Source organism: Nicotiana tomentosiformis, chromosome 10 (assembly GCF_000390325.3).
Source record: "Nicotiana tomentosiformis chromosome 10, ASM39032v3, whole genome shotgun sequence".
In the NCBI taxonomy this organism is placed as follows: Eukaryota; Viridiplantae; Streptophyta; class Magnoliopsida; order Solanales; family Solanaceae; genus Nicotiana; species Nicotiana tomentosiformis.
Genome location: NC_090821.1, coordinates 39,011,863 through 39,083,951, shown reverse-complemented (window position 1 = coordinate 39,083,951; position 72,089 = coordinate 39,011,863). Strand labels below are relative to the sequence as shown.

Genomic DNA, 72,089 nt, shown 5'->3' with positions numbered 1-72,089 from the left:
TATGGTCAGTTGTACTCATACTATACATTTATACCTTGTATGCAGATCTTGGAGCTGAGCTGTTCTGGATGATGAAGGCTAGTATTGAAGTTGTATCAGTGATTTAGATTCAAGCTACCACTTGTTCATGGTAACTTAGGACTTATAGTTTTATTTATGTAAACTTCAAACATATGTTATATTTATTAATTGTACCCGAGTTGTATTCTTAATCGTAGTCACTCATGACTTGTACTACCAGTCATTGGGGTTAGTTATATGAATTTCAGCCATCTTATTTATTGATTATTGATGATCTTTCACTTGAGCTATATTATTTATTCTTTGGTTTACCTAACATGTCGGGGTTAGGTGTCATCACGACCAAACGGTATTTTGGGTCGTGAAAATGTCTATTTAAGGTTGAAACACGGTAGCATCAAGGACACGAGGATAAAAAATATGTTATTAAGTTTTTCAAGAAAACTTATGAATGTCAAAAATGGCTAGCATACCACATGCCATGTTCACATATGTTAAAAGTTACCGAACATATGAACAGGATTACACGTGATTTGCTGTCATAACCCGAAATTTCCCACCGACTGGACCGTGATAGCGCCTAACATTTCACTTGCTAGGCAAGCCAACGTTAGAAAATTGTTAAACCAATTCCTTATTTTCATTCAGTAAATAACAATAATTAACTAAGATGAAATATAATAAGTACGGAATATCATAAAACTGTATTAATTACTACCACCCGGATCTAGAGTCACAATTCACGAGCATTCTAGAATTTACTACAAGTAATAGTCTGAAAAAAATACAAATGTCTGAATGAAAGAAAATAGTAGGACATAAAAGATAGACGGGGACTTCAAGGTCTGTGAACGCTGACAGATCTACCTTGAGTCTCTGGACAGCGGACCAGTAGTAAATCTCGATCAACCGGAGTCGGTATCAAAATCTGCACAGAAAGTGCAGAGTGCAGCATCAGTACAACTGACCCCATGTACTGATAAGTGTCGAACCTAACCTCAGCGAAGTAGTGACGAGGCTAGGACAAGACACCCACATATAACCTGAACAGTATAATCATGCTAGTGGCAACAACAGTAAATAAAGCAATAACGCAGAAATAATGGGAAGGGGACATACATTGGGAGAATATAACATAAAGAGTGAGAATAATAAAAAAGACAGAATTAAACAGAAAATCCTTAAACGAGTTGAGCAATTAAAACAGCAAAGGAAAAACTGCACGGCATCACCCTTCATGCTTTTACTCTCAACCTCACCCAATAAATAAATAGAACGGCACGGCATCATCCTTCGTGCTTTTACTCTTCCTCACAATATAAATAATGCATGCACAGCATTACCCTTCGTACTTTACACTCTTTCTCAGAATATAAATAATGCATGCACGGCATCACCCTTCGTACTTTACACGCGTCCTCACAATATAAATAATGCATGCACGGCATCACCCTTCGTGCTTTACCCTCCTCCTCACCAATCACAAAATCAATAACAATGGATAGATAAGAGTATCACAAAGAAGCCAGTATTTTTCCCATAATCAATAGCACAATGTAATCTCAACCTTGAATCAATATTCGAAAGTTACCAAATCTCAGTGAAACCAGATATGAGTCACCCATCATTTCAAATAACCCGATAAGCATGGAAGTAGAATTTAAGGCTACAAAATAGACAAGAATAGAATTTCACTCGCATGCTATGACTCGACAGAGACGCATAGATGCTCGTCACCTCACCTATATATCGTATTTAATAACCAACCACGTAGCAAATGAACACATAATACCTATTCCCTCAAGACAAAGTTAGACACGACATTTACCTCGCTCCGAACGACACTTAATTCTCAATCACCGCTTTTTCTTTGGAATTCACCTCCAAACCACTTGTATCTATTAAAAAATGACTCAATAATATCAAATATTGCTAAAGGAATCAATTATTTTTTATAAATTAAATTTCCCAAATTTTCATCAAAAAGTCAAAAAATTGACCCTCGGGCCCGCTTGGTCAAAACCCGAGATTCTGACCAAAATTCTTTTACCCATTCACCCCCGAGCCCGAATATGTAATTAGTTTTGGAATCTGACCTCAAATTGAGGTCTAAATCCCCAAATTCTCGAAATTCCTAGTTTCTACCCTAACCCCTAATTCTACCATGAAAACTCTAGATTTTAGGTTGAAAATTCAAGAAATGTAATGGGTAATTGAAAAAAAATGGTTTAGAATCACTTACCAATAATTTGGGGGAAAAATGGCTCTTGAAAAATCGCCTCTCACCATTTGGTTTTTGAGAAAATGAATTTTTGGCTAAAATCCCGTTTTTGGATTCTGTTAAGTGCTGGGCGACAGTGTTCATCGCGTTCGCGAGAGCACTGTCACGTTCGCGAAGGGTACTGGCTGCCAAGCCTACACGTTCGCGAGACCCAGCTCGTGTTCGCGATGGTTACTCCCCCTGGCCTTCGCGTGGCATTGCTCGCGTTCGCGATGAAGGAACGACTGACTCCCCTTCCCCAATGCCTAACACTACGCATTCGTGATGGGCTTGTCGCGTTCGCGAAGGGTAATGCCCCCATCGCTTTGCGTTCACGACCAAGCCTTCGCGTTCGCGAAGAAGAAATCTTCAGCTGCCTAGTTTACTCTTCGCGTTCGCGAGGGTACCTTCGCGAACGCGAAGAAGGACATGCCAGAACACTTGCTGCAGCAAAATACCAGATTTCCAAAGTCCAAAACATCCCGTGGCCTATCCGAAACTCACCCGAGCCCTCGGGGGTCCAAACCAAATATGTACAAAAGTCTAAAAACATCATACGAACTTGCTCGCGTGATCAAATTGCCAAAATAACACCTAGAACTACGAATTTAGCACCAAATCAAATGAAGTTCTCAAGAACACTTTAAAATTTCTATTTTCTCAACTGGACGTCCGAATCACGTCAAATCAACTCCGTTTCTCACCAAATTTCACAGACAGGTCTTAATATCATAATGAACCTGTACCGGGCTCTAGAACCAGAATACGGACCTGGCATTAATAATGTCAAACATCAATCAATTCTTAAAAATAATTAGTTTTCAAACTTTTAATTTTCATCAAAAATTCATAACTTGAGCTAGGGACCTCCGAATTTGATTCCGGGCATACGCCCAGGTCCCATAATTCGATACGGATCTATCGAGACCGTCAAAGCACGGATCCGAGACTGTTTACCAAAAATATTGACCGAAATCAACTAAAATCAACTTTTAAGACAAAAATTCTTATTTTCATCAATTTTCAACATAAAAGCTTTCCGGAAACCTGCCCAGACTGCGCATAAAGAGGAGGGTAAAAATGAGATTTTTAAGTCTTAAGAGTGCAGATTCGAGTTCTAAAACATAAGATGACCTTTTGGGTCATCACATTCTCCACCTCTAAAATAATCGTTCGTCCTCGAACAGACATAGAAAAGTACCTAGGCTGGTGAAAAGGTGGGGATATCTACTCCGCATATCGAACTCGGATTCCCAAGTAGCTGCCTCAATAGGCTAACCTTTCCACTGCACTTGAACTGAAGGGTAACATTTTGATCTCAACTGGCGAACTTGCCGGGCTAAAATTGCCACCGGCTCCTCTTCGTAAGTCAAATCCTTGTCCAACTAGATAGAGCCGAAATCTAACACATGGGACGGATCGCCGTGGTACTTTCGAAGCATGGACATATGGAATACCGGATAAACAGCTGCTAAACTAGGTGACAACGCAAGCTTGTAAGCCACCTCTCCCAATCTCTCTAGAATCTCAAAAGGTCCGATATACCTAGGGCTCAACTTGCCCTTCTTTCCGAACCTCATTACACCCTTCATGGGTGATACCCGAAGTAACACTCTCTCTCCGACCATGAATGCAACATCACGAACTCTACGGTCGGCGTAACTCTTCTGTCTGGACTGAGCTGTGAGAAGTCGATCCTGAATAATCTTGACCTTATCCAAGGCATCCTGTACTAAGTCTGTGCCCAAAAACCGAGCCTCCCCCGGCTCAAACCACCCAACTGGCGACCTACACCGTCTACCATATAATGCCTCATAGGGAGCCATCTGAATGCTCGACTAGTATCTGTTATTGTAGGCAAACTCCGCTAACGGCAAAAACTGATCCCAAGAACCTCTAAAGTCAATAACACAGGCGCGGAGCATATCCTCTAAGATTTGAATAGTACGCTCGGACTGTCCGTCCATCTGAGGATAGAATGTTGTGCTCAACTCAACCCGCATACCTAACTCAGGCTGTACTGCCCTCCAAAAGTGCGAGGTAAACTGCATACCTCGATCGGAAATGATAGACACGGGCACACCGTGAAGATAGACGATCTCCCGAATATAAATCTCTGCTAACCGCTCCGAGGAATAGGTAACTGCCACATGAATGAAATGCGCTGACTTAGTCAGCCTGTCCACAATAACCCAAACTGTATCGAACTTCCTCTGAGTCTGTGGGAGTCCAACAACAAAATCCATAGTGATACGCTCCTGCTTCCACTCAGGAATTTCTAACCTCTAAAGTAAACCACCAGGTCTCTGATGCTCACACTTTACCTGCTGGCAATTTAGGCACCGAGCTACATAGGCAACTATGTCCTTCTTCATTCGCCTCCACCAATAATGCTGCCTCAAGTCCTGATACATTTTGGAGGTGCCCGGATGAATAGAATACCGGGAACTGTGGGACTCTTCAAGGATCAACTCACGGAGTCCATCCATATTAGGCACACAAATACGACCATGCATCCTCAAAACTCCGTCATCTCCAACAGTAACCTGCTTGGTACCACCGTGTCGCATTGTGTCTCTAAGGACAAGTAAATACGGATCGTCATCCTGCCGATCTCTGATGCGCTCAAACAAAGAAGACCGAGCGACTGTACAAGCTATAACACGGCTGGGCTCAGAAACATCTAACCTCACGAACTGGTTGGCCAAGGCCTGAACATCCAATGCAAGCGGTCTCTCACCAACTGGAATATATGCAAGGCTACCCATACTGACTGACTTTCTACTCAAAGCGCCGGCCACCACGTTGGCCTTCCCGGGATGATACAATATGGTGATATCATAGTATTTCAATAGCTCCAGCCACCTCCTCTGCCTCAAATTGAGTTCCTTCTGCTTGAATAAATACTGCAAGCTCCGATGATCAGTGAATACCTCACATGGCACGCTGTAAAGTTAGTGCCTCCAAATCTTCAGCGCATGAACAATGGCTGCCAGTTCTAGATCATGAACAGGGTAATTCTTCTCGTGAACCTTCAGCACCTTGCCACCCTGCATCAATACCGCACCCAGACCAATACGGGATGTGTCACAGTATACTGTATAAGATCCTGAACCTGTGGGTAACACCAATACCGGTGTCATAGTCAAAGCAGTCTTGAGCTTCTGAAAGCTCGCATCACACTCGTCTGACCACTTGAATGGGGCACCCTTCTGGGTCAATCTAGTCAACGGGGCTGCTATGGATGAAAACCCCTCCACAAATCGACGGTAATAGCCCGCCAAACCCAGGAAACTACGGATCTCTGTAGTTGATGTGGGTCTAGGCCAGTTCTGGACTGCCTCAATCTTCTTAGGATCCACCTGAATACCCTCTACTGATACAATGTGACCCAAGAAAGCAACTGAACTCAACTAAAACTCGCATTTTGAGAACTTAGCATATAACTGGCTGTCTTTCAGAGTCTGAAGAACGATCCGAAGGTGCTGCTCATGCTCCTCTCGACTGTGGGAGTAGATCAAGATATTATCAATAAACACAACCACAAAGTAATCCAAGTAGGGTTTGAACACCCGGTTCATCAAATCCATGAATGCTGTTGGGGCATTTGTCAGCCCAAATGACATCACTAGAAACTCATAATGCCCATACCGAGTCCGAAAAGCTGTCTTAGGAATATCGGATGACCTAATCCTCAACTAATGGTAGCCAGATCTCAAATCAATTGTTGAAAACACTTTGGCACCCTGAAGTTGATCAAATAAATCATCAATCCTCGACAATGGATACTTGTTCTTGATGGTGACTTTTTTCAACTGCCGATAATTTATACACATCCTCATCGATCCATCTTTCTTCTTCACAAACAACACAGGTGCACCCCAGGGCAAGACACTAGGTCTAATGAAGCCCTTATCAAGCAAATATTACAACTGCTCCTTCAATTCTTTCAACTCTAGCGGGGCCATGCGATATGGAGGAATGGAAATAGGCTGAGTGCCCGGAGCCAAATCAATGCAGAAATCAATATCCCTGTCGGGTGGCATCTCCGGCAGGTCTGCAGGAAACACCTCTGGAAACTCACGAACAACCGGCCCCGAATCTATGGAAAGAACCTCCGTACTAGAATCACGGACCTAAGCCAAATAAGTTAGACACCACTTCTCTACCATATGTCGAGCCTTCACATAAGAGATAACACTGCTGGCAGAATGGCCAAGATTCTCTCTGCACTCTAATCGAGGCAACCTCCGCAAGGCTAAGGTCATCGTCTTGATATGACAATCTAGTATAGTATGATAAGGTGATAGCCAATCCATACCCAGTATGACATCAAAATCAACCATGTCGAGAAGTTGAAGATCTACACGAGTCTCAAGACTCCCAAGGGTGACCACACATGAACGATAAACACAATCTACAACAATAGCATCTCCCACTGGTGTGGACACAAACACCGTAGCACTCAAAGAATCACGGGGCACAACCAAATAGGAAGCAAAATAGGATGACACATAGGAGTAAGTAGATCCCGAATCAAATAGAACTAAGCATCACTACTGCAAACTGAAACAACACATATGATAACAGCGTCAGATGACTCAGCCTCAAGCCTGGCTAGGAAAGCATAACACTGGGGCTGGGCCACACCACCCTGAACTACGTCCCTGGGATGACCTCTAACTAGCTGGTCTCCACATCTAACTGCCTGACCTCCACCTCTAACAGTCTGGCCTCTACCTCTGGCTGTCTGACCCCTTCCTCTGGCTGGCTGAGCAGGTGGTGTAGCAACAGGTGCCGGAACTATGGCACGAGAACTATGATGTTGTGAGCTGCCCGTTGCCCGAGGACAAAATCTAGCAATGTACCTCGGATCACCACAAGTATAACATAACTTCGGCTGTTGTGACTGCTGACCCTGAAACTGACCTTGTCGACCTAAATAACCACCCTGATAACTCTGGAGTGGAGGTGCACTAATAGGAGCTGGTGGTGCAATGTAGGCTAGCTGGTCGGAATAATGCATCTGAGGGCCACGTCCACCCGAGGCACTGTGGGATGCCTGGAGCGCTGAATGAAACGGCCTGAGAGGATGGACTCTACCAAAAGTACTCCTGCCTCCAGGTGAGGCAACGCTGAACTCACCAGAATGACGAGGTCTCTTGTCAGACCCCTGACATCCCCGAGTAAGAACCAGTTCGACTCATCTGGCGACATTAGTAGCCGCCTGAAAAGAAATCTCACTCCCCGTCTCCTTAGCCATCTGCAATCTGATAGGCTGAGCAAGTCCATCAATAAACCTCCTCACCCTCTCTCTCTCTTGGTGGGAAGCAGAAGAATAGCATGACGGTCCAAATCCGCAAAACGGGTCTCATACTAAGTAACAGTCATACTGCCTTGCTAGAGACGCTCAAACTGACGGCGACGCTCCTCTCTCAATGTGATAGGCAGAAACTTCTCTATGAATAGCTGAGAGAACTGGTCCCAAGTAAGAGAAGGAGACCCAGCTGGTCTGGTCAGCAAGTAATCTCTCCACCATTTCTTGGCAGAACTAGTCATTTGAAATGCAGCAAAATCAACCCCATTGGTCTCCACTATACCCATATTCCGTAAAACCTTGTAACAACTATCAAGATACTCCTGGGGATCCTCTGAAGGAGCACCACTGAAGTGAACAAGAAAGAGCTTGATAAACCTGTCCAATCTCCATAAAGCCTCGGAAGACATAGCTGGCCCATCTCCGACCTGTGCCGTAATAACCGGCTGAACTAATCCGACTGGCTGAGCTGCTGGAGCCTGATACTGGGGAGCTATCTGCTCCGGAGCGGGAGTGGTAGGAGTCTGGGCTCCTCCTCCGTCCTGAGAGACTGCTGGTGCCATGGGAAATGTGCTAGTCTGGGCCACACTCTCCATAAGGCCCACCAAACGGACCAAAGCGTCCTGAAGTACTAGGGTAGCAATGAACCCCTTCGGAACCTAAGCTAGTCCGACAGGAACAGTCTGGGCTGGAACCTCCTCGTCAAGCTCTATCTGAGGCTCCACTGCTGGGGCTGCTTCTCGAGTTCTAGGCTGAGCCCTGCCCGTGCCTCGGCCTCTGCCCCACGTAGCATCTTTCACTGGAGGCTCTGGCTGCTGCTCAGCAGAGAAAGCGGTACATGTTCTCGCCATCTGCGAGAGAACAAGAATAGAAGAGTTCAATCTGTATTGAGAAAGCAAAATTGTATGACAGAGAAGAATAGAAGTGAAACTTGTTCCTAAACTTCATAGCCTCTGGAAGATAAGCACAGACATCTCCATGCCGATCCTCCAGACTCTACTAAGCTTGCTCATGAATCGTGAGACCTAAGCAACCTAGGGCTCTGATACCAACGGTCACGACCCGAAATTTCCCACCGACGGGACCGTGATGGCACCTAATATTTCACTTGCTAGGCAAGCCAACGTTAGAAAATCGTTAAACTAATTCCTTATTTCCATTCAGTAAATAACAATAATTAACTAAGATGAAATATAATAAGTGCGGACTATCATAAAGCTGTATTAATTACTACCACCCGGATCTGGAGTCACAATTCACAAGTATTCTAGAATTTACTATAAGTAATAGTCTGAAAGAAATACAAATGTCTGAATGAAAGAAAACATTCGGACATAAAAGATAGACGAGGACTTCAAGGTATGTGAACGCCGATAGATCTACCTTGAGTCTCCGGACAGCGGACCACTAATAAATCTCGATCAACCGGAGCCGGTATCAAAATCTGCACAGAAAGTGCAGAGTGCAGCATCAGTACAATCGACCCCATGTACTGATAAGTTTCGAGCCTAACCTCAGCAAAGTAGTGACGAGGCTAGGACAAGACACCTACATATAACCAGAACAGTATAATCATGCTAGTGGCAACAACAGTAAATAAAGCAATTAACAAAAATAATGAGAAGGGGACATACAGTGGGGGAATACAATATAAAAAGTGAGAATAATAAAAAAGACAGAATTAAACAGAAAATTCTTAAACGAATTGAGCAATTAAAACAGCAAAGGAAAAACTGCACGACATCACCCTTCGTGCTTTTACTCTCAACCTCACCAAATAAATAAATAGAACGGCACGGCATCACCCTTCGTGCTTTTACTCTTCCTCACAATATAACTAATGCATGCACGGCATCACCCTTCGTGCTTTACACTCTTCCTCACAATATAAATAATGCATGCACGGTATCACCCTTCGTTCTTTACACTCCTACTCACCAATCCCAAAATCAATAACAATGGATAGATAAAAGTATCACAAAGAAACCAGTATTATTCCAATAATCAATAGCACAATGTAATCTCAACCTTGAATCAATATTCGAAAGTTACCAAATCTCAGTGAAACCAGATATGAGTCACCCATCATTTCAAATAATATTCAAAAATGACTCAATAATATCAAATATTGCTAAAGGAATCAATTATTTTTCATAAATTAAATTTTTCAAATTTTTCTCCAAAAAGTCAAAAACTCGACCCCGGGCCCGCTTGGTCAAAACCCGAGGTTCGGACCAAAATCCTTTTACCCATTCACCCACGAGCCCGAATATATAATTAGTTTTGGAATCTGACCTCAAATTAAGGTCTAAATCCCCAAATTTCGGAAATCACTAGTTTCTACCCTAACCCCTAATTCTACCATGAAAACTCTAGATTTTAGGTTGAAAATTCAAGAAATATAATGGGTAATTGAAAGAAAATGGTTTAGAATTACTTACCAACAATTTGGGGAAGAAATAGCTCTTGAAAAATCGTCTCTCACCGTTTGGTTTTTGAGAAAATGAATTTTTGGCTAAAATCCCGTTTTTGAATTCTGTTAAGTGCTGGGCGACAGTGTTCATCGCGTTCGCGAGAGCACTGTCGCGTTCGCGAAGGGTACTGGATACCAAGCCTACGCGTTCGCGAGACCCAGCTCGCGTTCGCGATGGTTACTCCCCCCCTGGCCTTCGCGTTCGTGATGAAGGAACGGCTGACTCCCCCTCCCCAATGCCTAACACTACGCATTTGCGATGGGCTTGTCGCGTTCGCGAAGGGTAACGCCCCCATCGCTTCGCGTTCGCGAAGAAGAAATCTTTAGCTGCCCAGTTTACTCTTCATGTTCGCGAGAGTACCTTCGCGAACGCGAAGAAGGATATGCCAGAACACCTGCTGCAGCAAAATACCAGATTTTCAAAGTCCAAAACATCCAGTAGCCTATCCGAAACTCACCCGAGGGCTCGGGACTCCAAACCAAACATGCACACAAGTCTAAAAACATCATACGAACTTGCTCGCGCGATCAAATTGCCAAAATAATACCTAAAACTATGAATTTAGCACCAAATCAAATGAAATTCTCAAGAACACTTTAAAATTTTCATTTTCTCAACTGGACGTCCGAATCATGTCAAATCAACTCCGTTTCTCATCAAATTTCACAGACAAGTCTTAAATATCATAATGAACCTGTACCTGGCTCCGGAAACAGAATATGGACCCGGCATTAACAATGCCAAACATCAATCAATTCTTAAAAACAATTAGTTTTCAGACTTTTAATTTTCATCAAAAATTCATAACTTGAGCTAGGGACCTCCGAATTCGATTCCGAGCATACGCCCAGGTCCCATAATTCGATACGGACCTACCGGGACTATCAAAGCATGGATCCGGGCCAGTTTATCAAAAATATTGACCGAAATCAACTAAAATCTACTTTTAAGATAAAAATTCTTATTTTCATCAATTTTCAACATAAAAGCTTTCCGAAAACCTGTCCGGACTGCGCACGCAAAATGAGGAGGGTAAAAATGAGATTTTTAAGGCTTAAGAGCGCAGATTCGAGTTCTAAAACATAAGATGACATTTTGGGTCATCACATTTGCTATATGACGACTACAGCTCAATGAAATATTTTGAGATATAGAGTGCCACAACCACTAGGTGATGAAGCTTACTGTTTGGAGGCGCCATTTAAGTTGGTTTATAATGAGTAATTTATCCGGAAAAAGGGAAGAAGGAGGACTACAATATTCACAACGAGATGGACGTTGGGCGTTCAACACATTCAAAAGCTTGTGGCATGTGCAGAGAGACATGGTAAGCGCAGCTGCCCGAACCAAGAATGTGTGCATTACCATTGTAGACGCTACCAATAATGCTATGTATTTGTAATATTATGTTATGTTTTTCTTATTTGTACTGTTTTCTGACATAGGTGCATTGCGTACTGTTTTATTTATTTATTTTTTATTGTGTACTTCATTTATTTAATATATATATAGTTGTAGGGCTTTGCTAGTTGTAGTAGGTTAGCATTGTCACTTTTGAGTTCTCCAAAATATTTTTACAATGTCCAATCAGGCTCTACCAGTCACATTAAATGTAGGATCTCTTTTGTCTTTACAAAAATTACCCTTTTTCTCTACAATTTCCACCCAAACACCTTCCACTTCTTCTGCGTAATTTCTACTACTGCCATGAAGAAAGAATCATATCCATCTAAATCACAGTACCACACCCAGTTAGGTAACCACAAAAGTGAGAGATAAATTGATGATGAGATGAATCCATTTCCTTCAAGATCAATCCTATAAAAATGTAAGAAAGTTTCATATTACAACCAATTTTATTGTTTCGGTTACAGATTATAATAATGAAATTGGTTATATTTATTGTAACTTTTAATTTCTGGGTTTATATTTCAGATTATAACTATAAAGTTGGTTAGATTTGGTTTAACTTTTATTTGATGGGTTTACAAGCTTAAAAAGATAAGAAGTTCACTCAAAGTAATTGGTTAGATTTGGCTTAACTTCTTAACTTTTGATGGCTGAATTAAAGAATAGATATATTGAAAATCTGATAAACAATAATACGTTAATTTTTTGAGATTCAGTCCTTGTTTGAGTTTAGTTTTTGGAGCTTCTTCGGAAGGACGTGGAGTTAAAAATATGTTAATCCCCTTTGAAAGTGGGTTAGTTTTTGGATTAATATTAATGGAGTTTTTGTAGAGGAGAAAGAGTTAAAAATGGAGATTGCAGTAAAATGGAGCAAAATTTAATATCTTTGAAAGATTCTGACGCTGGACTGAAAGGATGAAGAAGAGAATTGAACAAGGAAATGACAAAAAAAAACAATTAGCTCATATGTTGTTGATGTGATGCTATGGGTATTTTGGAGAAGTCAAATTGTATACCATGCTTATCTACTACAACTATCTAGTAGGTCAGCAAAATTCATATATATATATATATATATATATATATATATATATATAATATAATCACAAAACATCTAAGTCTTATAATTTGTATGAAAATAATTGTTAAAATAAGAGATGCTAAAGGTACAACTAACAAGTTGTCTAGCTAACTTAGAAGACATATCAAAGCTAATAAATACAGTATCTAATGAATGAGATATCTTCCACTGAACTATGGTGTCCATGAATTCATAAGACGGGCAAAAATCACCAAGTATCACCTCCAATGCTCTCATCTGGCGCCACGTTTTGCAAGCCAAAGAACAAGGCAAATGTGAATTTCCAACAACTAAATCAATCCTTTGAAGTTCTCCCACAATCACAATAGCTCGAACTAGCCACCCCTTGGGAACCGTCTCCCCTGTTACCCTGCAATGAAGGGCAGATGGCTTAGCCTTGCCTTTAAAAAGAAAAAATAGAACAAATTCCTTTGAATGGCTTAATCATTAGGAGAAGATAGTTGCAGACAGAAGTAGCGGTTATTGCTATTTCATTCTCTCCCACTCTACTGCATAAGTTATGAGATACAATCCTCAATATTGTAACATGTGTAGAGGATCAGTAGAATAAGAAGAAGCTCCAGTATATAGAACAAGAGAAGTGTTCAATCCTATGCATCACTCCAGCTTCATGTGTGTGATAAATACTCCATATTCCTGCACTTATAAGACTGGCAATACAACACCATGATGCAGTCCAAATCTGTATTAAAGTATGTGATGCACAAATTGAATATAATGTCAATAAACCACATATAAATCTTGCACACAATATATCTAATTGCAGGCTTGCCGCTTCAATTCCATACACTATCAAACCACCACCATAATGAGTATTATCACATGCTAATACCATTAAAATAGTTTGACAGTATATAGAAACAATCAACAGGAAAGAACCTAGCAAGCACAGGCAGAATCAAGTGGCGCACATCCATCAATCAGGTTTGCAACCCTAATGCTAAGGTTATGGATTTGAGCTTTGTCCATGTTTACCAGCCTTCTCCCTACATTAGGTAGTTCAGAGAAAGAGTTAAATGAAATTATACCTGCAAAAGAAAATACAAAGTTAGCTACAATATCTGCCAATGCATTGCCCTACTTAACACATGTTGAAATATCACATTGAAGTGATCCTTCATTTCCTTAATCATCTTCACTTCTGCCACAATGCACCAAGGAGGATCTCATTCGCCTTCAATAATATTCTTCATCACTAGTGAATCCGTCTCTAATATGAGAGGATAGAGCTCTTGATTTACACAGTATGCCAACCCTTCTACTATAGCCTTTGCCTCAGCTACAATATTGGTAGTCTTCTCTATTTCCACTACCTTTGCATACACTAAATTCCCTTCATTATTTCTTACATAAAAATCAAAAGAACTAGGCCTTGGATTACATCTTGAAGCACCATTTGAATTGCATTTAGACCAACCGTAACGAGGGAAGCCCCAAGTGACTCTCCTAGTTATAATATAAGGCTTGTAATCTTTAAAGAATTTGATCATGTCCGGCCAAAGAAAAGGAATATGGGACATCCAAGGATACCTTACCTGTGCCAAATAATCAAGAGTGTTTTTTACCGCATGCACCACTCTATTAAAAGATGACTGTACCTCTATTCCTCATTGTGTTCCTTCTCTTCCATCAATCCCAGGTGATAGTGGCAAGAACTGCTAGGAATAATGGCCTGAGTTTTGCACAGAAATCTGCATTCTGCCATGCCCTTATAACTTGATGTACCTGCACCAAATTCATATTGATACCTGCAGCACCAAAAAATGTTCTCCATACCCTAGAAGCAGTGGAACTAGATAAGAACATGTGAGCAATAGTTTCTTCTTGAGGTTGCTAATAACACCAACACCTAGAAGCAGTTGTGTACCCATTTTTTCTCCACATATCATCAGTAGGAAGTTACTCCTCCATAATTTTCAAAAGAAAAAGAAAATTTTGAAAGGCAAACCCTTAGTCCACATTAGCTTAAATTCAGAATTAGGGTGAGCTCTATATCTTACTATATGCCATGCACTACTCGCAGTGTAACGATTCGATCGGTTGTTTTACTTTATAGGTTTTCGTTCTCCTAATTAAAATTCTCCGTATGTGCTTTTACTATTTTATAACTTGCGGGGATGGTTGGTTTGGGTTTGGAAGGGTTCGGGTTGAAATCAGAACACTTAGTTCCTTAATAGTGGCCTAGGAGGGTCAAGTTTGACTTGAGTTAATATTTTGAGTAAACGACCTTGGAATCGAGATTTAATGATTTCAATAGATTCATATGATAATTTTGGACTTGGGCGTGTGTTCGGATTGAATTTCGGGTGATCCGTAAGCGATTCAGCGCTTAATGTTGAAAGTTGGTTCATTGAAGGTTTTCTAGTTCTTTAAATTTGGTTTGGAGTAGACTTTGGTGTTATCGAGGTCCATTTGGGATTACGAGCCTAGGAATAGTTCTGTATGGTAATTTATGACTTGTACGCGAAATTTAGTGTCATTCCGAGTAGTCTAAGTATAATTCGATGCATTCGGAGCTAGTTGAAAAGTTTCAAGTTCATAAGTTGATTCAATTTGGTAATGGATGCGATTCTTATTTTCGTTGTTGTTTTACGTGTTCTGAGAATTCAAGCAGGTCCGTATTATGTTTATGGACTTGTTGGTTCATTTGGATGGGGTTCCGGGTGGCTCGGGTGCATTTCGAATCGCCCAGAGCCAAGTCCAAAACTGTTGATATGTTGATTCTGGTTTCCTTCTTCGCGAACGCAGAAGGACCCTCGCGTTCGCGATGAAGGATTTGGGGACCGGGTCTTTTTGCTCTTCGCCTTCATGAAGAAAGGCCACATTCGCCGAGGCTTGGAACCAGTGGCCTTCGCTTCCGCGATTGCCTCGTCACGTTCGCGTAGAAGACCTGAACTTGGGCCTGGGACTGGGCAACTCAGTTGCCTTTCGCGTTCGCGAGTGGAGGCCCGCGTTCGCGATGAGAGGGCGTCTCAGTGCATCGCGTTCACGAGGGTCTTCTCGCGATCACGAAGAAGATTTTCCTGGGCCTGGGAGCTTTGCATTCACGATCGCGAGGCTTCTTCCGCGATCACGAAGAAGGGTCAACTAGGCGAGCCTTTAATAAAAATGGGACTTTGGCCATTTTGTTCATTTCTCACATTTCTTGGCCGATTCTAGAGCTTTATGGAGATGGGTTTTCACCTAACTATTAAAGGTAAGTGATTTCTATACAATATAAGTTAAATATATAGATTATGGGTAGATTTTAACATGTAAAAATGTGAAAATTTTAGGAGTTTGTTGAAAACTCTAGGTTTTTGATAAAAATGAGATTAGACCACGAAAATGATTATGGAATTGGGTAAAAATTATATATTTGTGTTCATGAGGTTGTGGGTAACAATTATTTACAAATATTTTCGAAAACCGGGCACGTGGGCCCGGGGGTGAATTTTAGGAACCTTCCAAATAGGGTTGGGTAATTACACTAATAGTTAAATTATGAACTTTTGAGCAATTATTGATTAGTTTATACAACCTTTGGCTAGTTGGATTGTTCAGCACCGACTTAAGGCTTTTAGTGTGATTTGTGGACTAGAAAGTGGACTTGGAAACGAGTAAGTCTCTTGCCTAACCTTGTAAGAGGGAATTAACCCCATAGGTGTTTAAATTGTTATTTGCTACTAATTGTGGTTGCTACGTACGCACGAAGTGACGAGAGTTCGTGCCTAGCTAAAATTCATGTTATGTCCGGGTAGACATAGGCCTTTATTATGTTATTACTTGCACTATTTAAACTCAACTTGCTAGTTTAACTGCTTGTATTAATAAGTAAAATTTGGTTAAAGATTATGTTAAATCGAGCTTCATTACTTAGAGATTTGGCGGAATGTTTAATTATTGATGAAAATTTATATTCTTTTATGGGCTAACCTTGGAGTTGTAACTTGTAAACACATACTTCGTAGTTCGAAGAGTTTTCCTATTCATGTGGATCGGGCCGAACGCCTCGTCAATATTTATATATATTATGTGATGCATCCATGGATCGGGTCGTACGACCTCGGTAGTGTATGTGCATGATTGTTATGGATCGGGCCGTACTACCTCGGCATAACTCGTGCGTGTTGTCGCTAGGAGTCTGATTATACTGGATATACCCTTCATGACATGAGAATTTGTAAATACATGTTGGCCCTTACTTGTTGAGATTAGCATGTGATATTTGGGGACTTTTAGTTGTTATTTTGTTAAAGAATCATTTAATTATTGCCTCATATTCCATTATTGTTGTTGTATTTCTTGCCTATTTAATATTCTTGCACATTATGTATGTTTTCCACTAGTAAGTGTCGATGTCGACCCCTCGTCATTACTTCTTCGAGGTTAGACTAGATACTTACTAGGTACACGTTGTTTACATACTCACGCTACACCTCTGCACAAATTGTGCAGGTTCTAGGGCAGGTACATCTGATGTTAGTCCAGGCGTGCACCAGCACTACCCGGAGGCCTAGTGGTGAGCTGTTTCTCATGCTTTGTTCTACAGCACCTGGAGCCGCTTCCCCTGTTTCTAGAGGTCGAGGGAGGTCTCCAGCTCCTGCTAGAGGACGAGGGCTTCCTAGAGTTGCTCCCATTGTACCACCAGCGGATCCAGTGGCGGATCATATCATTGAGGAGCAGGGTGAGCCGGCCCCGACAGATTTCATGTCTGCGTCAGGATTTCAGGAGGTTATAGGCCGTATGATGCGGTTCATGGACTCTATGACGCAGGCTGGTTTATTTCCAGCAGACCCAGTCATATCTCAGGTGGGAGGGGGAGCACATACCCCTACCGCTCATGCTCCAGGGCACGTTGTTATCGTATATTAGACCCCAGGTGCACTACCTATGGGTGGGGCTCAGCCAGTTGCAGAAGCTGTACTAGAGCCCAGACCAGATGCGACTGTCGAGCCGCATAAGTTGTTGGATAGATGGACCAGACTACACCCTTCTTCCTTTAGCGGTGAGCGACATGAAGACCCCCAGGATTTTATTGACCGCTGCAGAGACAGGCTGCACAATATGAGAGTATTGGAGTCCAACATGGTGGACTTCACCCCTTTTCAGTTGGAGGGCGGGGCCCGTAGATGGTGGCAGTCATATCTTCTTAGCAGACCAGCGGGTTCACCTCCCTTGACTTGGGATCAGTTCACACGTTTCTTTCTGGAGAGATATATTCCACCCTCTCAGACTCTCAGAGGGAAGAGCTACGGGGTTAGTTTGAGTGGCTCCAACAGGGTCAGATGTTTGTGACCGATTATGAGGCGAGGTCTCTGAGTTGTCCCGCCATGCACTATGATACTCCTCACAGATGCAGAGAGAGTGCGAAGGTTTATTGTGGGCTTGCAGTATGGTATTCAGGTTACTATGGCCCTAGAGGTGGAGATGGGGAGTCCTTACGAGCAGGTTATGGAGATAGCTCGGCATATTTAAGGTATACGCAACCAGGGCCGATTGTATACGACAGGGAAAAAGAGGCCTCGACATTCTGGAGGATTCAGCGATGCCCCGTCTGGGGCAGAGGTCAGTTCGTGAGGGGTCAGTCCAGCAGACCCATTTATTCAGCATCACCGCCTTCTCGGGGTGCACTAGTGCGGCCCTATTTCAGCGCCATTCCAGAGAGCTCCTACCGTCCACCGGCTATTTATGGTTCTTCCAACGGGTATTCAGGTCTCCAGGGTCATACTCAGGGTCAGTCATCTTCCGCACCGAGAGGTTGCTATGAGTGCGGGGAGCTAAGCAGAACAAAAATAAAAGAATAGGAGGTCGAGATTACATCCAAATGTAATGATTCTTGTAAAGTCAAAACAATAACAAATAACATGGTTTGATCGCAAAAATGAATCTGAATACAACATGAGCTTAAATCATGAATTTTCTAACTTCACAACAATATCAAAATGTTACCAACCTACTCTAATGCAGCCATGGAAAGTAAAACCTAAGACATACTTTTCTAAGTAAATACTAATTCCTTAAGTGAAAGAACATAATCAGAAAAGGTCGGAGTTTACCCTTTTGTGGGCAGTGAACGGGGTCGGCGTTGGCCTCAAATCTACTCTCTTGTCACGAACAGATCCGAACTTCAAGCCGAATGAGTTCGAATATCTCTGTCATGGCTAAAGTACACCGAGACAAAAAGAAGTTCTAAAAGAAATTCTTAGAGTTTTTGATTGATGATATTAGTAGTGAGAGTAAAGAATAATAGTATTCGAGTGGGACACAGTTTGTATGATGTAGGCAGCTCTAGCCTCTCCAAAAGTGGCCTGATATGCAAGTATTTATAGTGAAACAAATATAGGGTTTGGGTCCTTGAGCGGGAGTCTAAAATTTTAGATTTTTGAATGCATGGTCAAAGAGAGTCGTTAGGATCCGAACGTTGAAGCGTTCGCGTGAATTTTCAGACCTTGCCCCAAATGGTGAGTTCTCGTTTGAAATTTGAGATTCATGAGTTGCTCAAAACATAGAAGAGGAAAGAGAAGCGTCATTTACTGATGGAATACGCCAAGAAGGATGCATAAAAAGACGATTTTACTCGAAACAAAGTAGGCAAAGTCTGTCGGAAGAATGAGGTAAAAAAGATTTTTAAAGTCTTGTGTAAAAATTTAGGACACATTTTCTGGTTAACAAAAAATGTGTAATTAAAGAGGTTTTGGGGGGTCAGATTAAAAATAATAAAAGTTGTGGGTAAATATTAAAATTTTTAAAATTTTTAAAAAACCATACCCATTCCAATTATATCAAATTTTCATTTCCCTCTTCTTTCTCCTCTTTACTTTTTCTTCTCTTTCTTCATTCTTTCTTCTTTCTCTTTCTCTTTCTCTTCCTCATTCTTCTTTCTTACTTTCTTCTTTTTCTTCAACTTTCGTTGCTGCTGCTGGTTCGTCTATGTCATCTTCTTCTTCTTCATTTTCTTCCTTGTCTTTTTCTTCTTTCTCTCTTCATCTCATTTTCATCTTCTTCTTCTTTTTTTATTTTTTCTTTTCTTGTAGTGGTTTAAAATATACGAGAGAAAGAGAAAAATATGAAATTTTACAAAGTAAGTATTCTACAACATACCCTCGAGATATTTTGAAATATTCTCATAAATGAGTATTATGCAAAACATCCCCCGTGATATTTTTTCTGCTTCTTTCTTTTTTATGTTTGATTTTTTTTCACAGATATTTTAAACATCTCCACACATATTTGAAATATTTGTGCAGATGTTTTGAAGCATCTCAGTGGATGTTTGAAATATTTCTCTAGATATTTGAAACATCTTCCTAAATATTTGAGGATTATGAGTGGCGGAGGATAGAGAGGAGCGTTGCGAGATGAAGGAACAAGGGAAAGAGGAGGAGTGGCGGGAGGAGGAGGAGGAGGAGGAAGAGGAGGGGAAGAGTGGGAGGAGGAATAGTGGTGGAGGAGGAAGGGGGACTTTTTGTAAATAAGAAAACTTTGAGATTTTTAAAAATTATGTCATTAACACTAATCACAAAAGTGCCCCTTCAACCCATTCTTAATACTTTTGTCTTAAAAATTGATATAAATTTTGAAGTGTCTTAAAAATTAAAATCTCCCAGATTTGTCCACGGCTGCAATGGGGATGAAAGTTTGTTCAAGAGAGGAAAGGGGTAGGGTCGGTTTCTTGTGGAGGATTAGGGTAAAATGAAACCTAATTTTGCTTAAAGGCATTAGGGCCGATTTGGGATGTATTTGCAGGATTTGGAGTAGTGGTAGTAGTGTTGGTAGTAGTAGTAGTAGTCGTAGTAGTAGTAGTAGTGGTGGTAGTGGTGGTCATCGCATTTGCGATGATCTGCTCGCAAATGTGAGGTCCGCATTCGCGGACTTGACCTCACATTTGGGATAGTGGGATGGGAACGAAGCTTCGAAATTGTAAAGTTGGTGTTTGCATTTGCGATAGGTGTATTCATATTTGCGAGGGTAGTTTCGCAATAGTGAGGGGTAGGATGCATTAGGGGTGGGCGTCGGTCGGTTCGGTTTGATTTTTCAAAAGTTCGGTTCGGTTTAATCAGTTTTCGGTTTTTCATTTGGTGCACCAATAACCGAACCAATATTAGTTCGCTTTTATCGGTTTTTCTTAGTTCGGTTCGGTCGATATTCGGTTTGGTTCGGTCGGTTTGAGGGATTTTTGATTGAGCTTTTTCTACCAAAAAAAGGCCTTTAAATTTAGTTTTTTACAATTAGCTTTTTCTAAAGTTAATTGGATATTTTCTCTATTTAACTAGTTAAATACTAATACACCACAAATTCACAAAGATTAAAAAAGAATGAGGCCTTACGTTCAACTTTCCTATGAAGCTCCTTGGAGCAACTTCAGTACATTTATAACAATGGATATTATTTCAAATATAAATTATTTTCATTTTGCCAAAATAAAAATTAAAAACTAAATACGTATCATAAAATATGAATAGCAAGGAATATTACAGTAGAAAACAAAAGGCACAACTTAGTCTTTATAGCTGCTATCTTTTCCTTTTCAATTAAATTGGAACCCTCTAAACTGGAACTAATCTTGAATGAGAAAATAGAAAAGGGATTTGGTAAACTGAAATCATAGTCTAAACTATACATGTGTGTGTATATATATATTAACAAAAGGGCTTGGTTATGAAAAATGAGTTTTTGGACTTCAGCCTTTAGAGCGTGAGTAAGCAAATTGGGCTAGAGATTAATAGGTGAAGAAGAGCTCATCAAAACCTATACACTAAAAATTTGGTTTTTCGGTTTAACCGAAAATTGGGGCACCAAAATCGAAAACCGAACCGATCACCGAACTTTTTAAAAATATAAACCGCAAACCCATCGAAAAACCGAAAAAATTAAAATTATCGGTTCGGTCGGTATTATGCCCACCCCTAGGTTGCATTTGCGACTTCTGAGGCTCAGGGGGACCAATTTGCATTTGCGACCTTGGGTTCGCAATTGCGACATCTTCAACTTGGTTAATAGTTGGGATTTTAGGATTTTAGATTATTCTCTCATATTTTGAAGTCTAGACTTGGAGAGGGACGATGTTGCTTAGAGATTTTCACACAAAACTTTGGGATAAGTGATTTTTACTCATTTTTTGTATTATTTCAAGAATTTGCATGGATCATTAACATCTAAAATATGAAACTTTGGGATAAATTTAGGATTTTGCCTACAATTTAAGAGAATGTAAATTGAGGTTTTGAGCTATAATTTGGACTTGGATTTGAAAATAAATAAAAAATTGGTGCGGTTATGGGTGTCGGGATCTATCCCTTGACTCGGGTTTTGATTGTGTGAGCAAGCGTTGACTTTTGTAGACTTCTAGAAAATTGATTAAAGATTGAAGCTTTATTATTTGGAATTTTTCCCTATGATGTTATTTAACGTTATTAAGTATTATTTAGCAAGTTCGAGATGGTTGGAAGTGATTTCTAAGGGAAAGGCGATTTTGGAAGGTTGATTTGGGCTTGTTAAGGTAAGTATCTTGCCTAATCTTTTTGTGAGGGAATAATCCTGAGGATATGACCTTATTTGTCTAATTGAAATGTGTGAGAAGCAATGTATATGCGAGGTGAAGAGCGTATATGCGGGTGCTATGTATGATTTTGACTGGATTAAACTTTAGACTTTTATTATGCCTTGTGTGGGTTACATGCTTTCTGTGATTCATGTTTAATCATTTTTATGACTACGTGAACCTTTTGAATCATGCTAGAGATCAAGTGTAGGGTTTGATTTCCTGTTTGAGCATGATACTTATTATTGTATGGCATACCCGCCTAATCTGAGATGTAGTTGCACAATTCGTACATGCATACACCTTAACCTGCTATTTTCCTCAGTCCATGAGCATGTGACTTGATATCTGTTCTTCGTATACATATATTCTTGTATATGCTTTCTGTGAGATGGTCTGGTTTGGAAGCTCATGAGTTATCCGTGCGGTTGATATAACTTTGGCATGTGAGTTGTCCGTGCAGCGTGTGGATAAAGATCCATCCCCCTAGGGTCGTCCTCTCATGTTTCTCCTTGATACTGTACACGCAAATTATGGAAGCTGGTCAGCATTTGTACTTTGTGTATCTTCTTTATATATGAACTCCTTGGATGTATACATGATTTTTACCGCATAACTTCTCTATATGCTAGTTCCAGAATGTATTCGTGCCTTTCAATGCATATCCCCTTTATATGCTGAACTATTAGTTGTTCACGATGATTGAGCATATCTTCTTTATGTACACCGCCGGCCTTACATGTACCTTCGGCTTATATATATATATATATATATATATATATATATATATATATATATATATATATATATATCCATGAGCTATACAAGTTTGATTGTGAGTATTATTGACCACTCTCGCCACTATCTCGTTGGGGTTAATCATGATATTTACTGAGTACATTGCGATTGAGACCCAAGGTAGAGTTGCATCCTGATCGCAGTTCCTAGCGTCTCCTTTTATCTTTCATTAATGTTATTGTTTCAGACAACATACTGTATTAGCAGACATGTAATCATATATTAAAGCTCATGACTCAGTGTTACCAGGTTCTGGGGATTTGTTGTATTTATTTGATATTTATCTATAATTATTTATTTTTTAGACTCATATATTCTGTATTTGTTATTATTTCTCTGTAATATTGTATGATTGACTTGCCTAGCAAATAGGATTAGACGCCGTCAGGACCGATGGTGGTTTTGGATCGTGACAATAAATCTTAAATTTTAATAGCTAAGTTACATTTAAGAATAGTTTGCTTGACAATGCGGTTGCCGGATGCCGATCTAATCCATGAGATTTTGGATCGTGAAAGGCTATTGGAGGAGATAATCATGTCTCACGTAGACTTCCAAACAGTTAGCGCATAACCTTCACATTGTGATAATTGAAGACGTTAAATATAAAAGAAAATAATATCGTAAAAAGTGACCTACAATATTTGGAATATATGCAGATTCATAAAAGGATATAACATAATGTCAGTAATATAACGTGAGTAAAAACGCTACATAGTTCATGCAAGCTAGTTTGAAGTAAATATTTATTGTATTTTTGCACTTGTATAGGTATTTAGGTGTTAAAAGATCTACTTAACTAACTAGAATTTTAGAAATTTGTATATAAGATTAGTATGATATTTAGAGAACTTTCAATTTTAGAGAATCATACTTTGTTTATATTTAATTATTAAGTACTTAAAATGTAACGAGCCCAAATAAAATATTCATATGACTAAATTAACTGACTTCAAAATAATACTAATTGTTCAACCATCTTTTGTAATACTATCACAGTTTTTCAGTTGGAAAGAATATCGAACTATCTAGAAAATAAATATTTGATATATTTTAGAGAAGAGACAACAAATATAAAAGAACTAGTTAATCTGTCCGTACTTCGCGTGATTAGATATATATTTTTGTAAAAGTTATTGATATATATAGAAGGGATAAAAAATTTATACTACCACAATAACAAAGGAACACATAATGCAAGGTATACATATAAAAAAATCAAATGTAACATACTAAAACAGGTAAAAATCGCATGGGGCGCCCTATTTGGTCGCCCCCATTTAACCTATACCCATATTTTTAAAATTATTTAACCTATACCCTAATTTTGATAACTTCAGATCCTGTGACCTATGCGCTCCTTTCTTCCTCCTCTTCTTCTTTTCTCTCTCAAACATGTTATCCTGTAAGTTACACATGTTATCGTTTCTGAAAATTGGACAAAGCGACAAATCAAGAAGAAAGAAAGACTCGCCACTGCCTCTCAAACATTAATACATCCCAACACAAAGTACGTAAATAATAAAACAAGAGCTTATTGTCAAAACTCAAAGAAGCATCAACTGAAGTTTGAGACTGCTGGGACAAACTTCAGACATTACTAGGTTAAATTTTGTCTGAAGTTTGCAACTATCATGCCAGGAAAAATTATCTGAAGTTCAAATATAACAAGCTGATTTTGTCTGAAATTTGCACTACAAACTGAAGAACTTCAGAATAATTTGTCTGAAGTTTGCACCCCAACACAAAGTACGTAAATAATAAAATAAGACTTTATTGTCAAAACTCGAAGAAGCATCAACTAAAGTTTGGGACTGCAGGTCCAAACTTCAGACATTACCAAGTTAAATTTTGTCTGAAGTTTGCAACTATCATGCTAGGAAAAATTATCTGAAATTCAAATATAACAAGCTGATTTTGTCTGAAGTTTACACTACAAACTGAAGAACTTCAAACTAATTTGTCTGAAGTTTGTACTACAAACTGAAGAACTTCAGACTAATTTGTATGAAGTTTTCACTACGAACTGAAGTTTTTTTTATTACTTTTGCAAGTCAGGCCAAACTTCAGATGAAAATATCTGAAGTTTTACTTTGATAAGGTCACACTGCAGGCAAAAAATTCTGAAGTTCAAACTTCAGACGTAAATTCTTGCTACTTCAGGCCCCGTGTGTCTGAAATTACCCGAAAAGTGGATACGCTTGCAATTTTTTTTTTACAAAGCGGATATAAATTAAATTGTAACCTAAAAACTGAGTATAAATGCAAATCCCCCTAAAATAGGCATTCATGTGAATAACCTTTCTCCATTTTGTTGTTTTTACATCCAAATGGAAAATCATTATTAATTCCTATAGATTTCCTTTTTTGTTGTAATTCTTTCTCATTTTTTTTACTACTAGTCTCTCTACATGTGTGTCGCACGTGAATTCAATATCGTTTTTAAATTATATATACTAAAAATTAGTTAATGCATATATATTTAAAAATATTTAATTTAATGTAATTATAAATTATAAATTTAAATATACCAAAAGCTAGTATTCTCGTGTAATCTTAAGATATTTTATGAATAAAGTCAAAAAATAGATTTTTCGACCAACTCTATTTTTGTTCTTCTAGCTATTTGTGATCTTTTCCATATCTTTCATCCATTCTAATATCAATTAACTTGGTATAATTGTCTTCTCAAGGTTGATTACTCTTTTCTGCAATATTCAAGCCTTAGTATTTCTATTTTACTCACAAAGCAGTAAAATAGATCTCTATACAATTATTTGGCATATACATGTCGATTATTGGACTCAAAATTTAAGCCAGACATGCAAAACGCACATACACTAAAGTATGAATATATAAAGTACAAAAGTGATACTGTCATAATAATATTAAAATAGTACTTAATAATCTAAAACAAAAATAATGCGTAAATAGAGAAATAAAATTGATCACTTTTGAACCTATCAAATGCAACTAAATCAACATCTGGCGAATCAGAAAGTAAAATGAACATATTCGCTCTGTCATATATTCAATAACATATAAAACGTAAACAATTGAATATATGTAATTTACGAAATTAATATTTCAAATAACCACATTAAAGATAGAGATGAGAGAACTGAGCGAGGAGATTGTAATTTACGTGAAGAAATTTTTGTAGGCCTTTAGATTCAGGTTCTTGCTCTTGTGTTGTCTCTCTTCCTCTTCTCGCTCATCTTTCTCGTCATCAGAATTTGGAGGAAATCCAAGAGCATCCAATAAACTTTCTTCTTTCTCGGGAATTTTTTGTAGGCCTTTATAACTTTCTAGCTCTTTATCTTAATTAAAAAACAGGATGCATGTCAATAAAAAGTACTCGTGTTCAATGTATTAGTTCAAGCGCATGTACCTTCTGACTAATTTATTGTACATACCTAATTAGAGAGCTTTTTGTTGTCTTGCTAATTGTAACTTACAATTGAATATTGGTTCACCGCAGAAATTGCAATGCATATTAATTTACATATTTGTACAATAATATGAAAACTAATATTGTACGATAGATGGGTAAAATGGTCACTTAGTTTTTGAAGGACATTAGTGACTATAAACTTTGTAAAAAACATATAGATATTATCAAAATGTATTTGATTTACAAAGTAAAAATTAAAAGAAAACGTCAAGTTTCTGAAAATGATAAATATTAATCTTTTTTAGCTAACACGATATAGGAAGAAACTATGCCCAACAGAAGTCCTCTGAAGTAGAACACGAACTAATTAAATAATCCATCATGTGATATATTATAATTTATCATTGGTACTACATCATTTTGTGTATGAAGTTCTTTCATCTGATTCGTGCCATATTAATCCTCCATGTGTATGCTAGCTCGAAAAGTTAATAAAATTGAAGGCATTTGTTCTTTGTACATATATTCGACAACACATAAATAAAAGGAAAAACATATACACACCTACATAGAAATACAATCTTGATGTAATTCAACAGACACAAAAACAAAAAAAAGTATGAGTTTTTACAATGACAAAACAATGAGAAAAGAGAGAGAAATGAACACAAGGGGAGTGAATGTGAAGTAGTACTCCTAAGGTTCTTCGACAACTACTACAATTCTCTTCTCAATGAGGAGCATTGTTGTATATACATGCTAGGGTGTAAATGGTGAAATCTACACCAAAGACGGCAGCAATTTAAATACTTAAGTATGTTATCAGCGCAAAAAGCTCTTTCATGCTATAATTTGTTTTGTAGATGGGTGGCTATTATAGGTCACAGTAGATCAAATTCATTTTAATGCCTTTAACTTCAAAGACAGTAACTTCACTAAGTGTCCAGTTACCAACCTTTCAAAAGAAAAAAAAGTCCAGGATGAAATCAAAGACATTCAAAATTGCATCCAGTAATTTAATTTGTTTTAGCCTGTAGGTAAGAAGTAGTTAAATGAACATGCAAGTAATTTATAGCCTTTAATTAGAAAGCTGGGAAAGGCCATTAGACAACGACATATAATTTAAGGATGAAATAATAGGAAATTACTTTCGTCATAATAGGATAAGTGGAACCAGTCAACCAGTCCAAATCACACTACTAGTCAACCAGTCCAAATCACACTAATAATTTGCCCTTTAAGTAATTATTTACCTAAAACTACAAGAGAATTCAAAGAAATCAATTGATAACACACCTTAAGACAAATAATTGTAAGATCATGCCCCATTATATTTAATAATTTAAATTAATTAAACCTGCAGAGAATGTAAAGAAAATCATGAGAATCTTGATATAGACATTAAGGATAAAAAAAAGAAAGAGAAAATAATCACTTTGTGACGTCACTTGTGAGACAGTGAACATTAATTGTTGTCGTTGGAGATACTCCAGTAAGTTTCTAATTCCATAAAGGCAGGGGCGAAGCTACGTGCAATCAAGGGTGGTTCGCCGAAAAATTATACTCCGTATAAAGTAAAATATTACTTGTTATTGATTAAAAATAGATTTTGAACACCCTTACATAGTACACTGGCAAATGTTTGAACATCCTTGTTGAATTTCCTGGCTTCGCCGCTGCATAAAGGGACCATGCATGAAAATTTATATGTTTCCATGCTTCTTCTGTTGTTGGTTATGCATTCATGGAAGCTATTGAGCAATTATGATTTTATCAATTCTTCACTGGATAAGAAAGAATATGCAATGAAAATGAGACAAATTAAGAAGGCAGCAAGTGAAACTTAGCAAGCAAAATAAGATAGAAAGACAGAATTCTGGTAAAAGAAATCTGTACAGAAGTGAATTATTGAATTCTTAGCTGTGACAACTCTTCATTACCCTTATCTGTTACAACTCTTCAGTACCCTCATTCAGACTATTCGGCTGATAACAGCATTATTAATAATTTTGTTGGATAAAATTAAGAGAAGGGTAGAATAGCCCTCTAGTTTTTGATGGATATTTTGGTAATTCAATTTTGACTCTAGGACCTTCCCACTTTTAGTATAGTATGATTGGTAAACTTTTAGATGAACTCAACCCATATAATTCAACAGATAGAAAAGTAACTCCATGAAAATCTCAAAATGGGGGAAGAAAAAAAAAATAATATTGTTCCATATCTCAAAAAAACTAAATAATTCAAAACCGATAATCCACATGAAGTGGAACAGCGCGAACTCTATTTCTAACTCAGTTATCCGTAGTCAATCTCTCTTGATAACTCTGGCATATCAGATAGAATGCATAAAATAAGCACTAAAACTGATAATCCACATAAAGTTTCTTGCTCATGGTTTCTTAATAATTATTGCTATATGTTTGTCAAGTTAAAAAAAGTTCTAAAAATTTAATAAGAATCAAGAAAGTCGAAAAATACTCATTATCCAAGAAACAACTAAACCCATTTCCATAAACTAATTATTTCAGGAGTCCATGCTGTCAACTTACAGTAAACACATCACATCTCCTATTGAATACCACGTATATTCTAGAACCCTATTTTATTACTCTGTTCAAATATACAGCCTTGCCTTTCGGCTCAAATTAGGATAACTTAGAGCCGTTTGGACATAAGAAAATTTTTTCTTTTTAAAAAAAAAAATTTACTTTTTTCGAAATCAACGTTTGTTCATAAAATTTTCAATTTTCACTCGAATATGCATTTTAAAAATTTTCGAAAATTTAAAAAATTTCAAAAAATTATTTTTCAAACTTTTCACTCAAATCACTCACAAAACTTCAAAAACAATCCAAAATTATATTCATGTCCAAACACAAAAATTTCAAATACCATTTTCACTTAAAATTTATTTTTTCCCTATTTTGGAATTTTACAATTCTTTATGTCCAAACGCCCGCTTAGAAGCACCACAAACTTTACATTATCATCATCCAATTAGTCCAAACTCAAGATCAAACAAACATAAGAGGCTAATAAGTCAAATGCTCTCTTACTTCTCAACAATCACACCCACGATAATATCTCATTTTTTAGGATATTGTAAGCTCCATCTCTCCCCACGAATCCCGCTTATACAGTACTGAAATTAATCACTTTACATTACATCACTCTCCTCTTCTTTCCTAATCTCACGTATGACATAAATTATAGATGGTTTATTAAAAGTAAAAACTTTAAAAACTTAAAGCATTCATAAAGAAAAACTTTAAAAAATTTACTATGTGAAAAGTGTTTTTTCCCCCTCAAAGTATTACTATCCAAAAGTACTGTATGGTTAAGCTAATTAGGTAAATAGTTCAAAACATTTTATTTCAAACTTTGTTGCTACAACCTACAATCAGATAGAAATGCAGCATAGCATACTGAATACGTAGATGAATGAAGTTCCAACAAACATGGAAAAGAACAAACAAATCTAAAAAAAAAGAGAAGGAAGAAAATAGATAAATAAGTATTTTCTTAATGTTCGAGGTATATGTGTTAACCGGACGGGCGAAATCCGGGTTGGACACACAAAAAAAAACAGCATGTCCGGTTATTTTTCCGGGCTGGTTAGTGGGCTGGGGTTTCGGGTTGGTAGTGGGCTGGAATTTTTCGGGTTTTAGTGGGCCCGTCCGGGTTCGGGCTTAACGGGTCTGGACTGGGCTGGCTCAATTTTTTTTTTTTTAGTATATTTTATTTTTCTTATTCAATGTTATTGATACTTAAGTGTTTGCAAACTTTTAAGGCTTAGAATTAAACTTTAAAGTTTAAAGTTTAAAGTTTTAAATTTAAAATTTAAAATTTTAAAATTGAAATTTGAAAGTAAGTGGCTACAAAAAATTGTTTAATAAGACCAATAGGCAATATGTAAGGATCAAACTCTGAATGCTTTCGTTTTATATTTTTATTGAATAATAAATAATACTTCAAATTAATTTGCATGTTCTAATTTAATTTTTTAATTTTTGAACTTGCAAATTAAAAGTTTACAATAATTATATAAAATAAAGAGTATATCACATGCTTTGCATCATTTTTGTAAGTTCATCCATGTCAACGCGAGGTTCTTGATTTCCTGCATTGCTTGAATCGGAACCATAAACTATTGTATCTTCAATTTTTTGGTCCTCCGCTTCATCTACCTCTTCACGCCCTTGATTTCGTCGTTCTAATCTTATCCAATCTCTGAAGCACACTAGAATTTTCAAAGCATTGCTGCCCAATGAATGGCGGGTATCTCCTAGTTGCTGCCTTACTTGGCTAAATGCACTCTCTGATGCGACTGTTGAAATCGGCACATTTAGCACGTCTCGAGCCATGGGTAGAAATATTTTTTAAATTTATCTAGCATAGATTCAACAACAGAAGTATATCCTTCGTTCTTCTTCAAATTATGGAGTAAAAGAGAAATTTTAGCAATATGAACTAAACCATTTGCAATATTAGGATAATAAGCTCCAGAAAACTCAAGTGTAGCGATATAAAATTTTTGTAAAACTTTTACAACATCTTCAATGACATCCCAAGTTCTAGATGTTAACAGACAGTTAGGATCGGTACAATGAGAATTAACAACTTTAGTTATAGTCATTCTATATTTATGACAACATCTTAAGAATAAATAAGTATAATTCCACCTAGTAACTATTTCTTCAGGCATGAGTCTTGGTTTTAGTCCATATTGTACACATCTTTCCTTACTTCTTAATCTTCGATTCCTCTTAATAGGGATGAGAGGCCTACCTGTATTACCACGACCTCCACTCCTAGTATTTTGAGTTTGACTAGCATTACCAGGTATAGATGGTGGTGTTTCAAGATTATCAGGTGATTGAATATCATCTAAATTATCATCTATACCATAATTTTCTTGAAGTCGTTCATAATCTACATTTAAATTTTCAGGTGAACTTTCAGAAATATGTGTAAAGCTACTAGAAGAACCACCACTACCTCTTGATTTTTTAGAAGTTTCACTCTTACTACTACCACCCCTACTAATACACATTTTTTTGGCTGTTCTAAATATATCCATTATGTAAATTAAATTAAGAAATTAAATTAATAATTCTAAATAATAAAATAAAAATATACACCAAAGAAGAGAAAGAGATGGATCGAGTGTACCGAGATTCCGGATACCACACTAAATTTGATATCAAACTTCAGTTGATAGAATGATACTTGATATTTGATGGTATTGAATATTGATACAACACTTCACTTGAATACTTGATATTTGATAATTATAATTTTATAGTGACTAAAGTAAATATTTGATGAAACTTGAAATAATAAGTAATTGAGAATTTAAGAGCAATAATCAATATTATCAAGAGAGAATTGAGAGAGAATTAGAGTAGTAGGAGAGCAAATTGTGAGAAAAAAATAAAGAAGAAGGGGGGCTATTTATAGTTTTTAAAATGTTAAAATTGTAATTTATCAATTACTAGGGGGAGGGGCTATTTTCTTAAGGGGTAGGCCGAAATAGCCAATTTTGCAAAAAATGACCATTGCCCAACATTCATTTTTGAATTTGACCGTTGGCAACGGTCTAGAAATTATATAAAAAAAAAATTTACAACGATAACCGGGTTGGACCGTAAAAATTCGGTAACGGGTAACCGGGCTAACGGGTTCCGGAGCACCGGTTACCAAAATGTGTACGTTCCCGCCCGGCTTCCCACCCAATCCTCCCTAACCCGTCCCTAACCCCTATCCTACCGGACTGACCCTGGTTGAACCGGGTCGAACAGGGCTGTGATTGAACTGTCCCGGCCCGATTAACCGGTCTAGTTCGAGGCAAGACACATGAAAAAAAAAAATATACAAGGAAAAGTTACATATGAAAAACAGAGCAGGAAAATAAATTTAAAAAAGAGAATCACACCTTTTTGGATTTTTCCTTAACAATATAATAATGATAGTAGACTTGCAAATAGTTACTTGGCTGGCCAATCGAAACTATCTAAGCAATAAACGAATTAAAAAAATAATTTGATTACGTAGATGTTCACCTTTCATGGCAGAAAAGGTCAAAGCTTTAGGTTCACAATCTGTATGGGTGCTAATTACTACATGTGAATAGTTTCATTCGTGTAGAATTCAGGGTGCTTTACTCGAAGGAAGTTACAAACTCATATATATCCTGGTTTACTCGTGTTGATGATCAGGAGCGGAGCAGTGGCGAATCCAAAAAATTCAATAAGGGTGTTCAAATTTTGAACAATCTTTGACGGTGGACAATGCAATGGTGTTCGAAGTCTATTTTTAATCAATAATAAGTAATGTTTTACCTTATATGTAGTATAATTTTTCGGCGAAGGGTGATGAATTGACAACCCTTGGGCAACATAGCTTCGCCCTAGTCAGGAGATCTTGGATGAAATTTGAGTTAAGAGGCGCGACTGGACGAAGGAAGTTTAAAGGGATTGAAATGAGTAACGTCCGTTTCCTTTTGGGATTCTAATACAGAGTAACGCAACTTTGTGTAATAGTGACTTTTGGGATTTTAATTTAATAATTTGAACAGATGCAATTAGTATGGAATTAATGAGGGGGCAAAAGGCAAAAAAACTGAGGTAAAAGATAAATAGAAATTATGTAACTATATATATAGATATAGATTTATATTTTACACTAATATTGTAGCTATTTTTGAACTCTAGTGTAGTTTAATTTTTAGTTGTGAATTAATTACTACTATATTTTACTAAACTAACAAGTAATGCATACTATACACAAATTTATCTTCAATTAACTAAATAATTTGACTGGATATATATATTTGTACCGAAAAAAACGAAAAAAAAAACTAGCTACAGTCTCCTCCTGCAAATTTGCATCAACAGTCTGCCCTTCCCATCTTGTTCTTCAACCTAAAACCACCCTTCCTAAATCCTACCTGCTTCTCCACCAAATACTTCTACTCCATTTTCTCTCTCTCTCTATTCACTTTTCCACCGGCCACCGGAACAATAATTGGGCGTCTTAAACCCTAAACCTAACTCTCTCAAAACCCTAAAAAAAAGCATGGACTTCCAACAACCGCATCCGTATAGTAGTAGGCCACCACAACAACAACCACCGTTACCGCCGCCGCCGTCCATGGTGGATCCCCACCATCATCAACAACGGCCGCCGGTCCCACCACCTGGTTCATGGTACTCGAACCAATTCCAATACCACCCACCCCCACCTCAGCATTCTCCCCCGTCTTCTCAGCCACAGCAGTGGGGTCCACCCCCTCCTCCTCCTCCTCCTCCATTTCCTGGACCTTCTCACGGGCCTTATCATATTCAACAACAGGCCCAGGCCCAGTATCCACCTCCTCTCCCCCCAAGGCCTCAATCCTTTCCTCATGGAAATCAGGTAATTAATGCAGCTGGCATTCTGCAAAAATATACGGGGCATAAAACTTAAAGTCTGCTTATAATACTAGTCGGAAAATGGTGCATTTTGAATATGTTTGTATAGTAAGAACACTAAAATGAGGGATAAGTTCATTGGTTATGCAGTTACTGAAGCTAGACTAGGAACTATGTTCATTATGGATTATGACGAGGCTTGCGTATTGTTCTATTCTAGTTATCTATTAGTCTAAAATGAGTTACAATGTATGTCAAATGCAAAACTTATTTGGTTTACTTAATCCGTGCGACTTTTTTTCCCCTTTGATTTGTGGGATTTACAACGGTTGTGAAACCAGTAATGTTATATGGGAGCTCGTATCAGCCTATAAGACTCGATAGATTCTCAAGATTAAGTGTATTAGAAATGCAAATGTTAAGATAGATGCGCAATTATACAATATTAGACAAAATAAAAATAATTAGATTTGACATAATGTACAAATAACACATATAGAGGATAAAATGAGAGGTTCTTTGATATAGTTTGAGCATGTTTCAGGTTGATTTTCAAAACTACATTTGATCCATAGTGTCATAGGCTATGATGATTGAAGGTATGAAAAAGGGATGAGGTAACCTAAATCATGTGAAACTAAGTTGTCATACAAGACCTATTAATCTCTAGCTTCAGCAAAGAACATAACACACTAGGAGTAAATGATCCATATGGATGATGCTAACTAGTTGAGGTAAATGTTTAATCATGTGGATAGTCAGGTCTGAAGATTCATATAGGCGATATTAATTTTTCAGGATTCTTTTTATTTTGGTTAGAGATTTGTGCGTCAGTAGAAAATGTAGATAATCCATATTGGACATAGTATAATGAGTCCGAATGGAGCAAACTGGATATTGAGGATTCATATAGCCAACTCCAAAAGTTTGGAATTGAGGTGTAGTAGTTGTTATTGTTGTTGTCGTGGTTACATGGTTTCTTTTCTGCTAATGGATTTTTTTTGATATGCTTGACTTTTTCCAATTAAAGATTCACACTTGCTTGCAGGACCGGGGCAATATGAACTGGGGTCAACAGCAAAGTTGGGAAAACTCAGGTTTGGAAATATAGTAATAATTGGAGTCTATGCTTGTTTAGTAATTTATTATGCTTTGGGATCTAGTTTCCTGGAATCCATTTATGGTTGAAAATTGTTTGGAATCGAGTGATAGCTGTTTCTTCTTTCTTAGACACTATTTCTCAGAGTAGAGGCCACTTCCTTTAAATTTATTCATGATGTTTAACTCTTCTAGTGCTTCTGCTTGTTGTTCTTTTTGTGGGAACACAGACATGCTTTAAAAAATAATTGGATTTATTTGTTAGAATTCAAATGTTTAGAAAAGGTGTCACAATTTTGGTATATTCCAAGTTCTATATAGTTCTATGTGTCATTCATGTCATGTGGGACCAATCGATGCTCTCTTCTGCTTGAGTCGAAAAGATAAAATCTAAGCTGTTGTTGAGGAGGTTTGCTAAAGAAAATATTAATCTCTTAACAAGGTCATTAGGTCTCAGAGTAGAGGCCACTTCCTTTAAATTTATTCATGATGTTTAACTCTTCTAGTGCTTCTGCTTGTTGTTCTTTTTGTGGGAACACAGACATGCTTTAAAAAATAATTGGATTTATTTGTTAGAATTCAAATGTTTAGAAACGGTGTCACAATTTTGGTATATTCCAAGTTCTATATAGTTCTGTGTGTCATTCATGTCATGTGGGACCAATCGATGCTCTCTTCTGCTTGAGTCGAAAAGATAAAATCTAAGCTGTTGTTGAGGAGGTTTGCTAAAGAAAATATTAATCTCTTAACAAGGTCATTAGGTCTTAGGGGTTCAAAAACTTACTTTTAAAAAGTCATTAGGTTAGAAGCTCAAATATGAAAACTCCGTTCATCGTACGAGAAGAGGTTTTTGTAGAATTTAATGGGTTGCTCTATCCAATTAGAACTCTGGGATTATCACTGATAAAAAAAAACCCTGGGATTGTCCCCCCCTGCCCTTTATTTATTTATTTATTATTTTTTATTTTTTTGCTTTTATTTCTCTTTAGCACGGGCCATATGCGAACTTTGTGGAAACAGTATTTAGTTTCTATTGTGATGTGCACTTGTATATTTCCTTCTATTTTTACCCATCATTGAGGACTCCTTCCTGCCCTTGGTAAATGAAAGTAGAGAAATTTTGCATGGCCTTTTCCTGTTCCCCCTCTGGTACTTCTGTGCCCTAAAGATTACATCTACTATTAACTAGTAGCATCTAGCAATGAAGATTGGGCTGCAAAGGCCCGAGCATGGGCAGCTGCCAACGCTGCTACTGACTATCAGCACCAGCACTCGCAGTTTACACATGATAGCAGGCCGGAAGAGCAGAGTCATTACTATGGGCAATACACTCAATCTGCTGATCAACATTTCCAAGACATTCAACAACCACCAGTTCTGCCAGCAAGTAATCAACACTCTATGAATCCTGTGGCACCTCCTCAGAGGGCGTCGTTTGGCCATTCACAGGAGCCTGCCTTCTTCACCTCTGGGCAACCTACTTATGTTCCTGACATGCGTTTACCTTACACTGCTAGAGATGGAAGTTTCACTGGAGATTCAGTTGCTTCATTCCCTAAGCAAGGAAACTCATCCATAAGTCCATTAGTCCATCAGCAGGAGGTACCTTCTAGTTATTCTTCTATTGCAGGTAAAAAATTTAGTTAATATGTAATTTTGCATCTGAAGTTACTGTGCTTTTGGAATTGATTCTGTACAGGGGCTTTTAGATAATTTTTTCTGCTTTATGTGGCTTCTAATTACTCTTTGGGAAGTTGTGTTTCCTTGAGCCTGAGGCATAAGTTCAGTAGTTTCATGAGGATATCTATAATCCTTTCACTAAAATTTCATGGTGCGATGGTTCCTGTTCTTATTTAAGGCTTCAGCGCGAGGGTATTCACTTAAGACAATTGATGCTACTGTATCTTGATTTCATGGAATATTGGCTCCATCATGCCAGCATATTCTTTCCTTTCTCCATCCTGCTAACTTGATGTTTTTTTTTTCAGGAATACTCCTGTTTTGGATAAGTTGTTTCCCAAAGATTACAAAAAGAGGAACAGTTGAAAATTAGATACTATTTGAGGTCCACTTGAGTTGATGTTAATCACGCTATATATAAACTTTTAGGCAATCTCCTTGTTCTATTCAGCTAGAGTAGGTAGAAAGGATTTATATGAACTGCTTCTACTTGTCAATGAGAACTGCTTGATTGCACATTCCTTATGCGTGCCCCTCTGTTGATTTTTCTGCAGTTCTTGCTAATAATGTAACGACCTATTTAAATCCTACTTGGGATTGGCGGAAACTTGGTCTGTCCAATGATTATTTCCTCTTCTGTATTTTCTCTATTGAAATTAAATTGATGGAGGAGAGGATTCAATTTATTTGATTGTGGCGAACGAGGAAGATTTAATTCTCATGTAGTGCATTAGCATCATCTAAGAATAAATTACTGACACAGTCTAAAGGAAGTGAAAGCTGTACGAAATATCACTTATGAAGGAGTACAAATATCATGGGACGCTTGAAAAATGCAAATTAGTACGGCAAAGTAACTGTTTGCAAGAATAGAAAACATCAGCTCAACTTGAAGATACAGTTGCTTAGAGAGTTCTACAGTTTCAAATTTTTAGTTCATTTGCACTCATCTTTTTTGCAGGTTATCACTGTGTTGGTACCTATACCAATAAAATGCTGTTTCTTACACCAAAAAGACCAAGTATTTCAAACATTGTAAAAAAATTGTAATTGAAAATTTTCATTTATCTTTCTTCTCTTCTTCAAACTATTTGTTTTGTTCTGCCTTCATGTCTCGGTAGGCTTTGTAAGAGAAGTCAGTCTTGTATCCATAAAGTTTTTGGGTAGAGCGAAGGCCAAAATTGAGGGCCAGGGTCTCAAGCAGCATAAGTTTGATGCTGCTGACAGAGAGGTTCTTTTTGAAGGGTTCTTTCCCTATATAGGATAGTTTTACCTTCAACACATTTGATGTTTGTGGGCGTGTGTCTACAGAGCGTTGCATTTGTCCGAACAAATGTGCAAGGGAAAGCCATTTATTTTTGTAACATAAGTTTAAATAATAATTAGGGGAAAGGTTACGGTTCCGTTAAAAAGTATACGTTATTATCTACTAACAATGTGTAGTTTATGCATGAGATATAAAACCTTACAACAGGGTGAGACTTCTCTTTCACTGGCTTAAAACTGCTGGACACCTCTTGCCCGATGGAACCACAAATTTAATAGGAATAAGCAGGCCGGTTCTTGTAGCAATTGGTTTGTCATGTATTAACATATCATCGAATTGAGAATCCTACATTTCTTAAAGTTCAGGAAACTTTATTGTTATGAAGTCTTTGTGGTTGCAAATCTGATGGTAGAGTAAAATGTTCTGTTGATTTCCATGTCTTCAGTTTCTGAATGCTCGTTCTAATGTCAGGTAAAGAAGAGGCTGGGAATCAAAATGAGCCGTTCTATGGTTCTTCACCTTTTGGCAACTCTACTCAGCAGCATCATGCACAACCAATGCCAACAGCACCCAATAAACCTGCAGTGACGGAAGAGCATCGTTATGTGATGGGTCCTGATCTTAGTGATCAGCCTTTGGACTTTGCACCTCATTTTAATCATGACCATTCCCAGCCCTATTTTGTTCGTGCTGATTCAGGAGGCACTGTGGGGGTTGCAGATCCTGTTTCAGCAATGCCTTCCAATTATGCATGGCCTTCTTCTGCTGCTCCTGGTGCCGCGTATTCTCCTCTTCCTCCATTACCTCCAATGGGGTCTCAGGTTTTATTTTAAATTCCAAGGTTAACTTAAATCCAATGATCTAGATGCCATAATAGAGCTTCCTTATTGTCACTTTATACCGCAGGTTGATCCTACTGTCATTGGAGCTTCTCCAGTTACTGAACACACTGGACCATTCTTTGGAAGAGTACAGAGTTCAAGCTTCAACCCAACTGTCCCATCGGTTGGTGCACACTTTAGTGTAGGTGCAGGGGCTGCCCTGCATCCTCCAGCAGCTTTTCCAGCTGATGCATATGGGATTTCTGATCGACCTAAGAAGGTTTGTATACTTGTTCGATGGGCATTCATTTTGTAAACTACAGAGTCATGATTCATCTGTATGTCTGACATTTTTTAGGCTGCTGTGCCAAACTGGCTTAGAGAGGAAATAATTAAGAAGAAAGCTGTCATCACAACTTCAGCTCCAGACGTTCAAAAGGAGGATTCTCAATCTATTGAAGATGAAGGTGTTGATAAATCTTATCGGAAAAGTGACCAGGCTGATAGCAAGAGCATCGATTCTTCAAGGTCAACTGAAGAAGAGGATGATGATGAGGTCAACTATTTTATCTTGATTACTCATTCGACTGAATATGTTACTTTTTGTTGAATTTGTTGTGTAAGAAGTCTGTTCACTTGGCGTAATATACCCTTCTGCTGGATTATACTGTTTTAAGGAATTCATAGTTTTGAAGCTTTCCTGTTCCTTTTTTTTTTTCTTGAGATAATTTTTTTTGTTGGGTAGTTTCTTCTTTGACTAACCTTAGACACATCATAAAAAGTGTGGGCTTATCTGAACTTTTATTTGTCCATGCAGGTTGAGGTAGAAGCAGCACGAACTGCAGCAATGAATCAGGAAATAAAGCGCGTCTTAACTGAAGTTCTTTTAAAGGTTACTTATGATTAGTGTGTGATCAATTTCTTTACTTCATTTTTGCAGATGCATTAACTGGATGCTGTTTTTACAGGTTACTGATGAACTATTTGATGAAATTGCAACAAGAGTTCTTAGCGAAGAGGATCTCACTGTTGATGGTTGGTGTCTTGCATTTTTCAAATCCTTCCCTCTTTAAATTTCTTCTTTTTCCATGTCTTTGCTCCCAGGTCATTTTTGTTGGGACTAAGTTGGTCTTCTTTGTCTTTAAGTTGAGCAACAAGCTGGTGCTTCCAGCCAGAAGGTATCAGCATCTGTTCAACCTGTTACAACTCCCAAGGCCTCTGCCAAGGTTCTGATACCACCCAAACTTAAAGATGCTCATTCAGTTGATGCCAGTGAGAAATCTACTTCCAGTTCTCCTGGGGATCTATTAGGCCTTGCTAGTTATGCATCAGATGATGAGGATGACAATGAAATCCAGAGTTCTGATAAGCAAAAGCCCAAAGAGCATGCCAATGGACGATCTCATGAAGAATCTGAGAAGCATGATAGATCTCCTGTAAACCTGGAGAAAAATCCTCGTGAAATGAGTCCTAATGTTGGAACTGTTAGGAATGTTGCTGTCAGCTCTAAGTTGACTGATGACAGGACAACTAGATATTCTGCCCATGAAGATGCTGGAGGCTCCTTTAAGACTGAATCAAGAGTTCCGGAGGATAAGATGCTGGGTGAGAAGGATGTGAAAACTGAAAATCCATCCGAGACTCTTGATCTCAAAAGGACTAAGGTAGATAATTACAGAAGTGAAGACAAAAGAGATAAGTCAGATAAAAGTGGTAAACGTGAAGTTAGAAAGGGTTCTGGCACAAATGATAATGGTATTGACATTACAAGCTCGAAGGACAGGAAAACTGAGAAAGAAGGAAACCGTAGGAACCATGAGGAAGGACATGTTAGAAAGGAAAAGGTGGACGATCTAGATGGTTCAAAAGATAGAGTGAAAGAGAAAAGTCGTAAGTCAGGGGAAAAAGCCAAGGAATCTGACTCAAGGAAAAGGCCCTCTCCTTCTAATGTCAAGGAAGAAAGAAAGGAGACAGAAAGATACAGCAGAGCTGGTGTTGCTACAGATAATGGAAGAAAAAGAGAGAGAACAAAGGATGAGAAAAGAGAAAAATCCAGACATAAAGAGGAAAGGGTCTCCAGCAGACATAAGAGACATCGTTCATCTTCTATTGATAGCAGGGGTAAAGAGAGCAAGGACAACTCTGTTAGCCATGCCAATGATTCCAGTGATGAATCTTTAGATGATTCTAGAAGGTTTTTATATATTTTTTTATTTTTTATTTTCTGCTATTCGGTGCAATACATTGACCCTCATGTAATTGCTCATCTTTTTTCTTGTGGATTGCAGGAAGGTGCATGCAAATAGACACCGATCGCCATCGCCAGTCAGGTCAAGGAAAAGGTAATTTTGAAGGCGCCTGAATGCTCTGATTATTGTTTCCATTAACTCATACAATACAAAATGTCCTTATCAAAAAAAAAAAAATTGTTCCCATTTAACTCAAAAATCTCAAGATCAATATTCTGTTCACTAATTATTTCACGTTTAGTTGGTCATGAGCTTTCATTTTCCCTGCACAATGATATCTTGGTGTTTTTTGGGTTTAGGAATTAACTGTTCACTATTTAATTGGCGTAAGTAATGACAGTGGGTTGGGTAGTCCCAGAGATGTTGGCCTCTTTCTCTTTTTTCATTATTTTTCTTTGATCTTTAACTCTATTATTTATTATTCATATTGCATCCAAACATTTATGACTCATTGTCTCACCTTACGTTCAATAAGGTATATGAGTCTTAAGAGATATTGTGGAACTAACTAACATCAGGTAAAGGTCATGCAGGTAACTTGCTTCTGTGTGAAAGAATTAAGCATACTTCCAACAAGAGAGTCAATTATTTGTGGAAATGTCAAAGAAATTTTCATTAGGTTGGTGCTTTGGTCTAATAAATTAGTATTCTAAGAAGAAACTTATCTGAAGCTGGTAAAAACCGTACTAAAGATCGATTGAAGTATAAAACTAGTCCAGTGAATAATTTGATGAAGAACACCCATGGAGGCATGGACTGATGAAAAAACGTACTCCATGGACAAGACTGCACTTGAGTCAATAATAATTAAATGTGCTTAGGAGGCTGTATAACAAAGGCATAATGGGGATTTAATCATTGCAGGTACTTATGGGTTAAGAAAGCTAGACATACTTCAGCAGAGTAATCCTGGTTTCTCTCTCGTTGTGCATTTGAATAGAATTATAATGACTTAGAGGGATAATGTAAGAAGAAACCAATGAATAATGTGTCACTGCTGCTGACTCCTAAGATTGAGTCCTTTAATTTTCATCATGGTGCTATTATCTGGCCGGATAGCTTTGTTAAAAATCAATCTAGCATCAATAATTTGGAAGGCATATCCACATATCTTTTCAAGTGTTGTACTTGCCATCTGTCTGATTTAACATCTAAATGTTTTAAAAAGAAAATGTGGACGCTCATTAGGTTATTCACCCAGTTAAAGATGTGCTGGCCATGTTGGACCCTTGCTGTTGTTTATATCAATTAAAACTATAAACAGTACTAATACCATATATTCTAGTGGTCAACAAATTAATTACTCAGGTTTAGATTGTTTACTCTGTTGTCTGCTGCTTTTTGCTAGAGTCATTGCTTACACTGTAGAGAATGGTCTCTATGGACATGATTATTAGTCTTAGAGGTTAGATGCTATGCCTTTTTAAAAAAAGGCTTCATAGAGAACTCCTATTTCTAATACTTCCAATATAGATCCATGGTTAGAGTAATTGCTTGTTGTTCTAAATTCTTGTGCTCATTCTCCGAATCTTTTCGTCTAAGGTGGTTTTTGAAGTGATGATTTATTATGTCAAGAAAATTTGTAAGAGTAGGACTAATGTGGATATTAGCCCTTGAATGAAGCCCTTGAATGAATTAGTCAAATCTCTTAGAAGAGATGACTTTCTGTTAAAATTCTTTGAGGTTTTCTTTTACAAATATCTAATTCTAGGTAAGTGTTGATGTTTCCGTAATGAGTACAGGTTTCCTCACAAGGGACTACTTAGCTAGAAGTTCTGATTCATCCTCATATGCATATTGCATAAAGGATTATGCAATTTTCTTTTCAAACGATAATTTTTGCACTAATTTGGTAGATGCCATAGTTAATTTTTTTAAAAGGGTACAAATTCCCTACTTAATAGTTGTTTTAAAATTGTTTACTAAAAGAGTAAATTCATCCTTCATTAAGTGACTTTTTAAGTGTAAGTGAAATTCCTCATTACGGGGATTTCTCCTATATCAATAAAATTATTCACCTTATCAAAAACAAGTGTAAGTGGTATTCCTCAAAATTATTGGAGTCTTGAATCTTGTAATACCTGGATCAATCTAAAAGTCTCTTTGTGGATAAGTGGCTTCTCTTGAAGTTTATATCTTAGCCAACTTTATATAAGGTACCATAAATTATAGAGGGAGTCGGTTAATGGTAAAGAGGCTCACTAAAATGCTTTCTCAAAAAAAAAAAAAAAAGAGGGGGGGGGGGGGGGGGCTTATTTAAAATTGCTATCCGTTAAATGACTTTTTGATGTTCTATAGTATTGATTGTCTCTAAAAACAGTATTATAGGTTGTTTCAGGATCTAAGACTTTTTAACTTGTGGATAAATTTTGATTTGAAAATCTAATGATAGTGCTGCTTGATAAAGTGACTAGTTTATTGTTTTGACAAGCTCTTCTAAAGCATCTACTGTTACGGGATTTTGGATCAGAAAATTGTATCTTTAAGCGGGGAAAACTACAAACTGGCACCATTGTTTGAATTGGTGAAATTTATGTATTCCGAGTCTTTTTCAAGATTGAGGTAATTCCACCTCTGAATTCTTCGGCAGTGTCTTTAGCTATGTTTCAACTTGAAAATAACACAACAATACAGAGGTCAAATTCTTCTAGAGCCTGAATATATACAAGGTTGAGAATTTGTATCCAAAAATTCTCTTTTTGTTGCCACTTACTGGTTTAGCCTGTAATCTTTTTATTTTTAGACATGTTTCGCGGTCTCCTCATAGCAAGCACTCTCAGCGCAAGCATTCTCCTTACCCTGCCAGTGAAAGGATCAGGTATCTTGTTGGGTGTTCTTAAATTTATCGTCTTGATATTTTTCAGTCTTAACCATCCAATCAGCATAACTAAGAACATACAGGTGAAACAATCTAATAAATGCACTTTAGGAATCTTATTTTGTTTATAAGTTGGTTCATGTAATGGCAGGGGAAGGAGGTCAAGATCAAGATCAAGGTCTCCTGTTCATAGGAAAAGATGAGCAAAGGAGTACTGGAAGGAAGTTAAGATAGAGTTATGAAGGCTGTTAACTTGCATACTCCTATTGGGCATGGCCTTTGGCTGTTAACTTGCATACACCAGTTGACCTGTTTGAAATCCTCTGTTACTGCCTTTGGCTGTTAAGTATGACAATGGATATGCCAGTTGAGCTATTAAAATCCTGTGTCACAGGTTTTGGCGGCCAGGAGGAAAGCTACGATATCCTCATGCAGAGGAGTAGTGATATGAGTGGTTCATGGTACCTCTATGTAAGATCAGCTTGCTGCTGTTGGCATTTTCGACAGTTTATTTGTTATAATTTTGAAGTTGATAATTTGGTTAGCTGTAAATTTGAATTTGGAGGTAAAGGTGTCTAAAGAGGAGAACCAATACTTGAACAAACGACGAGCTTTTTCCATTTTATAATATTCCTTGGAAGCTTCATTCAGGAGTAGGAGATCTCATTGTTATGCAAGCTTATACTGTTGTGAGGGGAATAAGAGAATATTTGGCATGTTGTACCCAAAGAAGAGCATTGTGTTTGGTGAATCTACAGAGAAATGAAGGACGTATGCTAACATGGTAGACGTGCTTATGAAACATGCAAGAGTATCAGGTCATGCATGATTTAAGATTTGATAGAGAAGTAGCTGTGATTGCTTCCCAATGTGGGTGGTAGATGTCTATCAGAAAGGGAAAAAGAAAAAAAAGAACTTGGTAAATTGCGGATCAGATAAGAAAGAGTACTTGTATTGTAAGAATTGGTCTTTTATTCTGGATATCTCAAATAAGAGAATGGGAAAAGAAGAGAGGAAAATGAGGAGTGTAGACAATTACTAAAATGTTTTATATTTACTTGGGACCATTGATACGCTACAATATTTCGTAATCACAAAAATAATTTATGTGTATATACAATAGAACACTAATTTGCTTTAAAGGGTGAATTTTATTTACTAGTAATGGGATGGAGTGAGTTAGAAAAAAGTGGAATATATAGAAGATTCTTATTGCAGAATTGGATTAGTTTGAAATTGAGATTTTTGATCAATTGGTCAATCAATTTTTACATCAATGGGAAAATCTTATTCTAGCAGATGTTTGCAATCGAGTAACAATTTCTTTTTAACTTGTAATCCAGTATTCCGTATCAAATTATATATGGTTGTAATCGAGTAACAATTTTTTTAAAAATTGTAATCCAGTATTCTGTATCAAATTGGTGAGTTATTTCTATTGGGATTTTTACCTTCCTATACACTATTTGAAACCTTATTACCCTCCCTACTCAAGTTTCAATTTAATTACATAGGCATATACAATTTACCAATTATATATATTTTAGGAATTTAATGAGAATCAATTAACTCCTAAAATCTCTCTAACGTACATATTCTACTCCCCCCACGTTTCTCTCTCCATACCCCCACGATTCTGTACTCTCTCCCTCCATTAACGCTCCCTTCCATTTTTCTTCAAAAATCTATTATAATCTCTCTCAATCTTTCTTAATTCTCTCTCTAAATCCTATGAAAATAGAAGCAGCTTAAATTTTTCCTTCCCTTACAATGAAGAAGAAAGTAGTTCCGAAGAATAGCCCTAAAAAAGCTAATGTTGCTCATATTCCTACTTTTAATTTGGGTGTTTTGTCACAGGATTCACCCAAAAAAGTAGTGAAATCGGCACATGCAAAACCATAGACAAAGTCCAAGTTTTCCCCTCGTGAAGCTACGGCAGAAGCTCGAACAAAACTCAAGCATGACAGGGATGCTGGTGAAGCTTCGACATCTGCTAAATCATTAAAGCGGAAGGGCAAAAAAATTGCTCGTGATTGTGATTTCGTCGAAGAAGTTATCGTGAAACCTGAAAAAAATAAAAATTAAAGTTTCTCCTACTGTCAAACCTTCAAAAAAGAAGAAGGTTAAAAAATCACCTAAAACTATACCCCAACAGTCATTGGAGAAGGTAAGTTTTTTTTTAAGTTACAAAACTCGTTCTCAGTTTCATGACTATACATATATATATATATATATATATATAAAGGTAAGTTTTTTTTTAAGTTACAAAACTCGTTCTCAGTTTCATGACTATACATATATATATATATATATATATATATATATATATATATATATATATATATATATATATATATATTTGTATTTGTAGAAATTTTGTCTACATTGTGTATATTTGTTGTTGGTTATCAACTTTTCTACATTTTCCTCGAAATTGTAGATTTCTTGTATATTATTCGAAAATATTTTGTTAGGGAATGTACTGCATGATTTAGTTGGTTTTATTGGTTATTATTTACTCTATTTTGTAGATGTTAGTTTCATTTTTTTACTTTCTAATTTCTTGCTCTAAACATAATTTGTAGATTCAATGTAGTCAGTTGTTATATATGTTTACTAATTTTGTAACTTACTTGTATGCAAGGTATTTATGTCTTTCCGATTGTAGCTAAATTATAGTAGAATTGTATTTTTTTTTTTTTTTTGTCTTTATACAATTTTTATTAACTTACTGTTTCTTTTGGTGCAGAATCGAACATTTATAGCCTATTATTCGAAATCATGTTGTTAGGGGATGTACTACCTTATTTAGTTGGCTTTATTGGTTATTAGTTGCTCTATTTGTACATGTTAGCTTCATTTTCTGTAAACAAATTGTATATGTTATGTCTTATTGTTACTTTCTAATTTTTTGCTCTAAACATAATTTGTAGCTTCAATGTAGTCAGTTGTTATATATGTTTACTAATTTTGTAACTTACTTGTATGCAAGGTTTTTATGTCTTTCTGATTGTAGCTAATTTGTAGTATAACTCTATTTATTTTGTTTTTTAGTCTTCAAACAAGTTTTTGTTAACTTACTATTTTATTTGGTGTAGAATCGAATATTTTTTGCACCACATGATGTTGATTATGGTATCACTAGGTTCCAGACATTATCCGATCCTGCTGTTCATGGCCAAATCAATGTGTTATTGTCTGAAAATGGGTTAAAATTGTTTAAGAAGACATGTTTTGGGCATTTTCTTTCCCTACCCAAAATATGTATCCAAAATCAGGCAATTCACCTTCTCATGAAGTATGAATTAAATGCATCCGATTTTGATTTTTTTACAGCAGAGATAAAGAGTGAGAGGCTGAACTTTGGGTTGTGGGAGTTTGCCCTTATCACTGGCCTTAGATGTTTTACATAAGTAACAGACTTTGGTTACACAACTAAGTATGGCAGTAAAATAATGAGGAGTTATTTTTCGAACAAGAAAAAAGTTGAGAAGTCATACTTGAAACAAATTGTAACCAGTCGTACTTGGGTGAATGATGAGGATGCAGTCAAGTTGTGTATTCTCTATCTGATAGAATTCTTCCTTTGTCCTTCAGAGAAAGATAATGATTTGATAGACCATTTTAGGTTCTACTTGGAGGACTCAGGGCAATATACAAATTTCGCGTGGGGTATCGAAGCTTATACACAATTGCTTCAGTCCGTTAGGCACAAACTCAACCCTTTTGTGCATTTTTATCTCATTCGAGGTTTTGCACTCGCTATGCAAATATGGTTGTATGAGTGTTGCTCTACAGTCAACACTGATATAACTACAAGGGTTGGTAATTCGATCTCCCGCATACTTAACTGGACAACTAGTAAGGACAAGATATGGATATCTGCATTGGAAGATAGAATGATCAAACCATCATGGATCAAGGTGAATATTTTTTACTTCTGGACAAACAATTTAATAAAATTATCTACATATTTTATACATATTATGACTAGGTTCCTCACATTTTTTTTCCACTCAGTTCACCAATATGCTTGAAGCCCCAGAAGAGCTTTCAAGAATGAATTTGTTAGACAAAGTTGAATATATCCTTGAAGAAGCTGAAACAAAGGCCGAACATCCGATAGATGCTCCATCTCCATCTCCATCTCCATCGGGACATAAGCAGGCAATGAGAATAGATGACAAGAAAGATATTGTGAAACAATTAAAAAATTAAGAAAAGATGTTGATAAGGTAACCTATTAAGATAATCCTAGCTGGTTTCTTTAATTTATGTTATGCAAATTATTTCTTTAACCCTTTCTATTTTAATACGTAGGTCGGTTCAGACCTTGGAACCTTCAAGAAAGAGGTATACCTAATTCTTGATTTTTAGTCTTCTTTATATATATATATAAACCTCTAATTGTCAGATACATTATAACAATTTTTTGTTCTTTAGGTTTTTGAAGAACTAGGTAGCATTCGATTGCTACTCAATGATTCCATCAAGTCTGTGTTACAGGCAATTTATGCTAAGGTTTCATTCGAAATAATTCATTTTGGACAATAATTTTTACCATGTTTATGTTTTAAATAGTATTCATAAAGTACATAGCCTAATAAATTTTTAATGCAGTTTACTGGTAGTTCTACGAAAAATGATGAGCATTACAAAGAAAAAAACAAACAACAGAATCTGGGCTAAGGGTGGCAAGTGGGCTTCGCGGGCCCGGTCCTAAGTGGGCCGGTCCTATGCGGTCCGGTCCTAAACGGTTCCGGGCTTCGTGGGCTTATTGCTGGAACCAGCTCGGGACCGGAACCACGAACTAACGGTCCCGGGTTAAGTGGGCCGATCCCGGGCCTAAGTGGGCCTAAACGGGCCCAAACGGGCCTAAACGGGCCCAACAGATACTTTCTATTTTAATTTTTTTAAAATAGAAGTTAGAGAAAAAAAATGGTAATAAAGATATATAAGCTATATTCGATTTATATACTATATATACATTTTAATATATATATATATATATATATATACTATATTATATATACATAGTATATAAGCCATATTCGATAGTATACATATATAAGCCATATTCGATAGTATACATCTTAAAATATACTGTATATACATCTTAAGATATACTATATATACATAATATACTAGATATATATATAGTATAGTATAGTAGATCTTAAGATATATATACATCTTAAGATATATAAGCTATATTCGATATATATATAAGCTTATATATATATAATATAATTCGATTTATATATAATATAATTTGATTTACTATATATACATCTTAAGATATATAAGCTATATTCGATTTACTATATATACATCTGAAGATATGTATATATATTGAATATATCGAATATATAGTATAGTATATACTATATATATATACTATGTATATATATTATAGTATATATATAGTATATTATAGTATATATATACATCTTAAGATATATATATATATATACACACACTATACTATATATACATAGTATATTCGATATACTCGATATACATATATATATAAGCTTATATATATACTATACTATACTATATATACATCTTAAGATATGTAGGCTATATTCGATTTATATACTATATATGCATCTTAAGATATATATATACACACACACTATACTATATATACATAGTATATAAGTCATATTCGATAGTATACATCTTAAGATATACTATATATACATCTTAAGATATATATAATATATATATAGTAAGATGTATATATATTATAGTATAGTATAGTATATATATACGCTATATATATATATATATATATATATATATATATATATATATATATATATATATATATATATATATATATATATATATATATATGTATATCGAATATAGCTTATATATCTTAAGTTGTATATATATGTATATCGAATATAGCTTATATATCTTAAGTTGTATATACTATATATACAACTTAAGATATATAAGCTATATTCGATATATATATATATATATATATAAGCGTATATATATATATGTATGTATATCGAATATAGCTTATATATCTTAAGTTGTATATATATGTATATCGAATATAGCTTATATATCTTAAGTTGTATATACTATATATACAACTTAAGATATATAAGCTATATTCGATATATATATATATATATATATATATATATATATATATAAGCGTATATATATACTATACTATACTATAATATATATATATCTTACTATATATAAGCTATATTAGATTTATATACTATATATACATCTTAAGATATACTATATATACATGTATATCTACTATACTATACTATATATATATATATATATATCTAGTATATCTAGTATACTATGTATATATAGTATATCTTAAGATGTATATATAGTATAGTATAGTATATATATAAGCTTATATATATATATATATATATATATATATATATATATATATATCGAATATAGCTTATATATCTTATGAGATGTATATATAGTATAGACTATAGTATAGTATAAATATAAGCTTTTATATATATATATATATATATACTTAAGATATATAAAAAGACAAAAATATTGTAAAGAGATATTCAAATCAATGCGTTATATTTTTATTATAGCATTAAAAATCATGGCAATATCTTTTTTAGTCTTCCTCCCCCCTATGGAATGAGCACAACAATGTGCTAATACCACCATTGAGAAGAAAAAGAAACTAATCAAGATGTGCCAAAATACAAGTTACATATTAATTTACATGATATCTCTTACAGATTTCATAAATCCTTCAAGGTCCGGAGGAATTTTCGTTGGTGGTGGCGGAAATGAAGCTTGGTCATCACCGCTTCCAGGCGAAGCATCATCCTCCGCAAGTTCAGCTAGCATTTCTTCGTAAGCTTCGTCTACCTCTGGTTGTGATTCGGCAAGTCCAAAATTTCTTCTTTCCGAACGGATCCAATCTCTGAAAAGTACTGATTTTTCCAAGCTCTCCCTCATAGACGCTCTATAATCACAGAGTTGAAGTCTTGCTTGACTGAAAGCGTTCTCTGATGCCACTGTTGAAGCTTGAATAGTTAAAATATCTCGGGCCATCCTTGAAAGAATCGGAAAGTATTTTTCTTTGTCCTTCCACCATTCCAAAATATTAAAGGAGCCGTCGGGATTCACTTCCTCAATTCCCTGTGACAAATAAACTTCAAGCTCATTTAGTTGTGAAAAATCACTAGTACTAGAACCTTGAGAACCCCTGAACCCTGCCCAAGCACTAAGTGCTCTTACTCCCGCAGTTCTTTTAGATGATTGAGAACTAGAAGAAGAAGGAGTTGGAACATTTGGTCTAGCATGATCTAATGCAACTTGATAAGCATTATAAATAGTTTAAACATTTATTTTAATTGAGGCTATTGCGTCCGAAAGTTTAGACAACTCCTCATCTTCAAGTGCTAAACCATTATAAACAGTTTCATACCAAAATTGAGGACCTCCTAATTTTATAGTAGGATTTAACAATGCAACAATACCATAAATAGGGGGAATAGGGAAAAAATATTTTTAAAACTTTTTTCTCATGGAATCAATAGCAAGTTGATAAATTTTCCCACCCTCTGAAAAATGATCAAACAAATTTGCAAGTTCTGCAATATAAACTATACAGTTAGAAATAGTAGGATAATATTGCCTAGAAAATTCATTTGTAGCAATATGAAATTTTTCTAAAAAATCTATAAGTATTTTAACATTAGCCCAATCCATATTTGTAAGGTGCTCATCATCATCACTTACATGAGCATTAAACGTTGAGTTTATGGGGTTTGTATATTCATATTCAACAACTAAACTTTCATACATGTAATTCCATCTAGTTGGACAAGGTTTAGGAACCTTTCTTTCTCTTAGGCCAAATTCATCGCATCTTTTAAAATATTCTTTAAGTCTACTTCTACGGTTTGAATAAAAAAGCCAATTAAGAGCCATTTTAACCTTTTCAATTTCAACATTTAAAATTCGCATACCATCACCCACAATTAAATGGTAAATATGACAAATACATCTAACATGAAAAATGTTACTAAATACTGGATTTAGTATAGTGGTAAGCAAGGCTACAACATTTGTGTTACTAGTAGCATTGTCCATTGAAACTGACATTATTTTATCACTAATGCAAAAATATCTACAAATATCCGCAATCGTGCTAGAAATAAACTGCCCTGTGTGACGTGAATTAATTATTCTATAAGCAATAATGCGCTTTTGCATTATCCAATGCTCATCAATCCAATGACTGGTAACAGTAAGGTAATCACAGTCATTACCACTTCTACCAATATCAGTTGTAATAGCAAGACGATAATTTATATGAGTAAATAAATAGCGCAAATATTGTTCATATTCATGTTTATATTTATAAATATCACTCTTTACGGTTGTGCGAGGAAAACCTTTATAAGTAGGATTATAAACTTTTCTAATATAATGCACAAAGTGGGGGTTAGAAGGAAAACTATAGGGTAAGTATATAACAGTAACCATTTTTGCCAATTCTTCCCGATCTTTTTTTGGATCATAATATAAAATACCACCGGTAACAGTGTTAATTCCCGGTTGAAATTGATTTGACCCTGTACTAAGGTCAGCCTGACTAGGTGCACTTGTCCCCTCAGCCAAAGCTTTCATACGAAAGTATCTAGCTTTATCTTGAGGGTGTAGCAATATGTGTCTAGTCAAACTTTCCGTCCCCCTCCCCCCCCCGACTTCCAACATATTGTAAAACTAACTCTTTGCCACAAGTTTTACACTTACCCCTATTTTTTTCTCTTAGTTGAGTAAAAAATTACCAAACAAGAGATGTTTTTGCCCGTTTAGAAGGTTGTCTAGAAAAAGTAGGGGCACTAACAGGAGGGTCAGACGGGGGGATCATCTGGATTATTATTAGTTGGATTAACTTCAGGAGCAGGACTAGTGGGTGTATCGTCATCCGGTTGCGTTTCATCAAAATCTATTTCTTTATCATCATTTTCATCAATAGTTGGATTACCATAAAGAGCATTCATATATTCATGATTTAATTATTCACCGGGTGCAATATTATGGCAAAATTGACTCTCGATAAATTGTAATAAACTATTATCGCTATCAAGAATAGGAGGTGTAGGACGGGTAATAGGTTTGGGTCGGGGAGCCGGGGAAAGTGGATGAGGAACAGATTGGCCACTAGATTCACCACTCTTCGATTTTCCTTTATTTTTACTAAACATATTTTTTAAGGAATAAGCCATCTTAATTAATCAAGCAAAGTAAATAAAACAAACAAAATTATAATATTAAAACTTAAGAGGTGGAACGAGTTTACCGAATTGACGAACAACTTGTTGGAAATTGATTATCGTTGAAGACTTCAATTCACCAACTTCACAATTGTTTCACAAATTGTAACAATAAAGTAAGCAATAGTAGCAATTATAGAAGTAAATTAGAGAGAGATTGTGATAGATTGATGATTTTGTAAAAAAAAATGAAATAATGATGGGGTATTTATAGTTGAAAATAGGGAAAAAGTGTAATTATAAAAAGTTTGAGATTAAAACAAAGTTGGGGGGGGGGGGGGGGGGGAGGGGTTAAATGGCTATTTTATAAATAGCCAACGACTATTTTTGACAGCCCAACGGCTTTTTTTTTTAAATAAAAAAATAGCCGTTGGGACCGTTTGGCCCGCTAAGGGACCGGGCCGGTCCCGGGCCCTGGCGGGCTAAACGTTCCCGGGCCTGACGGACCCAAATCATAGGACCGGCCCACGAGACCGGACCAGGCCCGCTAAAACCGGGCCAAACGGTCCTGGCCCGTTTAGCCCGTTTGGCACGCGGTCCCGGGCCTGGACCAGCCCACTTGTCACCCTTAATCCGGGCAGTAGTGCTAAACCAGTGTTGGCCAACAACAGTAAAACATATTTTTAACAATTATAACACAATTTGATGACAACTAATCTACATTATATTTATATTATATCTACATATTGCCTAAATTACCAACAAATAATCTACATTATATTTTCAATTGTTCTCTTAGATACATGGCTGACATTCAAAATGAGGAGAATGTTCCTGTAGGTGTTGACTTATTTTCCCAATTTCAAGAGGCATTGGAGAAAGAAACTGCAGGTATGATTTAATACATTTTATCTACATACTGCACAATACATATTACATCAGAGCTACATGATAGCATTTAAATAAATTAACTACAATTAAACTACAATTTATCTACACTGTAGTTTCTGTTTATTACAAATGAACTATAATTTTATTAAGTTGAACACATTTATTGTAACAGAGAATGAAATAATCTATGTGGACTATCCAAAGCAAATTAACTACAATTAAACTATAATTTATCTACAATGTAGTTTATGTTTATTATAAATTATCTACAATTTTATTAAGTTGTACAATTTATTGTAACAGAGAAGGAAACAATGCATGTAGACTCTCCAAAACAGGATGCAAAACTTGGCATATAAGGAGAGCATTTAAATGATGAGAAGGAGACTATTCCTTTGCAATCTCCCATTCAACAAGAAAATGATATACAGCAAGGAGACGATTGCAATGAAGATTTCACTGGTATCATATGTTATAATATAATTGTAGGAAAAAAACAACAACTTTCATATAAGTTTCATCTTCCCAAAAGAACTAATGCAACCAACATACTATGTTGTTCTTTTGTTTTAAATATTGTAGGTGAACCAGCCGACTATATCAATGTAGGTGATTTGGACAATGACTCCAGATCTGGAAAAAAGGCAGTAACACTTGATAATTTTGAGCTTCCAGAGAACTTCTCACAGATTGTTAAGTTCAGAGAGGTAAATGAAGATGAAACAACTCCTGTGCATCAGGGAAGAACAAGGGTTCCTGGAAAGCATGCCAGATCCCCCTTTCTCCCTTATTTCAGTTTTGGGGAAAGCACTTCTGTTGGACCTCCTACAATTTTCAATATCAAGCATCCATTTATTGGGTTATTAGAGACGATGTTGATCCTGACTTGTTGGAAGAATTCAATAATTGGTTATATTTAGGTACCAACACGGTTTCAAAGAGGTTAGATTATACAATTTTTTCCATATTATAGAGTGCATACAATTTATGAATTTCAAACTGAAACTACATAATAATTGTACTTGCTATGTCTCTAAATATTAGGAAGGCGCCTTATACTTTAAAAGATAACCAGCTCAACCCGTGGTTTGATCTTGGAGTGGAGAAAGTTGACAAAAAGGAATGGTTTTATACTTTCGCGTATCCCGGGCAAGTACTCAACAACACGATGCACACATACCCTTGCAGAATTTAATGATTAGATGTAGTATTCTGTTATTTTAGAAATATGTAGATTTTTTGTTTAAAAATTATAGTTATTTTGTATGAAGCATTGGGACATAATCAAATCCATTTTTTTGCAGCACATTATAGTTATTTTATACTATTTGAGGAAGAGAGAAAAGTATGGTCCTGCAAATAAAACGCGGTTTACAACCACTGACTGTATGTTCAAGACTAGAATTAAATAAATTTATGATAAGTACATTAATGCTCCTGCCGATAAGAAGCTTGCTGTTGTTAAACCCCAGGACGTCGTGGCAGAATACACATTGGGGTACCGATTACTTGCAAATATTGTATGGGACAAAGTTAATTTTGTGATTATGCCAATAAATATTGTGGAGAAATTTTATTGGTTATTGGTTGTGTTTGACATCACCGATAGGGTTTTATATGTTTATGATTCTATGGTGTCTCTTCACGAAATCACAAACTTGTTGAATCTGTTGTCGACAAGTTTGCTATTATGATCCTCCTCTACTTGTCATGCTTCGGCTTCTATGGCAAGCGTCCAGACATCAACTACAAGAACACAAAGGCATACATTGAAAAAGGTGTTACTGACCCTCTTGACATTCAGTGGTTGATCGGTGAGATACCCCAGCAAAAAGAAGGATCATTGTATGTGCTGCTTTCCTTCTATCTATTTTAACTAATTGTATTTTACATTGAATGCTAAAACTTTTCACCTATTATTTTTTGCAGTAACTGTGGTGTATACGTGGCAGCATTTGCAGAATATGTCAGTATTGGAGAGCTATCGATTTTAAAGGAAGACCTTTCTGATATTGATCAACACCGTCGACGCTATGGAGCGTTCCTTTGGGATTATGCTAGGAAAAATTAAGAGCTTGGTGCAATTAGTAAAAATGAGGTGACTGGAAGATTAGCAAGAAGAAAATGGGCACCAGTTGTGAACGAGAGAACACAAGTCCGGAAAAAGAAGAATTAGTTGCCCTTTTTAGTAGAAAAATTATAGTTAAAGTGTTTGGATGTAGCTGGATTATAGTAAAGTTGTAGACAAATTTTTTATTAAGAAGGAGTGAGTTGCAATTTATTTGTAGCAGATTTGTGCTACAGTTGTTTTACCTTTTGTGTTGTTATTTTGTTCAGAATTCTACTAGATAGAATAGAAAACATCTGTGGCTTTTTCTTTGGTTGAAAGTTGTTTGTACTTGATCTCGATATTGGTACTATATAATTTGTTTACAATATAACTATAATTATTTCTACAATTACTATACAAAAATACATAATCTATTTAATTTAGCAGTGTTATTAGGAAAGGCTGAAAGTAATAAATAAAATCAGTATTTGAACAAAACAACTATAAATCAATTGCATTAAGAGTTGAAATCTATTTAGCAAGCATTCATTATATGAGACAATATTTATTCAAATTAGCAATACATTTACACCACAACTATAATTCTCTAGAACAGAACAAATACAACTTCATATGTCTTAAAGGACAAATTATCATCAAATGTATTAAATTTTTTTTTTGGGAGCATTCCTACAAGATCTTTTGTTATGCCCTTCTACTCCGCAGTTGCCACATGAAACCTTGTACTTTTTTGTATTTACTTCATCATATGGTTTGTATCTTTATTTTTGAGGTCTCTCTGACTGCCTTTTTCCGGTAGGTGGCTTTATAACTTCTTCAACTATATGTTGTGGCACGTTCCATTTACTTTTGTTAGGCAGCAGGTCTACTGGTATTTCATAAATCTGAAGAAGGCTCTCCCTCGTGTAATAAGGAGAACAATAGTTTTCATAAGACTCTTTTCTGTGCCTCAAAGCCGCCAAAGCATGTGCACAAGGAAGTTCATCAAGTTGGAATTATCCACAACTACATCTCTTATTTTGAAGGCAAATAATGAAGCACTCCACACCATCTATCACAGTATGGATGTGATCTGTTGAAGCCCTCACTTACAATTTTATTACAAACACACAACAAGTTGTCAGCAATCAATACAAAATAAAATAACTACAATTATACAACTACTTTTCTACAATTAACAGTATATATTTAGTTTGATGGAATCAATGATGTGATATTATTGGCTATAACTTACTCTCATCTTCTGCGATAATGTCCTGTTGTCCTCCAACTCTTTGTTGTATTTTTTCCCAAGGTTTGTGAATGTACCCTTTGCATTCAATAATTTTTTATTAGTCCAACGTTCAAGAAGAGTCCTAATGTACTCTAATAGTTCTACTACGGACAAGTCTCTTACATATTTGGTTACCGCATTCAATGACTCTGCAATGTTTGATGTCATCGTCCATGTTCTGTTCACTGTAGCATATACCCGAGACCATATGTGATAGCCAATATCGTATAGGTATGATTTAACACCTGTGTCGATCTCTTCAATCTTTGACATTCTTTCATTAAGTTCATAAAGCGTGTATGATCGTGTCGTGGCAAAGTATAATTCGCTTAACTTTATATAACCCTTCTTGAATTTTGACCTTATATTTGTCTAAATATGCCACATGCAAGCATAATGTGGTATGCCGGTATAAACACTAGATGTTGCCTTCAAGATACTCTCATTCCAGTCCGAAATAACACACATATTTGGTGTTTCACCATATGCATGTTTGAATTGCAAAAAAAATTACCTCCATGATGCGTCATTTTCTGAATCAACAACGGCGTGTGCTAGTGGTAATATGCTACCTATCACACAAGTGGCAAAAATATATTCAATTTCTATAATGAAACTTGAGAATATAAAAAATACAGTCTCAAAAATAACTTTATAATAATATTTTTACAATTAATCTACATTACCTGCTGTATCCATTGTGCTAGCTGTTAGAATGATTCCCCTATATGCCGACTTCAAGAAGGTGCCATAAACTACTATAACTGACCTACAATGCTCCAACCCTTGATGGACGTACTACGTGCAACAAATATATACAAGAAACAATCATCTTCAATCTTCTGTAATTTCACTACCGACCCCGGATAAGTCTTCTCCAGAATATACAAATAACCCGTCAAACGGCTGTAGGAATTAGCAGGATGGCCTCTCAAAAATTTCAAAGCCTTTTTCTTTGCTCTCCAAGCTTGCATGTATGTTAAGTTCATACCATGATCCGACAACATGTCAGTTTGTATGTCTTTTGGTGTGTATATTATCTTAGGATCCGCATATTTTGGCATCACCATGCTACCAACTACCATGGCAGTTGATTTGCATTGTATGTATGTGTTGTCCATCAAAGAGCATGCGTGCAGGCTATTGAATTTTCGAACCTTGAACAATGTTGATTCATTTATGCTGGTGGACTTGAAGTGCCACGTACAATTGTCACCAACATATACAAGGCAGTAGCTACAGAATAAAAACAATTCAAAAAATGTTATAAAAATTATAGCCACAAAATACGAGATTGTTTATGCATAAAAACGTATCTTAAATAATTTATATATAAAAAAACTACAACTTATGCACAATATTAATTTGAAAAATAAAATGTTCCTACCTTCTTGCACTAGACCTTTTCAGCCTAAATTGAAACTTATTCATGACATAATAGTACTTCATTGCACTGACAATTGTTTGCTTGTCTTGGTAAACTTGACCTACTTCAATTACATTTGGCGTATGTTCTATTATGATGATACTTTCATATTCCACAATTGCCGGAGATGTTTGCATATCAATCAACTTCACTGTTCCTGATACTTCTCCAGTTGTGTTACAATTGCTTGACAATTGTACCATATTAGTATTACGATAATAAGAAGAACCTACACTCAATTAAAAGTATAGCAATTCAGACCTCTGTATATTCATGTGTTCAGTATTTGACAGAATGCTTGCAGAGACATAACAGTTGAACTACATTTGTTATGTAGTAAAACTGTAGATAATTTGTAGAAAAATTATAAAACACGTGAAATTGAAAAAACATCAGCACTGGAAAAATAGAGCAAACCTGCAATTATGCTCGCATTCGACATACTGCATTCCAAATCGAAATCACGCACTGTTATACACAGCGGATACATTCCTAAGTTTTTATTTTCCTTTTTCATCTCCATATATACTCGAACTTCCATATCGCTCCGAATTTCCATTGGAGGACAATGTTCATTGACCATGTATTTGATTTCGATAATTTTTGCGGAGGTATCGATCATTAGATGCTCTGCAATTGTGAAATTCAATTGACTATAATTTGAATCATCATTGACTACAATTTCGTCAACATCAAAATCTTTGTATCTCCCAACGCTATCCCACTGCCCATTGAGATGCAGCATAATCGCTAATTTTGATATTACGTCGCGAAATTCAATTCAATTGTACGTAATTGTTTACAATTGAATTTTTCAAAATCTTTGTTTATGGAAAACCAGAGGAAACCAAAAAAAAATCAAAGAATAGAAGGATGCGATGATAACCACTGAAAATTTGCGTAATAGAAGGATTCTACGAATATTTTGCCTTCATAATTGGTGCGAGGATTGCGTAAGTTAAATCTCTAAGCGATCCCAAAAATTCTGCGTCTAAATAAGGAAGACTATCGCAGGAAGGATTCTAGTTTAAATAAATGTATAGATTTTGTAGCTAAACCGTGTTTAGGTCGGGTAAATTTAAAAATATGGATATTTTTCGTAATAAGATTTCAAATAGTGTATAGGAACGAAAAAATTCCATTTCTATTTAACTACACCTCGATCTAAAATAAGCTGGGTGGGCTAAATTGTGGTCTTCAGTATTTAGATTTAGATTTCTTTATTAAATCGCTGGTTGTCAACTAACAACTCCTATTTTTATCAAGACTAGTTTTAGTATGCGTGCATTATACATTTATTCTGCGTTTATCAATAAAAAATGTATGGAATATAGATTAAAAATGAATTATATGTAATAATAATAAATATCGATATAGATATAACATTCATTTATATAAAAAATAAATGTTACTACATTGATGCAACAATTGAATTCAAAGTAATTGAGTATCTTTTGAACTTACAAAGAGGAAGATTTTTAAATGAGTTAGCTATATAGTATGAGATAGTGATATGTCATGTTGTTGTATGAGATAATTATGTTAAAAATTATCTTTAGTTGTAGAATAAAAGTTGATCAAAAGTGTAAGTTTTAAAAAATAATGATTGTTGGTCCTATCGTAAAAGTAGAATCTAACTGCTACATTTTGATTAATCTATTGTTTCTTTCTTTGGAGAGAGTCTTTGTTCTCGGTCTCAATCACATAATCATATATATGAATTCTACATCTGAATATATACGGATGTTATCTTTTCATGAAAACATAAAAAATATTTGATTTATAAACAAAATGAAACTATTAAAGTAGTTAACATTCTTGTATATTCTTCTAAGTAGGGCTATAATTTTATCTACTCTATATTCTCCAATCGTTTAATATGATGCCTTAAAGTAGTATTTTTGACCAATTTTATTTCATCTATACTCTCATGTCATAACATTATTGCTAGTACCTTAACATATCTTCATTTTTCGAATTTGATTGATTGTTTTGTTCATATCAATCACAAAAGGTTTGTATACGGCTAAAATAGGGGACAATGCATACCCCGATTTCGCGGTGAAGAAAACGGAAGGAGGGTACAGACACACGAGGTTGAAATCGAGGTTGGGAGCCTTTCGTACTGAGATCCATGAGAGGTGAACAATGCGCTCATCGTCGGGCGTAATAAACCAACGCTCCTCAGACCCTAAACGAGCTCTAAAACCTCGAAAAATATGGAAAACGGTTACGCACGACTAACACAGGACCATGATATCCAAAGGTGTTAGGATTATTTACAACTTCAAATTTAAAATAAATAATGGAGTGACACTCAAAGTATCCCGATTCAAAGTGTGTTAGGCTTCATTGAATAGGCAAGGCACTTCCATCGCATCCATCAAGGCTTGGCCCTCTTCGATCACCAAGCAACTAAGGTAGCTAGCAATCCCTACGGGGGTAGAAAAAACCCGGGCATCCTCCAGAACAGAGAAAACTATCGACCGCCTGCGGTCAGGGTTAACACTTGGGCCGGGAACAGATCCACCAGCTTCGGGCTCGATGAAGACCCACTGGCACCCGATGATGGTACATTCCTTGGCACCGACAAGTCACCAAGTCCGGTGACATATTATGAGGCAGTGGACTCTAACCCATCCAAGAAGTTGTGGATATCAATCGCCCCCTGAGGCCCCACTTAAGAATGACCTTCTAGCATACCGGCCTTGCGTATCATGGCGTCTAAGATTTGAGGGGACCTGGTAAGGTCGATCGCCCTAAGCTCATCCCTCGGGGCACCTCCCTCTGCCCGAGAAGTGTCGGACCTGGTCTCTCTCTCGACCTCCCTGGCCTGAGGCAAAGCAGCCACACCCCATTTCGATTCGTAGGTACCGGCCAATGCCTTCTTAACGGCCTCCTCAGTTTGAGGAAAAGCGGTCCGCACCCGAGCTACTAGCTTGGAGTAATCTTCTTCTTCTTCTTCTTCTTCTTCGGACTCATCCCTCAGTTGGCGGATCAAGTCCGATGGGAGGGCGCTGGTACTTTCCTTAGCTTTATGCGCCAGCCTCCTCTTTGATTTTTTCTTCTCCGAGTCTAGAGGGCTCGGGGCCCTTTTCCTCTTCTTCTCGACATCTTGCCTCGGAGAAGGGGACTCGAGAGGCACATCCTCACCCTCTGATGGAGGCCTCAAAACAATGTCCTTGAGGAGACCTACAAAACAAATAGAGCCAATAAGAATTCGACAACACAAGGAGAAAGTCAAAACCTTATCGAACCAGAAAAGGAAACTTACCATGATTACGGGCCTCCCACCGACCCTTCGATAATTCCATTCAAGCACGCTTGGAGTATGGTCTCTGTGACACAAGGTCCTCGACCCATTCCTTGAGTTGGGGAACCATCTAGCATCTGGGCCACAACCGCAACACCAAAAACACCCATAAAAAAGGAGATAAGAGGAGAAACAATAGATTAAATCTTCAAGGCAAAGTAATACTTACGTTTTATGTTCCATTTCTCGGGAAATGGCATGTCCCCGACATGGATCAAATCTGAAGTCTTTATTCGAACAAAACGGCCCATCCAACCTCAGTCCCGAGCCTCATTTATACTCGAGAACGGGGCCCTACTGGTCCAACGAGCAAGCTTGACTAGCCTTCCTCGATAGATTCAGGGACTGTAGAGGCGCATAAGGTGATCAAGGGTGAAGGAACACCCTTCGATTTTGTTTACAAAGAATCGAAGGAGAATTACTATTCTCCAGAACGAAGGGTGAATCTGGCCAAGAGTCATGTCGTACCTCTTGCAGAAGGCAATATGATCGGGTCTAAGGGACCCAACGTGAAGGGGTAAGTATAAACACTTAAAAAACCCTCAACGTGGGTAGTGATTGACTCCTCAGACGAAGGCAGCACCACATGTTAATTGGCCTAGTTGCAATATTCTTTAACCTTGGTGAGGAGATCATCGGTGATTGTACATATGTACCTCGAGACCGGCTCGCATCGACCCGGTACCGAGGAAGTTTTTTCAATCTTAAAATCGGCAACGGTCGGGCACCTTGCAGGAACGAACTCCTCAGGGTGTGATTTCGCCGCAGCCCCATCGCCGGCGGGGCGTAATGAAGAGGCGACCTCCTTTTGCGGGACAGTCTTAGAAGTTTTTGCCATTGTAGAACAGAAGAAAAGAAAATTAGGAAGGTATGTTTAGCGGTATTTTTGAAGAACAAGAATAAGAGGAGCTTTGAACGTAAAGTTTGAATAAAAGAAAGTTAGGGTATTTATAGCTTGCTGATGACGGTTCAGAACCCGTAGTGGCCGACCAACAACTGACAGGTATTTAATGCCTTGGTAATTGGGCCGACGGTACATTTCGATATCCGTTTGTCGCTTACGTCATGGCCCATCGAGAGGGGATTCGGAAGTTCATATCGTTTCTCGTCATCTTCTCTCCGAGAAACGAGGGGACTATCTGTATACGGTCAAAATCAGATTCGCCTCTTGTGCGACTAATCGAGATTGAAAAATGGTAGGTTAACGTTCAACCTCGAATTATATCAAACTGAGGTGCGAAGCTATATCGTTAAACTCGAGACCATGTCATCGAACAAAATCGAGATCAGACGAGATTGAGGGAAATTTACCGAGCCGAATAACAGAAGGACGAAATATTCGCGATCAGTTGTAGATCACAACGGAAATCTCGGCACGTATCAAGGATAGACCGATTGATTGGCAAATCATGAGATTTCTTATCTTGTATAGAATTGTATCAAGAGTAGGACTCCCCTACTATATAAAGGGGGTCTGATCATTTGTAAGAGGACATATTACGCAACATAAAGCAATATACTGTCATTTTCTAGCTTTTATCATCTTGTTATTCTGTTCATACATCAGTTGAGACATCTCTCGGATCAAGGGTAATCGAACTCGAGGGCCAAGATTGTTCAATTTGATAAACAATTTGGCATAAGGCTGCTCTATTCGTGTGGTTTGCATTAATTATATTCTTTTATCGTCAATTTTAATTTTAATCTATTTCCTTAATTTGTATTAAGTTATATTACGTATCCTTAAAACCGCGTATAAATTCAATTGTTATCCGATTTTTAGGTTAAATACAATGCACTTGAATGTTGACGAGATGATCTATAATAGTAATTCGATTAGTTTATGAAATTTCGTAAAATTGATGCACTATAATATCAAAAATTTGGACCATGGTCTATAATAATGTACCTAGAGGCTAGAGTATTGCATTACTTAACTCAAACTATTTTATAATAAGCTGCTAAATATGAGAATAATAGTACATCTAAACCTAAAAGAGTTTATGTATTCTAAGGGGGAGATTCTGAACGACTGTTGAAGTCTCCAAGGGTCATTCCTCGATCCGCGAACAGTGTACCGAGATTTCTCTTTGTTCTCCTAATCTCCGTCTTTTGCTCTTCAACATGTTGACGATGGTCGTATCGTAAATTCCATAATCATTTTGCAGTCGAGCACGAAATCTAAATTGTGGTTCATATCATCTTTGATCGCTTTAAACTCCCACCGCAAATTATTAATCGCTTTAGTATTTCTATTAGCACGGATTGTATTTGTTGTATCATTCTTGTGCCATTTGTTGTGCTATTCGTTGCGCCATTCGTTGTCCAAGGGTCCATAGTGAACTGACTTTTATTAATTTCATGAATGCCCAAGGATACAGTTGTCGGCTATTTATAGATTGTGAAGCACCTTTTAGGGCTACTAGTCACGTTTTTTCAAGGTAGATTTCATAAGCGTGTTTTTAATAAATTTAACTTTGGTCTATAATAAACAAACTAGAATTGGTAGTGTTGCATTCCTTTTAAGATTACCATTCAAGTGTTTTAATGATAGATTTCAAAAGGGTGTCGTAATTTATAATTAATTTTAGTTTAATCTATATTAAACTCAGCTGAGGTACTGATGTATCATTCCTTTTAAGTGAGGAGGCACTTTTTAATATTACTATTCACGTGTTTTAAAGAGAGATGTAGGAAGTGTGTCATTAATTTTAGTTCAATGCCACGATCCAAATCCCACCTTAAAGCCGTGATGATGCCTAGCCGAATTTGCTAAGCAAGTCAACTCGCATTTCCACAAAGATGAAGTCCATTTTCTTAAATTAATATTAAAATAGCATGAATAGAGACATTAATAATCCAAAATAGTAACAAAATCTGATAAAGTCATTACACGACCTAAATACGACCAACATCGCACAATTCCAAGACTAGGTGGTACAAGTACATGAACTACTACGATAAGAGAATATGTCTGAATACATAACCAACTGTCTGAGATACAAATACATAGGAATAATAATAGAACAGGGACTCGAGAACTACAAAATAGATTCATGAAGTGAAGCTCACCCTGAGTCTATGTGTGAACTCCAAGCTCAGTCCGAAACTCTGCCAAGACCTACCTGAGGATCTGCACAAAAAATGTGCAAAAGCGTAGTATAAGTACATCTCAATCAGTACCCAGTAAGTATCAAGACTAACCCGGTGAATTAGTGATGAGGTTCAAATCATATGATACTCATTACTCAAATAACCAGTTCGATAAATCAATAACTGAAAATATAATATTAAGTGGAAAATAATATAAACAAATCCTCAAATAGAAAGAAGGCATATGAAATAGCATGACGAACAAATTTCATAATTTATAAAAATACAACACAAAGTTTCAATGAAAAATGAGTATAGGATTAACATATTGCTTTCGTCTCATCACAGTAATAATATCAGAGATGACATCCAAAACATCACATAATCTCAGCAAGAATAACCCCTGAACAATACCATCCTTATCTTACCGCGTGTGCTAAAATAAAGTAAATGCCCGTCTTGTCTCTCCATATGTGCAAATCTGATATAGCCCGCCTTGTCTCACCACACGTGCAATATCAATAATAACAATAGCATGGCAAAGACCTCGTGCCAACACCCAAACAATCTGCCCAATACGTCCACATGTGCCACAATCATAATAACATAATATGCCAACAATTGTCACCAAGATATAAACTCACAATCTGCCAATACAATGCATAAGGACATATCAATACAGAAATGCGGATGGGTGTTCGACATATAAGCATGAATTAAGTTAACTCAATTTAGCAACAATATCACAAACGCGCAACTTGGCCAATTTAGGAAATAAAATCCTAAAACATTATCTCTAGCATGGAAAAATAAACTCAAGTAATCATCCAAGTGAGTACACGTAGCACAAAGATCTCCCAATCAAAACAAGGCAATAAGAGCGATCTCGGGTCAAATCCGGTCATTTTTATACATAGCACCCACATATGCGCTCGTCACCCACAAAATTCGGGTGTCACTGAGTACGTGAGCTACTAAAATGTCAACACAATGTAACTGCTAATACAATTATCTAGAAAGATAGAACAATGCTAAATAAACTGAAAAGAAGGAGAGTCGAGGTGTGCGGACGCCAAAGCAGCTACCTCAAAAGTCTTCAAGAAGATGAAGCTCCAAATCTAGCAACCGCCGTGTCTGGATACACCTGGATCTGCACATGAAGTGTAGAGTGTAGTATGAGTACAACCGACCCAATGTACTCAATAAGTAATATGACTAACCTTGGGTTGAAATTAGTGATAAGCTCAGAAAGGTATAGTCCAAATCCAGATAATAACAACGCAGATATGACAGGAAAATGACAGCAATATCTCAGAGAAAATCTCATAATTACTTTGTAGAAACTATAGAAATGTAGGCATGCTTTCAAGTTTTTAAAGGTTTGAACTCAACACGGATAAAATATGCCAAGTATGACTAATATGAGGTATGTTAGATCTCGATATCTACATGTCAAATATGCATGTCAACTGTAATGCAACACAGTGAAAAAGCCATATGCTCATACTCTGAGAGTATTCAACCTCACTCAGCACGCTCAATTACTCGGCACTCCCAATCACTCATCACTCTCAATCACTCAGCACTCTCAATCACTCAGCACTTTCAATCACTCGGCACTCACACTCGGCACTCACACTCAGCACTCATCGGTACCTGCACTCACTGTTGGAATGTCATACCCTGGGGGAGGGGGGGGGTGGATCTTGCCCAAGCGCTAATATAAGCCAATCATGGTACGCTGCGGCGTGCAACCCGATCACACCATGAATAAATAAAACATGTTGCAGTGTGCAACCCGATCCCATAAATATCACTCACAATCAGGCCCTTGGCCTCACTCAGTTATCAATCTCTCCAATCTCTCGGGCTCACAACACTCATGCCAATCAACCCAAAACAATTATACAAGATGTAATAATAAATGATAATAGAGACCGAGATATGATATGCAAATGATGAATGCGACTGAGTATATAACTACAATTTAAGTAAAATAACTCAACAACAAAAATGACTTCTGTGGGTCCCAATAGTACCAGCATATAGCATAAACATGATTTCTATGATGAATCACATCTCAATTTCTCTAACACATGGAGAATACATGAATAATAACAAGATTAGATAACTACACAGTTCCACAGAATCAACCGAGTCATAATTACTACAGTGCACGCCCGCCACCTAGCATGCGCGTCACCTCAAACCCAATCGCATAACACGCAGTTCAGGGATTCATACCCTCAGAATCGAATTTAGAAGTGTTACTTACCTCAAATCGTGCAAATCTTTACTCCAACAAGCCCTTGCCTCGCGAATCGGCCTCCGGACGACTCGAATCTAGCCACAAACAACTTAATACAATCAACACAAGCTATAGGAATTAATTTCATATGATAAATCTAGGTTCTTTAAACAAGTCAAAAAGTCAACCCAAAAGGTCAATCCGGGACCATATCTCGGAATCTGACAAAGTTAACAAAATCTGAACACTCATTCAATAACAAGTCCAACCATACCAAAATTATTCAATTCCGATCTCAACTCGACCTTCAAATTCTCAAATTATGGTCTATAAAGTTTCACAAATTTCCCCAATTTTTCCAACCCAAAACACTAATTAAATGGTAAATACAATGATAGATTCATGTATAAAAACCAAATACGAGTTGGAATCACTTACCCCAATCAACTCCTTGAATATCCCTTCAAGAATCGCCCAAATTCGAGGTCTCTAGCTCAAAATATGAAAAATGGGTTCAAACCCTCGATTTTGAATCTTTATAACTGCTGCCCACAGGTTCCTCTTCGCGATCGCGTAAGAACAAAAATGCTGCGCTCATAAAAATGAGCTACACTAACGCACTTCACAGGTCGCAAATGCGGTGAGTAAAACCCCAAAGCTACGTAATCGCGCACCTCCTCACACGATCGCGATGAACAAACACGTGGCTTCAGGCCACCCCTCCTTCCTTCTTCGCGAATGCGGTACAACCCTCGTGTTCGCGTAGTACAACTGACCAAAGCTCCACGATCGCAGACCAACTCCTGCGAATGCATTGAATATTTTCCCTAGTTTCCTAAACAAGCCTTCACAATCCCGAACCTTCTCACGCGACCGTGAATAAGGAAACCAGACCTGGAACATCAACAATAACACAAGTCCAAAATTCACTCCGATTCCAATCCGAATCACACCCGAGGCCTCTGGGACCATATCCAAACATACCAAAAAGTCCTAAAACACGATACGAACTTATCCGAGGCCTCAAATCACATCAAACAACATAAAAAACATGAATCGCACCCAATTCAAGCCTAATGAAACTGATGAATTTCCAACTTCTACAATCGATGCTGAAACCTATCAAACCAACTCCGATTGACCTCAAATTTTTCACACAAGTCATAAATGACACAATGAACCTATTCCAACTTCCGGTACCAAAATTCGAGCACGGTAACCACAAAGTCAAATCTCGGTCAAACATCTCAACTCTCCAAACTTTAACTTTTTCAACTTTCGCCAATTCAAGCCAAAATTACCTACAGACCTCCAAATCAATATGCGGACACACTCCTAAGGCTAAAATTACCATACAGAGCTATCAAAACCATCAAAATTCTATTTTGGAGTCATTTACACATAAGTAAACATCCGGTCAACTCCTCCAACTTTGGCTTCCAACCTTGGGACTAAGTGTCCCAATTCATTTCGAAACATCCCCGAAACCAAACTAACTACCCTGGCAAGTCACATAACAACAAATGAGCATATAATAAGCAATAAATGGGGGAACAGGGCTACAATACTCAAAATGACCGATCGGGTCGTTACAGTGCATGATGTGATAAGTTTGTAAACCTCATAGCATACTCGGACACAGTCATACCTCCATGGCGCAACTGCTCGAACTCGATGCACAACTCATCCCTGCAGGTTTGTGGAAAAAACTCTCTCAAGAAAAGATCAGAGAACTGGGACCAAGTAAGTAGTGTTGTGCCAGCTGTCCTTCTTGCCTCATAAGTCTGCCACCATCTATATGCTATCCCCCTCAGCTGAAAAGTATTAAGGTCAACCCCGCTCGGCTCCACCGCGCCCATAGTACACAAAATGCGGTGATACTAATCCAAGAAATCATGTGCATCCTCAGAAGCCCCTCCATTCAACTAGGGAGGATGAAACTTCTGAAACCTCTCCAAACTCCTCTGCTCCTTAGCTGACACACCAGGTCCTACCTCCGGTTGAACTGCAACTACTGGTTGTACCGGCATAGAATGCAGTGTCTGATAAGCATGATATGGCTGCTCTAGTGTTCGGGCAATGGGAGTCTAAGCTGCTCCCCCAGCCTGTGAAGTAGCTGGTGTAACCGGAATCAATTCTGGCTGGGCCAAAGTCCCAAACATGCTCAGAAAATGTGCCAAGGTCTCCTGAAGTCTAGGGGTAGCAACAGGCTCCTCAGGTGCCTGCCCCACAACCAGAGCTATTGGTGGCTCCTCAACTGTTGCTCTGGCAGGTGCTCTAGCTGTAGCATGTACCCTTCCTTGGCCTCTACCTCAGCGCCGGCCTCTCGGCGCTCTAGCAAAGGGTGCGGGTGTCTACTTTACTACTCCAACATCTCGTGTCCTCACCATCTGTGGGAGAATAGAAGAGTAAGGGTTTATACTTCGAAATCAATAAATTTGCATGATAAGGAATGAAAGAAGTTAAAATTTTCTAATAGTTCCGTAGCCTCTCAAAGATAAGTATAGACGTCTCCGTACTGATCCACAAGACTCTACTAAACTTGATCATGACTCATAGAACCTATGAATCTAGGGCTCTGATACCAACTTGTCACGACTCAAATCTCACCTTAAGCACGTGATGGCGCCTACGCAAACTTGTTAAGCAAGCCAACTCGGATATCCACAAAAATGAAGTCTTTCTTAAATTAATATCAAAATAGCATGAATAGAGACAGTAATAATCCAAAATGGTAACAAAATCTGATAAAATTATAACACGGCCTAAGCACGACCAACATCGCACAACCCCAAGACTAGGTGGTACAAGTACATGAGCTACTACGATCGGAGAATATGTCTGAATATATAACCAACTATCTGAAATACAAATAGATAGGAATAATAATAGATCAAAGATTCGGGATCTATGAAATAGATCTATGAAGTGCAGCTGAGGATCCACCTGAGGATCTGTACAAAAGATGTGCAGAAGCATAGTATGAGTACATCACAAACGGTACCCAGTAAGTATCAAGACTATACTAACCACGATGAAGTAGTGACGAGGTTCAAGTCATATGATACTAACAAGTCAAATAACTATTCCACAAATCAATAACTGGTAATATAATATGAAGTGAAAAATAATATCAACAAATCATCAAATAGAAAGAAGGCATATGAAATATCATGATGAACAAAATTCCACAATTTATGAAAATACAACACAACGTTTTCATGAAAAATGAGTACAATATTAACATATTACTTTCGTTCCATCACGATAATAATATCGGAGATGACATCCAAAATTTCACATAATCTCAGCAAGAATAACCCCCGAAACCATCATGTACAACAACATCGCAATACCATCATTTTCTCACCGCGTATGCTAAAATAAAGTAAATACCCGCCTTGTCTCGTCACACGCGTATTAATAATTTATCCCATCTTGTCTCGCCATATGTACAAATCCAATATATCCTGCCTTGTCTTTCCACATGTGCAATATTAACAATAACAATAGCATGACAAAGATATCGTGCCAACACCTAAATAATCCGCCCAACACGTCCACATATGCCACAATCATAATAACATAACACGCCAACAATTGTCATCAAGACATAAACTCACAATCTGCCAATGCAGTATACAAGGACATATCAATAAAGATATGCGGATGGGTGTTCGACTTATAACATAAATTCAGTTAGCTCAATTTAGCAACACTTTGACAAATGCCAAACTTGGCCAATTTAGGAAATAAATTCTTAAAACATGATCTCTAGCATGGAAAAATAAACTCAAGTAATCGTCCAAAGTGAATACACATAGCACAGAGATCTCCCATTCAACACAAGGTAATAAGAGCAACCTCAGGTCAAATCCGGTCATTTTTATACACAACACCCACATATGCGCTTGTCACCTCACATATGCGGCGCATCGATCATATCAAAATTTACAAAATAAGGCCAAATCCGAAGGGTAGTTTTCTTATATAAAGTTATGCAAGATACATAATCAAACAAGCTAAATTAGTACTCTAAAAAGCCATTCCATCTTAAATCAGCCTCCGAACGGATCAAATCTAGCAAAAAATAACTCAATAATATCAAACACGGCTAATGGAATTGATTCTAATTAATAAAGCTCCGATTTTAATAAAAATTAAAAAGTCAACCAAAAAATCAACTCGGGCCCACCTCCCGGAACCTGATAAAAGTCATAAATTCTGAACACCCATTAGAATACGAGTCTACCCATATAAGTTTCATCCAAAACCGATTCTGAATCGGGGTTCAAATTCCCATTTATTATTTTAGAAAAGTTTTGCCAAAATTCCTAATTTTCTTTACTTAGATTCATCATTCAAATGCAAAAATAAAGGTTGGAATCATGAATAATAACAAAATCCGAGTTAAAAACACTTACCCTAATCCAAATCGTAAAAATTCCTTCAATAATCGCGTAAAATCGAGCTCCTTATGTCCAAATATGATAAAATAACTCAAACCCTCGAAAATGATATCTTAAGTCTGTCTATCACTTTTGCTTCTGCGACTAAAATAACCGCTTCTGCGACACAAATCTCGCTTATGCGAGTTCCACTAAGTTGTCGACCATCCACTTTGGCGGACCAAGTTTCTCTTTTGCGGAGCCATTTCTGCGGTCAAAATATGCATTTGCACCATCACATTTGCGCCAGGATCCCCGCATATGCGAATCAAGCTACCTCCCCCAAACCCCGCATTTGCGACTAGTCGTCCGTATTTGCGGACTTGCACCTCTGGTCCTGACCTCGCAGGTGCAAAAACATCAGAACAACTATGCCAACCTAGGACAAAATAATTCGGACTTATCCGAAACTCACCCGA

General features: G+C 36.9%; 1 protein-coding gene across 3 annotated transcripts; it reads left to right on the top strand.

Annotated features, from left to right (window-relative positions):
- Window positions 1–33,149: 33,149 nt before the first annotated feature.
- Window positions 33,150–44,789, top strand: LOC104086049 (uncharacterized). 3 transcript variants are annotated; one of them, XM_009590208.4, is made up of 12 exons: window positions 33,150–33,718; window positions 34,763–34,811; window positions 36,005–36,442; window positions 38,231–38,580; window positions 38,666–38,860; window positions 38,939–39,136; window positions 39,398–39,472; window positions 39,549–39,615; window positions 39,727–40,774; window positions 40,869–40,922; window positions 43,573–43,647; window positions 43,799–44,789. In XM_009590208.4, the coding sequence occupies exons 1-12, from the start codon at window positions 33,380–33,382 to the stop codon at window positions 43,848–43,850; spliced, it is 2,940 nt and encodes a 979-aa protein (XP_009588503.1). In that variant the 5' UTR covers window positions 33,150–33,379; the 3' UTR covers window positions 43,851–44,789. The 3 variants fall into 3 exon arrangements, with proteins under 3 accessions (XP_009588503.1, XP_009588498.1, XP_009588512.1); XM_009590203.4 differs by having other exon boundaries at window positions 36,002–36,442; XM_009590217.4 differs by lacking the exon at window positions 43,573–43,647 and having other exon boundaries at window positions 36,002–36,442.
- Window positions 44,790–72,089: the final 27,300 nt, after the last annotated feature.

Bases quoted from the DNA above. Each gene is read 5' to 3' on its own strand.
- LOC104086049 (XM_009590203.4), top strand. From the start codon at position 33,380: ATGGACTTCCAACAACCGCATCCGTATAGTAGTAGGCCACCACAACAA. The intron at 38,581-38,665 runs GTTTTATTTTAA...TTTATACCGCAG, and splicing joins TACCTCCAATGGGGTCTCAG to GTTGATCCTACTGTCATTGG. The intron at 39,616-39,726 runs GTTGGTGTCTTG...TTTGTCTTTAAG, and splicing joins AGAGGATCTCACTGTTGATG to TTGAGCAACAAGCTGGTGCT.